The following is a 72,089-nucleotide window of genomic DNA, read 5'->3' on the forward strand; positions in this document are numbered from 1 at the left end:
CGCCACGCGCATGAGCTACTCCATTCCACCATGTAAGCGCTCTAGATTCCAAGACACTGGAAGCATATAGGGTTCGTCTGTCTGAGGGGCATTGGGTGTGGAGGAAAGTGTTTTCTATTTTCTCAAGCCACTGGAGCATCAAGGTGGCTCCTTCAAGTCCTGTGAACTTTGGAGGGTTACCCGCATTAAAGGACTTAATGTTGTAACCGGAGGTATTGTTTTGACTCAAAGCTTGGGCTATTGCGGCGGCCATTTCCTGGGAACGTTGCAGCGAGCGTCTGCGCGAGGCTTCTCTCCTCTGATGACGGCGGGATAGCGGAGGCATTCTATAAAAGTTTTAATTTTGTTAATATCTTAGCGCAAAGTATCATCTTAATAAGCTTGGTTTCGCGGGGTTAGATACCATCAACAGTTTAAAGTAAAACATGAATTTGAATGCAAACTTAATACAGATAACAATTTCGAATCGAGAATCGACAATTCATGTATCACCATGACTTTCCGAATTTCTCAATTTAAAATGACGAGTAAACGAGTATTGGAGATTGACGATTCATGTATCACCATGACTTTTCAATCTTCAATATAAAATATACAAGAAAATGAGTATTGGAGGTTGACAATTCATGTATCACCATGACTTTTCAAGTCTCCAACCTCAGAACATAATCGTAAATGGAAATTGAAAATCAACTATTCATGTATCACCATGACTTTTCGGATTTTCAAATCCAACAAACGAATATGTAAGAAAAATCAATAAAAATCGAAATTCAACAAAAATCGAAATATCGCGGAATAAAACATAAAATCATATACTGCGTCTGCGCAAGCATATTTATAAACAACGAGTAATTAACAATAAGCGCGCAAACATGAGATTTCTCTCATGCGCGAGAAGGGACTCTTAGGTATTATAGGCCGTTACGTCTAACCACCTATCCTAAAGTCAACGAGCTCTGATACCAATCAGTAACACCCAGACCAAAGGCGGATTATACATCGGGGCGCCACATATTGTTTCATTACTCGTGACACTATTGGGTGTCAATATTTAATAAATATATTCATTCGCGCACGCGCAAAGTAAACACAAGATATCATAAAGCAACATAATTCAATATATTATAAGGCAAAATATTCGAACAACAATAACTTGTCTTGATACATTTTAATCTAGGTCCAAAAGTAAAAACGTCCTACGTGTCCACAAGCTCCAAATGTAGCTACAGCAAACCTGAACATGTGTTAAAATAAAACGTCAAACACTTGCGTGTTGGTGAGAAATCAAGTTTAATAGATAATAGATAACAATAAATCTGCGCGCAACACGTGTATGTCTGGTGTTTAACAAGGGTGCAATCAGATTGTGATCAAGCCTAAATAGATCATAGTTCATAGTTCAATCCGTGCTCCCAAATGAGCACAAAAACAAGAAAACATCTGTGCAAGTGTAAACAAAGAAAACCGTAAACGATAGGTCTCCCGTGTTCATCTAATGGATCCATGAAAACTTCGGAATAGGCCAAACAAAGCGGTTAATGATACACACATACAAATAAACAGCCAAGTAAACGTCCTCAACACATGGGATACTGCGCGACTAAAGTTCATAAACAAGTTTAAGACTCAAGTTTGTACGAACACATGAACATCCCAAAACATTAAAAATAAAAAGGGATTAGATACGAGATTACTCACTTGATAAACGATGCGGTGTAAGATAAAGCAAGAACCAACTTTAAACAAGCACAAGTTAACCTATAATTAAATATTATTGTTTTAACGATTGGTTTTAAGTCTTGAATATAAGTTAGCATGATTAATAAGTAAATTATTATATATAATATATATTACCGGAAAAGCAGGGCAGAACAGGGAGGAAGACGGAGGCAAAGAGGGAGGCGACAGAGGATCAACGGCAGAGAGCAAGGAGGAGGTTAAATTAAGTGTTTGTGTGAGATGTGTTAGGAAAAAAAAAGATTATTATTTATAGAGAAACCCTAGGGAACACAATCCCTAGAAAAGGGGAAAAGATCTCCAAAAAGTAAAAGATATCAAAAGCAAAAGATATTAAAAGATATGGCAGCTGCAGGGGGCAAAGGAAAAGCTGACAGGTAACAGTAAACAGGCATGGGTGGGTCAGATAAAGGTACTGGTCAAGCATGGAAAAGCAGATCTCAAAAGATAATGTCATTCACTTTTTCTGTCAACCAATGGGGTTGGTGCGCATGCTGCGCCAAAAGTGGCTTTTCAGACATAAAATAGGTCAGGTCAACAGCACAGAGGATAAGACAACACAAAAGCAAACAGGCTGGATAAAACAGAAGAAAAGATAAGTCTAGCGCGAGAAAGCTGCGCGCGAGAAGGCTAAGGCGCGCCGCGGGAAGAATCACATTTCTTAGCGCGCCGCGGGAGGAACTATAATTCCTAGCGCGCCGCGGGAAGAACTATAATTCTTCGCGCGTCGAGGGATGAACTACGATTCTTAGCGCGCTGCGAGAAGAACTACAAATCCTTAGCGCTTCGCGGGAAGAACTACCGTTCTTAGCGCGCTGCGAGAAGAACTACAGTCCCTAGCGCGTAACGCAGGAACAGTCAATCTTCACGCAGGCTTCCTTGTAAGGAGTCTGGCGCGTGGAACTGCGCAGACATCCTTAGGCGGGAAGAACCAAAGGACAAGCAAAGAGTTAGGAGAAAAAGAGGGAAACAAGGCTGAGGGGTTAAACAGGAGGGCGGGACGGCGACAAGAGAAAAGGAAGGCGGAAAGAAAGAGAGAGAAAGAGGCGGGAAGGAAAATATATTATTATTATTATTAAAAGTAAAATATAAGTATAAATAAATATTAAATCATAAAAGAAAGAGATCGGATCAGAGAAACGGGTACCTGGGTCGGGTCGGATTCGGGCAGATGTCACAATAAATACCCCAAATGGTATGATCATCTGATCTTATCTTGTATCTTACATCTTATACCTGATATCTGCTCTAGCAATCTCTTAATATACACTTATATTCAAGAGCAATCTAGTCTGATTCTCACGCCGGAAGGTGGTCACAAGGAGGTACCCCCCCTTCTCAGTGACGAGCTCACGGTGTCTGTTTTGCAGGTTATCAGAAGAACCATCTTTGCCGGATCTAACCCCTCGTGGGAAACATCTATTTAACCCCCAGATTATCCGTAATCTGCCCGGGGTAATTTAGTGTTTCTTCATTGGCGCCATCCGTGCATAAAAGCTAGAACTTCATTTCTTTTCAGTTTTTTCAAACTTCTGGAAAGATGGTTAAAGAAACTCCGGTAACCACAACCCCAGCTACTGAGGGGAATACCGGCGACTACACAGTTTTTACGAACACTACCCCAGTTACCCAAGCTGGGGCAAGTGCAGTAAATAATCGCTCACTGGGATTCACCGATACCCAGTTAGAGAGACAACGAACGAGGCTCCCCCGCCAAACACTCGATGAAGATAAAGTGGTTTTAACATAATTGATCACTATGTTCAAAACTACCAAAACCTCATGGAGAATCCACACAAGTGACTCAACGCTCCTGACTTGCGAGGAGGTTACAGACCTACCCGCATCATACCCAAAGATCAAGCAGGAAAGTCGGGAATTTCTGCAAGTGACATAAGGACTTCCGCGGGAAGAATCCCCATGGAAAACCTTAAAACTAAACCCTTTTCAAAAACCCTTAGCTCAAGTCCAAAAGTTCACCTCACTTATTAAACACTCATGAGAAGAACATTGGACTGGGGGGACTTGAAGAGGTAGGTCCCAGCAGAGCCCAGTTGGTCCCACAGGACTCACCTTGAAGAGAGACGTCTGCGAAGAAACCAACTGGATCCGCAGGACCCACCATGCTCAGAGACGTGACGTCCTTACGCGCAGTACGCAAGCTGTTCCCGCAGGAAATGCCTCCCAATGGTGAAGTACTCCGCCTGTTCCCGCAGCTGCGGATACAAGCCATCAGGGAAGGCCACCCGCGCAGCAAGGCTACACGCACAAGGCACTTAGCTCTCAATAATTCAGTAGTCACCTGAAGGAATGAGCAAAGCCGGGAACAATCCCGCACAAAGGCGGGAGAGAGAATACTCCCGCCCAAATGAGCCAGTCCGTACGATACTGGAAGATCTTTTGTACTGTACCTGACGAGGTATGGGCAAAAGATCTGACCAGAGATACGACAGCCCATTGACAACAGTATGGCGAGCAGCATGCTCTTGTACTGTATGTCACTATTAGCCGCTACCTACTCACCAACTCCTGTCATACCACGTGCATAGCCTGCAGTTGGTGGAAAAGGAATAGTACACAGCAGGCCTGGTCACTGTCAGCCGCTGCCTACCCACCAACTGCCAGCATGGCACGTGCGTAGGCCACAGTTGGTAGAACAGGAATACTATTCAGCCGGCTATACCCTCTTGGAAACCTACCTTCGGCTATAAATACCCCAAATGGTATGATCATCTGATCTTATCTTGTATCTTACATCTTATACCTGATATCTGCTCTAGCAATCTCTTAATATACACTTATATTCAAGAGCAATCTAGTCTGATTCTCACGCCGGAAGGTGGTCACAAGGAGGTACCCCCCCCCCCCTTTTCAGTGACGAGCTCACGGTGTCTGTTTTGCAGGTTATCAGAAGAACCATCTTTGCCGGATCTAACCCCTCGTGGGAAACATCTATTTAACTCCCAGATTATCCGTAATCTGCCCGGGGTAACTTAGTGTTTCTTCAAAAATATACAAGAAAATATAAATTATAGCATGAGAACAATATATATTAAAAACTGACACTCTAAGCCTTTAATACCTTCCCCCCCCCCCCCCAAACCAGTAAAAATGAGCGAAAATAGTCAAACTGAGGACGAGGAAAACTTTTCGTTAAAAAAAGTCTGCCACCTGGAGCTTGGTTGGTCCAAACTTGGTATGCAATTTAACAGAAGCAACAAGTTCACAAAAAAAGTGATAATCCAAATCAACGTGTTTAGCTTGTTTGTGAAAAATCAAGCACTTCGATTATCACAGAGAATAGCTGGGTGGTAAGGCATGAAGTTCTTGAAGAAGATGAGTGAGCCATACAATCTCAGCAGCTATATTTTCCATAGCTCGATATTCACATTCGAAACTGAACCGAGCAATAGTAGGTTGTTTCTTAGCACTCCATGAGATTAGATTTCCAACCAACTGGCCCAGTCAGCATCGGAGTAACCTAGTAGGGAAGTATGAGCGGGTCGATAGTGGTGAAGACCAAAGGTAAGAGTACCCTTAATGTGTAACTGTTGGAGCATGTAAAAATGATAAGGTTAGAGTCGGCAACAGAGAAAGCTATGAAGAAGAATTGTCTCAAAACTTGGTTAATTCCATTCAATACGTAAACACCCAAATATAGTTATTAAAACTTACATCAAACACCCGTGACTTAACAATAATTATAACCGACATACTGAAAAGAAATAATATTGTAACAATACTTCCCCGTTAATCTACTTTTTGCCTCAAAAAGTAAGCCCTTCAACTCAAGCCTCAACCACGATCATCTTGTTCAAGCTTCACATCTGCTTCAACGTGAATCACAAAAAGTTGTTTTTTCTTGCATTTATGCCCCGTAACGAACTTCTGAGGACACCAAAAGCATTCCCCCCTTTGACCTTTTTAACTCGAGTTCCTCACTCATCAAGCGCTTTAAGTTGACAGTTCTCGGTTTATAAACCAAGGACTCAATGATTCTTATTGTTGGATATAGAAGCAAGGGAAGTTTTGAAGCATTGACGGGAGGGTAATTATGGTTCTTCGCGTTGTGAACCATCCTCCACATCTTTAAGTCGATTCATCAAACTCGTGTTGTTGATAGTTTGAAGTCTCGCTAACCCATACGCCTCATGTAACGTTTGAGGCTTGAACATCTTTACCGACCCTTTTATTCCTGGCTTTTCACATATAGGCTAGCATCATATGGTTCACTAATGGTAACCTTGTTAAGTAAGCGATCAGAACCTGAATTATATTCATGCAGGCCATCGATGCCATCAGTAATTTGAACAAGAGATGCTATTTCTTCCATTGCATATTCAAACATGGCATTAGAGAAACGAGCCGAAATAGTTTGCACATAGTCTGCCCACGGCAGATCTGCCACGAAACCCTTGCGGATTTTCATAAAGTCTTGATACCACTCGATATCATCCATTCCGAGATGTATAACCGCGCATCTCAGTTTCGCATTATCTGGAGTCTCATCGATTATGGAGAAGTGTTCACAACGATGAATCCACACTTCAACGTTTTCCTCGTTAAACTTGGGGAAATCAACCTTGCCCACTCGCATCTGCCGATAATTGACTCGAGCATCTGCACGTAATATTAGAGAGCATAAACTGCGAATAGTTGATTCACCAATTTGCTATCAAGAATGTTAGGAGAGCTTCACAAATCCTCGGTTAGCTATTAGCCTATTCAGTATGTCATAAACTCATTCTACTACCATGATTTATGTTTATTTCCATAAATTTAATCAGCGTATAATAAATTTTGTTTATATTATTTAGTACGTTAAGGCTTAAGGGGCATATTTTTTTCGGCTTGGCCTGGACACGCGAAATCTTAGGGCCGGCCCAGGTTTTGATGCAGTTAGGGTTTTGGATCGATGTCTTAATTCAAAATTTGTGTTATGTGTTTGCTGAATTTGATTGATGTGCTTGTGGTTTATGAATTTGTATGATTTTGTAAGGATTGTGTTAATGTTGATTGACATGTGTATTTTGATGTAGTTAGGGCTTTTTCATATACAGAAATGGAGAGGAATGAAGAGAGGAATGAAAGAGCTTTACGGAATCTGTTGAAACTTCCGGAGAATCGGAGGTGTATTAACTGCAATAGTTTGGTACTGTCTTCACCTGTTCTGGCGTTAACTTAATTAAAACTATGGCTGAGCACGGTTCAGTTAGGTTATTAGGTGAAACCAAAACTAAAACCGAAGTTTTGGTTTTTGAATATATAAATCGTTCGATTTTTCAGCTATTTTCGGTTTCGGTTCGGTTATAGTCGGGGTTTTTTTTTTTTTTTCAATTATGTGTAAACATTGCAAAAAAAATTAAAATTGAAGATGATAATTTTAAGCTTGTAAGAGTGTATTAAAGTACCACAAACATATTGAAGTCAAAAAAACAAAAATAGGCGAACGTTACGTGGAACCATACGAATGCAAAGTTGCTAAAGTAGTAGAGTTTAAAACTCAAAAAAGTTCTTAATCAAAAAACACTAAAAGTTTAGTCCTAATTTTCATTCATCATCTTGTTCATCTTCAAAATTTAGTTGCAGTCTTCATAATCTTCATCACCATCAATCGGCTCGGTTCATTTTTTTTCGGTTTTTTAAAAATGGAAAACCGAAAATTCAGTTTTTCAAAAAAACAAAAAATTAACTATCGCTTAATGCTTCGATTCTGTTTTTTTGGTTTGGTTTTTTCGATTAATTAAAACATAGCTATAGAAATATTGACACTGATCTTTGTACAACTTGCATTCCAACAAAGTTGGCTAATGGCAGTGTTTTAAAAACCGGTACGTATTGGCTGGTTGAACCGATTAATACCGGATTTTGGTAAGGCAACTGGTATTTTGAGTCTAGTATTTTTGAGTGGTTTGCTAGAATATCGTGTCGTCGGTTTTTTTAAAAAAATACCGGTTTAAACCGGCAAACAGGTTTTAAACCAAGATATTTTTTATACTTTTTTGCCGCCCATATATTTTAAAAATGACTTTTAACCTAGCGGATAATGTTGAAACGAGCAATCATAGTAAATGGCGAATCGCTAATAAACAAATTTTATATCATGCAAATCTAAGGTTGGTTTCTTTACATATTTTGTAATGGATTAAGTTTCTATTTGACTAATCATTGTTCATATGTGATGTTGATTCATGTTTGAGGTTTATTAATGTACTTTTGAGCTATTTTTTAAGTTAAATTGTATATATATGGAATTACATGGTAAACTATTCAACCTGATTGAACCTCCTGGTACATCCCGATTGAACTGGTTATACCATTTTTAAACCAAATCCGATACGAGTAAAATGCCGGTTTTAAAAACCTTGGCTAATAGTTATGTTATTGTGGCATTGATAGTCTTAGTATGTTTATTTCCTTAACAGGGACCTCAGTATGCGTGCACAAGCTTCTGGACATTTGTTTGCACAAATTGCTGTGGCATACAGTAAGATTTAACTTTTTATAGTTGATAAATAACTTGCATTTCTCTAGGGAAAGAATTACTTAATTAAAATTGTTACTTAAAATAACTTTGAGCTTGTTTCATACCGTATATTAAACCATGTATTTCAATTTTCTACAGTCGAGAATTCACTCACAAGGTAAAATCTGTGGCGATGGCCAGATTTACGACACAAGAAGTTAGCGCCCTCCAAGAAGGAGGAAATGCGGTAAGCCAACACAAATTCAGTTCGTTTCAGTTACTCGCATCATTGTACCATGACAAAAACAAAGCATTATAAAAATTGAGGTAGACCAATGGGGCAGCGTCAATCGGTAAAACTCGAGCGTTGGTAAAACCCGACTGCTGGCGATCCCGGGCGTTGACCCGGTCAGTCTACGCAAATTAGGCCGGTTTCCGTCACGTTCTTTACGACATCGAACTGAAACAAAAAATTGGCATTCGGTTGGTTTTCGTTAAGTTAATAACGGTACTATAACAACAAAACATGGTGAGTCTACACAAAATTCGACTGCTTTCCATCACGCTCATTATGATACTAGAACTAAAACCACAAAAAACAAAAAAGAACCAAAAAAAACAAGAAAAAAACAAAAAAAACAAAAAGAGAAACAAAAAAAATCCTTTCGACCACTAAGTTGCCGCGTAGTGACTCAATAGGGTCTTTGCAACACCAAAGTTCTCAAATATACATATTAGTAATAGTAATCAGGCTAAAAGCATGCATGATGCTATAACATAAAAAGGAAAAAGAAGAAGTCCTTTTACACCGAGTCAATGCTTAATGATATTCCGATACATTGAGTGCGCGTCCGTTTTACGGACTTTTTTTAAAGGATTTGGAATTGGAATTGGAATTGGAATCTTCTTCATTCTTGTTTTTTTTTGAAGAACGAGGGCAAAGGCAGAAACGTTTTAGTATTTTTACATTTTTCGTTTTTGATTTATATTTTGAGTTATGATTTTTTTAATTTTTTTTTAATATTTTTTGGAGGGGTTTTTATTGTTAATAAGAAAATCTTTTATTTTCCATAACAATCCTTTAAAATAGGTGGGATTTTAAAATCCCATGAAATGCGGGATTTGATGGGATTTAGTTTCCATTCTCATTCTTTCATTTAATGAAACGAACATATCAATTCCTGGGATTTAAAATCTCATTCCTTAGAATTCCTTCCAAATCCTTGAAACGAACAGGACCTGAGGGTATGTTTGGTAGGAAACTTTTATGAGTTTTTAGGAGCTTTTAGCTTCAAGTTTTTAAGAAAAAACTCATAATAAAAAGCATTGTTTGGTTGAAGGAGCTTGAAACTTTTAGGTTAGAGAAAAATCTTGAAGCTCGAAGCTCCTACTAGTAGAGTTAGAAAAAGCTACAAGCTTTTAGTATTTATAATTACTTAAATAACCTCCAAGATATATACAGTTAGTATTATGTTTTTTTATTTATGCCCATTTTGGTCAGTTTATATATTTTATTAAAGCTTTAACTACTCTGCCAAACAACTAAATATATCTAAAAAGCTACAGCTACCAGTCATCAGCTAGTTTTGCTAAACATACCCAGAATATTGATTTTAATTCTTTTTTTTAAGGGGTTTATTATTATCTTTAGGCATGTTCTTTTTGCCAGATTTGTTACATGGATGGCCTCTAAATTTATCCTAATTTACCAAGTTTGATTTTGACTTCTTCTATTTGAAAAAACAGATTGCAAAGGAGATATTTTAAAGAATGGGATGCACAACGCCAATCCTTTCCCGACAGCTGGTATCTCTTTTTTTTTCGAACTGCTAACTTTTATAAACACAAACACAAACACAGACTAGACACCCACCGGAAACCTCCACAAGCCCGACAGCTGGTATCTGGTTGTGAATGCTTTTAATTTTCTTTCCAATAGAAATTGAAATTATGATATTTTCTCTTTTGCCAGTAACGCTGAGAGACTTCGCGACTTCATTAAGCATGTCTATGTTGATAGAAGATATTCGTGACAAACCTCCAAGGGCAAGAACGGTACCCCACCAATACCGTTCTAACTAATGACAACCTTTGTTTAGAGCCTCAGAACAATTTTATAATTGTAATTTCGTAAAAAATGAATCACTTTTTACATCATTTTATTGGAAACTTGATTTGCCATATTTAATTTGCTATTAAACAAATCATGTTCAGGGTTGACATGTTTAACCCGTTTGAATAAACACGCCAATCCATTTATTTAATGGGTACACAACCTGTCAGCCCGTATGACTCGTTTAGATAAATGAGATAAGTAGCTCGTGTTTGGGTTACACAACTTTAAGGGTTTTTGGGTTAGGTTCGTTGCGTGTGTCTCGATGTGTGTGTGTTATATAATTATTATTTTGGTTCATTACATAATAACACTCATATTTATTACCAAAAACGATTAAAATCCATAATTAAAATACACAAAATAACTAGTAAATGTAATGTTTCTTCATCAATATTTATAAATAAATATACAACCCAATAATAAGTTACATTTCGTTTTACAATGGCTTATCTCAAGGGTCATGGCTATATGTTATACCCTGTGTCATCCAATATATATGTATATACATATATAAAATATAAGAAACAAACAATACTTGAATTAGCTTGGATATTTACGGGGTCATACCGTTATGCGTCTCCTTTTTTGACTTCATATAATTTTGCAACACAATACTCGGTGTATAGTTTATATAACACATTGCTTCTTAAGTTGGTTAAGGCGAGTCTTCACTCGGATATGTCTACTTGTCCGTTTTTCCACACGATAGGCGCTACTAACATCCACACTACAAACATATCGTTATTTCTCATTAGTATTACCAAAACCAAACGGCATACTATGTAGCATATCGTATAATTGTTTTAGATTATATTTATATATCAGTGATCATTTCATAAAAGTTTTTTCTAAAAGTACTGAATGCGTCATGGGTTGATGGGCCCACAAGAATTTCCACTTGTTGACACAAACATGACCCATTTAACTCAAAAATTTGTTTTATATATTTTCACATATTAATACTTAATACAACAAATATACAAGTAAAAATATATAAGTAGACAGAATAATTATGTGTAAACTAAAAATTGGTGTAAATAACTCAATAAGTTTTAATCATGACAGAAAATACATTTTTTGTGATTTTTTTTCAAAAGACATGTTAAGTACTTATAATATTCAAAATTATTTTAATATAACTTCTAAATATTTTTCGTTTCGTGATTTACATATATATCGCGGGGAATGATTTTTCTTCATCTATGTTTTGATTTTCAGAAACAATTCGGGGGCTATACCTTGCTAGTTTTTTTTTTTTACATGAACTGCTATTTCTCATTAAAATCAAAACTTTGCTAGTTCAAATAAATTTATGAAAGGCGGATGAAAGTAGAATTGAATACTTACAGTAAACACAAACAGCAAGCCACTCGTTTACTATTCTGACCCAAGTACTAGTCCAACCAACGTCGATGGTCCACCTGCATAGAGTGCAGTTAGATAATAATTATACAAACAAAAATATAACTAAAGTCCAAATTACTTAACTAAAGTAAAATGTGTATTTACTTTTTCATAGGGTGGTGATAAGTCCATCCGATTAATAGCATTGCGAAGTACATAGCTCCTGTTGCGAAAACAAGATGAAAGAATCCGAAACCATACGGTACATCATGTTCTTCCTCCTGCTTCTCTTCCTTTTTGAACTGCATATTGAGTAATATTACCATTGTTGTTATTATTATCGTTACAAATATTTTTTTTATTTAAGTTATGTTAGCTAAAGTAAATAAAACAGTATTTGACTCGATACATAATTCGTGTTATGTTTATGGAATCACCCGTATGCCTGCATTAATCCAAACAAGAGGGGGAAAAAACAAAAAGGTTTGTTTGACAGGCGAAAATAAAGTGATTCTAGAGTCTATACGAGTAATTTATCACAAACGCTTCCGTTTTTAAATGAGAATATGCGTATGTCAATTATAATTTCAACAAGTTTAACGTTTATAGTCTTACGAACAAATTTCATCTATGTACTTTTCGTGATTCGTCATATTTCGTTTAAAAGTACAATATCTGGCCTTTTTATTTATTTATTTAGTTAGTTACTCGCTTAAGCGAATTTACTTGAGTGCATAAACCCTTTCATAGGTTAAAATTTTAAAAAATACAAATTCGGTCAGGTTTGTACATTCTAAGACATTTATGACAAATAATAATACAAAATAAAAAGTAGACACTTTTCCAACTTATTTTATGACTTTTGAGCTAACATGTTGTATAACATATTAACATGAACATTTTCATATAAATATATCCAAGATGGACATATTTTTTATTTTTCTCTTTAGGTATTCATCTTAAGGGGGAGCCTTCATATTATGAATTTTATCATTTTGTCTTGATCATAAAACGTTATTTTGCACTAACTTAATTATATATGGAAAAGTAAGAAAGATTGTCATCTTAAAACAATTATATATAGAAAAAGTGAGGATTAAGACTAGAGATTATTAATACCTATATGTGTTCATCGCACTTCTCAACATACTATTGGTTATGAAAAGAACGTCCTTACACACACACATATATATGTGTGTGTGTGTGATTATGTATGGATGAATATATATGCTTTAATGCTCAATAGAAAACAATGTGTAGTGTAATTGTTTGAAGACAAAGAAATAGTAGTTGTAAATAAAAATATATATATATATATATATATTAATCTGTACCTGAAAGCATTTAGAATCGATTCCAGTTGAGAAAGTTGCGATAACAATCGCCAGTACAGCAACAACAAAGCTCTGTTCACAACAAGATGAACTGAAACAAGTCAAACAGTTGAATCTTAAGCATCAAATCACTTGTTTTTAGCATCAAAATCAACACTAATTATGCATTTTACCTAGCAGTTAATGTGGAAAAATATCGGATACCGGTCAATGACTGATATTTGAGATATTGGTTATCACAGTGATATATTGAAGGAATATCGATAATTTTAGTCTCATGTAAAATTCATATATATATAGCAATTTAACATTAATAATTCAGTATACTCTATTGCCATTAACAAATTAACCTTTTGCAACTTGCAGAACACTAACAATTGTAGCAAGTAGGAAATGATTAAGACTTAAAACGCTAACATTGAACACTAAAAATTAATGATTAAGACTTAAATCACTGATATCGGAAATATCGGTCAATATCGCCGATTTTATCAATACCGATGTTTTACCAAGGGACCGATAACCGATAGCGATATCGACTGCATAGCATTTTACTTACAAGTTCAATTGAAAAATCAACAAAAAAAATATTTTTTGAATTTTAAAAGTTATCATGTGTGTGTATATATATGTATGTATGAAAGGTGTGAGGCTTACTATGATGGTTAGCCAGTCTCTTGAGGTTTCAGATTTTCTAAGACATTTATCATCTGGTGGTTCACTGTATGCAAAACACACATAATCAAATATTAAGCAATCAGGCTGCAAATTAATAATAATATTAGTTACAAGTTTTAAAGTCTTATAAATACCTTCTAATAGCAGACCAACATAGGAACACAACATAAAGTCCCATAAAACCTGGAGTCAAGAATCCGGCACTGATCTGTTTCCGAAAAAATAAAAATAGGTTGTTATTCTAACAAGTAACGAGTATGCATCCATTTAACTGTGAGCGGGTCGATTCCACTTATGTGTTTTATCTAGGGGTGGCAAATGGGTTGGGTTGGGTCGAAACGGGTCATAGGTCGGAACGGGTAAACTAAAAAAAGGGTTGGCTTGGTTCAGGTTAGAATGGGTCAGGGTCAGAACGAGTCAGGGTCGGAACGGGACCGGGCCATAACGGGTTTCAGGTCTTTTTTATTTTTTTGAACGAGGATAACAGATGAAACATTTTAGCTTTTTTTACTTTTTTTGTTTTTAATTTATATTTTCAGTTATGATTTTTTTATTATTATTTTTGAACTTTATTTATTTATTTTTTTGACTTTTTTAGGGGTTTTTGATTGGCACCTCTACTTGCATGTTTGACCCGTTAGTGATAAAACTTTTATCACTAACCGGCCTAACATGTAAGTAAAAGAAATTAAACTAAAAAAGAAACGGGTCAAACGGTTGAAACTTGAGGGACAAATACTGACAAGTCAGTTCATAGGTGGTTATGTTTGCTCTATAATATATTGAGAGTTATTCAACAGTTTTGATGATAGAACTTACTTTTGGATGAAGAGAGACACTAGTCATAAGTTGTAGGAGTACAAGTGTCCATGTGATGAAGAAAATATTGAGTAGACAACTCGCTTGCGGTGTGTACCAAATGTACATCAAAATGATCCCGAATATGCAAACGATGTATGCAGCAGTTGCTAGCAGCATGGAATGTATGTGGCTGCACAAAAATAATACTTAGGATCATTAAATTATACACGAAAAGTATTAATTACATGAATAAACTTACCATCTCTTGGCGTATTTTTCTGACAGGCAGCAATCATTTAACCATGTAATGAAACTGATTATACTGATTAGTTGAATTAGCAAGAACACTCTACAAAGTAATCATAATCAAGACCCGTTAGATGTTTTCGAACGATCAAGGTCATGATCTTAAAAAAAAAAAAAAAACATACCCTGCACCAAAATGTGCAATATCCCCTGCAAATGAATAACATTGCATCAGTTCAGCAATGTAAGATTCAATTGGGTTGTGAAAATAAAAATATGGCTTATACAAGGGTTGTGTCTTGTCAGGGCCGTCCCCGAGAATCCCTAAGAAAAAACTTGGGCCTTTAGTAAAAAAAAAAATATTGGGCTTAAACAATTATATATTTAAATGGGCTTATTTGTTATGATATGGGTTGTGCAAATATTTATTTCTATCGAAACGGGTTTAAATAAGTTGAGTAATTGGGTTTAAACATTAAGAATACATATTTTCTTTTAAAAAAAGTATGTAAATTTTTTTTTAAACAAAATTCGGGCCTATAGGGGTTGTCGACCACCCTGCCCTCCTTCAAAGCCGCCCTTGAGTCTTGTAGATAAAGCCCTTATATTGGGCCCGACCCAACGGGTTTAGGCCCAATATAGTCATGAGCTCGATAGGATCTTTAATTTATAAAACCTTATAACTTACTTGTATTCAAAAAATTCGATTAATATTAAAATTATCGCGTTATATTTATAAGAAAAATGTGAAGCTTTTCAACAAAAAATTGTTTCAGACGAAACCAACCCGACCCATATAAAGATCACATATTTTGGCCCGACCCATAGCCTGAAAAGTGTTGTCGAGAATACCCATGTATTGGGCCCGGTCCAACAGGTTTAGGCCCAACTCAGGTAGGCCCAATAGGGTCAACAGTTTTAGGCCCAACTCAGTTTGAGAAACTGGTTATTTATAAGAAAAATGTGAATTTATGGGGCGAAAAAACTGTTTCGGGCCAATCCAACCTGACCCAAAATAAGTGTCCCGTTTTGACCCGTTACCCATCCCAACCGTTTTACCAAATATGCACATTACATAATTGATTGTACAAACAAAACTAACCATATATCATTATTATATCTGTCGGAAGGAAAAATGGCAACACGATTAAGGCGATCATTAGGAAAATCTTGGCAGACCACCAACCCGAATGCCATAATTCTTTTCGTCCGTACAACTTTGAGGTTCTAGCCGTTGAAAGAAACATTATGAAGTAAAATATCTAACATATGTTAAGGAAACAAATTTTTTTCATAAATTTGTATGAGTAAACTGTGGCTGTCGTCCCTGTGATTTGTCCAAATTTGCGGTTTTAGTCAAATAGTTTCAAATTTGTGATTTTAGTCCATGGGGTTTGTGTAAATCTGCTGTTTTAGTCCAGTATTTTCAAATATGCGATTTTAGTCCCTATGATTTCATTTCACTTGCAATTAAGCCCGACCCACTAACCCTATTAAGGCTGGTCGTTAAACCCCTCACGTGAGGGGTAGTTTTATCCTTTTTCTCACCAAATAGCCCTACTTCGCAAGCCCCCTCACGTGAGGGGTTGGGATGTATTTGGAGAAAAAAAGGACAAAACTGCCCCTCACGTGAGGGGTACGCCGATGAATTTAACTACCATACTTAATGAGGTTAGTGGGTTCGGATTTAATTGCAAGTGAAATGAAACCATAGGGACTAAAATCACAAATTTGAAAATACTGGACTAAAATAGCAGATTTACACAAACCCCAGGGACGAAAACTGCGGTTTACTCTGTATTTAGATAGATTACATGAATGATATAGAAGGATACAAAACAACCCATGCTAACTCTTAAAACTCCTTCTGTGCCTAGACAGTCTTTACCACCTTGGCAACTTTTCAACCCTGAAGCAAATAAATAATTTTTATAACATGTTTTTAGTGAAAGTAATGAGTAATGTGCTGTTTTGGTCATTGTGGGTTGGTGAGATTTGTTGTTTTGATCAGTATTTTGATTTTTTTCAAAAATATAAAAAATAAAAAAAGTTTCTGATTCAAGAGCATCGATAGGTAATGCATTCATAGAATTGATAGGTGAAAAGACAGGGCCGTCTATGAGGTTTAAATACCTTGGCCGAGCCAATATAAGAAGGCCGTAGGCATAACAAGTAACGATATAAACTTAGAAAAATATATTATTAAAATCAAATACCGTAATAGCTAACGACTAACCGATGATTGGTGAAGTCCTCCTAACATAGGGAAGAAAAAAAAACCATACCTTGGCCCTTGGTGGCTGGCTTGGTAAGACGCGAAGGAGCCTGGTGGTCAACGACAAACCAACAGTGGTGGTCAGCTGGGTTGGTCGTTATTCAGGTTTTGTTCAGCATTCGCAAAGAAGGAGGGAGCCAAGAAGAATTTCAATCGACCGCTACTTCTTTTATTTTGCATTTGATTTTTATTTATTTTTTTTAGTTTGGGTCCAATAATTTTGAACTTGATTAAATGGATTATGAATAAAAAAAAAGTTTTAGGCCCAATAATTATAAGATGGTAAAGATCAAATCATATTTTATAAGTTTTATATTGTATACAAAAAAAAAAAAAATTGGCCCCGAAAAATTACGTGCCCCGTCCGACAGTCTGACCGGTACCACCCCCAGACGGCCCTGGTGAAAGATTTATCATCTCTATGGGATTAAATCGCGAGTTATTGTGAAATAAAAAACAATGAGATTCGTCAGTGGTTTGACAACTTTTGGAAACCACGATGTCTTTTTGGAAAAAAATCAAAAGAATGATCAAAACAGCAAATCTCACAATTCACCAAACCACAGGTACCTAAACAACAACTTACTCAACATATGTAAGCAATAGAAGTCCCGGTATGAATTTGGGAGTGTTTGGATAGGCGTTGTTCAAAAGTTATTATTTCAGAATGCGTATCCAAACACCCCCTCAAACTTACTCTTCATTTCGGTCAATGCACTGGGTCCATAGTCACGCACAGCCCACGCAAGCAAATTCGCTAAAAGAAACATGACACTGTAAACATATCTATCCATCCATGGATTCGACCCATGTCGGAATTGTGCCAACCATGAACCCTTTAAAAGCTTAGCATATCGGTTGCTTATACTATTTGACGCGTTTACCATACCACCTTCAAGTTTTTCTACACTCATGAGATTATCGTGTTATAAATACCACGATCTTGACCGATTACACCACAGGCTTATTTCCTTCTCATCTGCAAATTGTTAAAGAGGTCAAGAAATCATAATATGCATATTTGGTGCACTTAATAATTTATTGAACCAAGATATATATAAAGCAAACACACATTCAAACACTCCTGGAATAACTAACATGTTTTTTCTTGAACGGCCATTTGGATCACTGATGGGCTGCTGGCCCACGTGATCATATCTGAAGTTATTCATATGTAACCTATTTTTTATTAGTACTATTTATTAAATAAAGTTGGTTACCATCTCACAAAAGTTGAAACAATAAGCAGCATAACTGTTACTTCAATTCAAGTATATCAGAAAAATGTAATTTTTCTATAGGAGTAGTGTAGAAGACAAGTAGTAGCTAGCATATGTGGTCAATCCATTTGTATTTACTTTTATTCATAATAAATGTGTTCATGCATTTATAAAATAATATAGCAAATTAGGCTATGTGTAATGAGTACACGCCCACCTACCATCTCACCATCCGAGGCGTGGTGGGCTGGTGTGGAGGAGGGGGGGGGGAGTCACGAGGGTGGGGCGAGTTTGTTAGTTTATTTTATTTTTTAACGTAATCACACAAGCAGATACATCAGCATTCCTTTTTAAAACAAAATTAAAGAAAAAAAGTTGAACTCATGTAAAACCAATGTTTTTAAAACCGGACCGGTTCGGCCGGTCGGACCAGGATTCGGTCACCCGACCGGTCCGGTTCGGTGTAGTTCACTCGCTTCTCAAAAACCAGCCGGTCCGACTGCATAACCGAACCGGTTCAACCGGTCGAACCGGTGAACCGGACCGGTTCAGCCGGTTTATTAAGGATTTTTTATATATTTTCATTTAACATAGTTTTCCAGATTTTTGAGTCCGACCGGTTGAACCGGTAACCCGACCGGTTCGGTGTCTGATCCAGTTATGAAAACATTGTGTAAAACCATTACACATATTAATAAGTGTGAAAAGTGATGTCACTCCTTTCTACGTGATGTGACAACATTTTTTTTCGCTTTCTAATGAGACCATTACACATAGCATTAAAAAATCTACGCCCCCCCACCCCATTTCTTGGTAAATAAACAAAATCAATTATTTTTAAGGGTAGAAAATCTATAGTAATATTTAAAAGGGTATTTAAAAAATTAATTTTACTACATATATATATATATTAAATTCTCCTTATAATTATTGTAATATTATCCCCCACTTGTGACCTACTGGTGAGAAGCCTTGGGTTCTCTAAAGGAGACCCAAGTTCGATCCTCACTTATGTCACTTTTGGGTGGATGTTGACAATGAAAATTTTGACTAGGCCATGTGAGGTTGTTGGTCGAATCTCGAGCCCATCTGAGTTTTCACCCCACCGTGTGTTACGTTAGAGAGTTTTGCTCTTGTGGCAGCACAACGACTATTAAATGACAGTCGGCAGTATGGTTTTCCGAGGGAATGCCCAAACCAAACTCTGAAGCCAACGTGAGCCTGGTTAAGGCAACATAGTCTGGCCAGAGTTAGGCAACGGGGCTCTCCAAATTACAGAGTATGGTGACTTAAACACAAAAAAAACAAAAAAAAGAAAATCGTTCTAAAATAAAAATTTATTGTAATATTAGTATATTAGGCTATGTGTGGTGGATAGGCTACAAAATGGAGGCGATTTGTGACCTTCGGCGCCCAGAAGGGTTTTTGTTTTAGGGGTGTAATGGTGTTTTAGGGGTGATTTTCACACGTGGAGGGCTTCCAAAAAAATCGCCCACGTGTCGCCCTTTTTACCGACCCACTACACACTAGCTTAAAAGTTACCAAATTAAGACTATGCTAGTTAACAATTAAGATTATCTTATGACGAGTATCCAGTTAGTCGTAAAAAAAAATAAATAAAAAGGAATCCAATCATTAGAATGGACCAGTTTATGTTTCCTTAGGCTGAGGGGTGCGGAGCGCTAGTCAGGGCGCGTGAGGGACTTCGATAGCGCCCCGGGGCGCGAGAGCCACACCACCGGGGCGCGAGAGGGGCGCGAGAGGGGCGCGAGAGCGGAAAACGAGGCAGGCGCCAGGAGGCTCGCGCGCGTGAGTGGCTGTGGGAAATGGGAAAGAGCCGTTGGAAGGCTTTAATAATGAATAAAAATATTTTTTTTTTTTTAACAAAATCATCTATATATATCACAATACATATATCACAATACATATCAAACACAACCATTCTCACATACTACAACCAAAACGAATATCACACACCACACCCAAAACCCAAAATCACCCTATCTTCGAAACCTTTTTTTAAAAACATGTCTGGAAATTGGTACCCAAACCTAGATTCAGATTACCCTTACGACGATTTATGGTCGGCACCGGAACAACCGATGTTTTATTCGGGGTCGCAACAATCATCCGGCTTTCAACCATCCAACATGCAACCGTCTCCTAACTTTGTAGTTCCGGAGACACAAGAACCGGAACCAGAAGGTGAAGCTGCGGGACAAAGAAGACGCGTCCACCGGAAAAAACAACTTGCAACGGACGGGTCGGGTTCGGCTTCGACCGGAAGGGCGAAACGGAAAATCACTCCGTGGTCATCGGATGAGAAGGAAGCCCTGTGTCGGGCTTGGATAGCCATTTCTGAGGATCGGCGTTGCGGTAATTGTTTTAACGTTTTTAAAAATGATTGTAAATAAAAAGTTAAATAAAAAAGTTAAATGGCTTACAAATTTATTTACATAATTTTGCAGCCGACTACCAAAAGAGCAAGGTCTTTTGGACAAAGGTTAGGGAGACGTTCTATTCGCTCGTTGGGAGTACAGAGCGGAATCCCGATATGATTTCGGGTCGGTGGACCGAAATTAGAAAATTTGTCGGCTTGTTTACTAATCTGTTCAACAGGAACGCCGGTCGTATGAGACCAAGTGGCAGTGACGATTTGGCGGTCTATAATTTCACTGTCGAAGAGTGGAAGCAGGAGTGCCTGCGGAGGTATGGGGCGGTGAAGACGTGGGACGGTGTAAAGTTGTGGGAGAGGTTGAGAAGGTGTGCCAAGTGGGTTGAGCTGGTGGCGCCGGACCTTGATGCGGAAGTAGGGCCGAAACGGACTAAAACTAGTTCGTCTGGAGCGTACAGCACAACGGACGGGTCGGATTGCCGGGTTGGATTCGACCTAAACGTTGCGGGGGAGGAAACGTCTTCACCGCCGAGGAGGCGGCCATTGGGAAGGGACGCCAGGGGGAAAAAACCGGCTGAGGGGGAAGCCGTAAACATCAACGATCTTGTTGAATCCCTCAATAAATTCAACAAAACCCTGGAGGTGGTCTCTGTTGACAAAAAGGAAAAAAAAAGAATGAGAGATTTGGACTTCCTTGCAAGAGACTTCAGCCACCTAAATCCGGTCGACCAAATGCTGATGGAAAAACAAAAGGAACGTATCCGGAAGAGGTTGATCGAAGAAGACGAAGCCGAAGAATAAGAATAATGTTAATGTGTTTTTTTAATTTTTTTTAATTAATGTGTTTTTTTAATTTTTTAGTACTTTAATTTTTTTTATATATTAATGTGTTTTTTTAATTAATGTGTGTTTGTTTAAATAATTACTTGTTTTTTTAATAATACGTTTTTTTAATACATTTATAAAAAAATAAAAAAATAAACCGCTCGCGCCCCCTCTCGCGCCCCTCCACACCATGCCCCGGGGCGCTATCACCACTACCAATACCCATCTTATCAAGTTTCTCTCTCTGCCACACGTCACAATATTATTGGATGGCGCCCCCACTCACGCCCCCTCTCGCGCCCCCCACACCCCTCAGCCTTAGGATAACTTCCAAATCGGGTAACAATATGTGGTCTACTAGCCGTTAAAATATTAATATTAATAATAATTAAGATTTCAAAAATAATAATAATTAAGATTTAGAAAAGTTAAGATTCTTTGCCCAATATGTGGGTGATCAGCAAAACATGTAAAAAGTGGAAAGAAACATACCTCGAGACATAACAAATTTTAAGACTTTTTCTAATTGTAACTTTCAATGGATATAATATTTTAGTATAATATTTTATTTTATATTTATATTCTTCTTCTTCTTTTTTCACCACGACAAATGGTACATGCCGTTACCACTAAGCAATCCTCGAATCCCACGATACTTGCATTGGATCTCTACATTTCCCTCACCTACTTTATCTCGGCTGGGCTCGAGCTCGGCTATACGGAGCTCGGGCTCAAGCTCGAATCTATATTTTTACAGCTCGGACTCGGCTCGTTAATAGTTTTTCAAGCTCGAGCTCAACTCAGGCTCGGATCATTTACTATTTTTTAACTAGTTTTTATATATTTATAATTATATATATGTATGTATAGATGATAGACTTGTTTAGGCTCACGAGCCGGCTAGAGCTCGGGCTCGTTTATTAGACGAGCTTATTTTTAAGCTCGAGCTCGGGCTCGTTTAAGCTTGGCTCGGTCGAGTTTTTCTACAGGCCGATCTCGATTAACTCGCGAGCAGCTCGACTGAAGGTTAGTTTTGACTAATTTTCGCCTTTAGAGAGACTCAAAACCCCACCACCCACCAGAAGGAGATCCTTATGGAAAACCTTCCCAACCACCCACCAGAGTGGAGATAACAATTTTAAGTTATTTCACTTTTAATATTTCTTTTAAGATGAAATGATAACAAATTCAATTTGTATTAAAAAAAAGGGTATACCACATAGACATGAATTTTGGGGTGTTGATTTTTTGTGTTGATCAGTTTCAAAAAAAGCTTTGGGTTAAACCGGTAACTACAGAGCGGAAAATCAAACAAGACACGTTGTATGAGTTTCAAAAAAAGCTTTGGGTTAAACCGGTAACTACAAAGCGGAAAATCAAACAAGACACGTTGTATGAGCATGGACAGGACGGATTAGCCGGTTCAAAATCGTTTGCTTTTGAAGGTTTAACTTATTTTTCTAAATCTTTTTCTTAAAGTTGTTAGTTCATATTAATATATTATAAATTATAACACATATATTTATAAAAAAAGAAAAGAAAAGCAATCTATAATTGATAAAACGACATGTTTGGTTTAAACACTCGGTTTCAAGTTTCAAACCAGTCCGAATCGTTAAACCAGCAAACCACTAAAAACTAAACCATGAACTGAATATTTGGATCACAAGCTGGGCGACTTCCTTAAGTTTGATTAAAAGGTTAAGTACAATCCAAGTATATAATCTTACATAATAAGAACTTGTGTAGAAGGTTAAAGACAAAGATATAAATGAAGTTATGAAGAACTATGATTATTATCATACTGAATTAAAATATCTAGGTCACAATTAATTTACGTGTACGTTTGTTTTTTCATTTCATTTCATGTTTAGATAACGAATAAAGTTGATATATGTGACCACCCACAATCACATATGTGATATGACACACAATATTAAATTAGCCTATACAAAAATTTTAACTCAGTATCTATAAAAAGTAAAAAATATTAAATCCTAAATAAAATAAGGGAGATGTTAAAAAGCAACAATTGACCGACTAGATGTGATTCTGACCGAGATTAACTACATTTGATCGATTCTTAGTTAATATACGAAGTTAAAGAAACTTTCATCAGCATCATGTCTTATAACGAGAAGTACTCAGTCTTTTAGATCTACTTTTATTGTATAATTTTACAATATTGGTGTATATATCAGTTACCCATATGAGACAAAGTTAAAAAACTGGTCAAAAGTTTGAGTGATGTATGGTACAAAAGTTTGATGCGATTGTATACGTTATATTCCTTTCGTGTTCCTGCTTCCTGGCAATAATAATTTGTACAGTACAAATGGACGAAACACGTGACTCCATCACCACAATATCATGATTCATCATTTTAGGAACAGTACCGATATTCATTTTTATTTGTTTTCGATATCGGTACAACTCGGTTTCCATATGTTGAGGGTAATTTCAATAGTATCGCTACCGAAATGGACACCTCGGTACAAGGATGAGCATTGAATATCGGTACCAATATTGTACTAGTACTCAGTGTAGTAAAAATCATTAGGCGCTAGTCATATGATAGGGGTAGAGACCAGTGATTAATCTGATTGGAAATTATATATATATACCAAATTTTATATATAAATTTTTCAATTTTGACCGATTTAGGCCAAATGAGGATTAATCGGCTACAAGTCGTTGGGTTAGCTACTAGCGATTAATCGGGGATTAATCGGCTGTAGTCGGGATTTTTACAACATTATCGGTAGTATTCGTTTATTCATGTTTTCGGTATCGGTACCATTTGGTTTCGGGTTGTTACGTTGAGAGACTTTCAATAGTACCGCTACTGAACTAAACACCCCGATACGGTATGGCTGACCATCTTTTCCGAATGCCAGTACCAGTACCGATCGAACACAATCAGAACCAATATTTGGTTTTTTCATGTCTTCAGTATCGGTACCATGCGATTCGGCATGTTCAACACTTTCAATGGTACCGTCACCGAACTAAAAAAGTCGGTATGATATTTGGTTTTACTCATTTTCGTTATCGATAATTTCGTATTTTACTGCGCACATTCATGATTTGTCAACCACGCAAATTGAGACTATAATAAGAGCATTGGAACAAGTAAACGATTGCAATTTGATTATCAGAATCAGGGATGAGCTCTAGATGGTATTAGTACCGACCGGTACCAATCCTGAAATTCAAAAATATTTGGTACTGATAATGGTATTTCGTGCGCAATTTGGAAAATAATGGTACCGAAACTCAAAACTTAACAGTACCAAATATGTACCGAATTCGGTACTGGTTCAAAAGCCTTATGATCGATTACTACTCATAAATCAACTAATATGCAACGTTCAGATCTTAAACTCACGCAGTACCCATAACGATTGAACGCACCTGATGACGAACGAGAATCGGTGTAAGAACAACGAGCAATTGAGCGTATTATCGTTTGAAATCCAGAAGTTTTCAGGCTTCTTCATCAGCATCACAACAAGTAAACAGTTACTTATAATATTGAATCTAAAAACTGTATTTTAGGATTATGAAATATCAAATGTGATGCATACATTGAATCTAAAAACCAATTCATAACAGTTTTAGCTAGTCAATAAACAGAGTCCGAAACTGCGAATTAATCACAAAAACTGTACATGTACACACTCTATAATCTATATTATTAGGATTATGAAATATCAAATGTGTGCTCGAGCTCGGCTAGTTTAAAGCTCGAGCTGAACTCGAGCTCGTCAAGCCAGACTCCTTTAATTTTTTTATTTTTTATTTTACAAATTTTGATATATAAAAGACAAAAATTATAATTTTAGCATACATATTATATAAAATTTATAAACTAAAGAATTTATAATTTTATATGTTTTACTTTTGTTATTGTTTTAGTGACATAATCTATGTATAATTTTTATTTATTTATTTTTGGTATACTATTATTATATACCGATATTAAAATTTAGGATTTAATCTAAACGAGATAACGAGTCGAGCCAAGACCGAGCTGACCCTGGCTCGAGCTCGGCTCATTTAGAAATTGAGCCGAGCTCATTTAGAATCAAGCTTTTTTCTAGCTAATTTCGAGCGAGCCCACGGAATTTTTGAACAGCCCTACACATTCATCATCAACAACTTGACGTAAAAACAATATTAACAGCATTACGATCAATCACACAACTTGAAAATCAACTAATACGCTTCATTCAGATCTCAAAACATCAAACAATTTGAACTGATTAGACAGAATCGATTTATTCGTAGTTTCGGACTCTGTTTAACCGATCATTCGATGAAAACGTACCTATAAACAGGGTCCGAAGGTACGAATTAATCAAATAGTACGCATTCATCATTAACAACTTGACGTAAAAACAATACTAGCAGCATTAAAACGATTAAAAGCAGTACCTGATGAAGAACGTGTTTTTGCCGTTGGGAATATGTGAAATGAAGGTTTTAGGTTTTCAGGGTTTCTTCATAAGCAAGCATTGAAATAGAAATAGAGAGAATGAATGAATGAATGAATGAATGATTCCAACTACACAATTCTGGACCCTTTTTTGTATGAAAGAGAAGACAATTCCTGCTTTTGAATTATTTTTTAATGTGCTTTTGTTCTTTTTTTTTTTGCTTCAATTTGCTCATACATGGATGTCTTTTATATATGGAGAGAGAGAAAAGATGAATAGAGAGAGAGAGAGAGTCCGGAGAGATTGCTTTAGAATTTGGTATTTCTGGGGACTGGGGTTGTTGGTTGTTATGTTGATGGTAGAATGGTAAAAATAAATAAATCTTACAAAACGTTGAAACTTACGTGTCAAGCCTATGTTCCTTCTAATTTCTAATATCTCATTTCATTCATTCTAGCTATTTATGGATCATGGGTCAAAACCATTTTGTCAATTGGGTTATAACATAGTGTGGATTTTATTTATTATTGAGTTAAATATAGGGCTGTTCACGAGTCGAGCCAGGGTGTTTTCGAGCTCGGGCTCGAAATTAAACGGGGTAACTTAGTTAGGCTCTAGCTTGATTTTAAAGTTAAACGAGCTTAAAATCGAGCCAACGAGCGAGCCAGAGTCGATTTTGGCTTGGTTACAAAAATGATCCAAATCAGCTCAGGATGTTTCAAATCAACTTTTTATAGCTACTTTTAATCGAGCTTTTTTCGAGCGAGCCACGAGCCCGAGCTTCGAGCCTCGAGCTTTTTGAACAGCCCTAGTTAAATATCATTTTCATACCTTAGGTTTGATTAACTACGCAACTTTAATACCTTCATAAGTATGGTGAGAATCGTAACTAAACTAAGACCGTATTTATTTTTATCATTTAACAAATCCTGTGTAATACACATGTTCAAAAGCTAGCAAACAAATAAATGGTGTTTAAATTTTTAATATTTTAGCACTTTATATACTTAGGAGAAAAAATAATTAAATTGGTTATATTTTAGCACGGTATAGTTGTGGTTAGAGGTGCACAAAAAAACAACCGGTTTTTTTTATATCCGGGTTTTCAATACCCAAATCCGTACCCAATCCTATCCGTAGGGTATGGATAATGTATGCATTTCAGTATCACAACCCGTACCCCGAATTAAGACCTGATTTTTACCCGGTAATACCCAAAAATCGGAACGGTTTCATACCCGGAACCGGGTTTTTCCAATACCCGAAACCGGGTTTATCAAATACCCGATTTATACACGAAAATACCCGAAAAATACATGAAAATACCCCAAAAAGTGCAACCCTCTTAAAAAACTTAATCTATACCCGAAAAATACTCGGAAAAAAGCCCGAAAAAACCAGAAAATAGGTTTTTTTTAATAGCAGGAAATAGAGTATTCAAATACCTGGTTTTATAATACCGGTTCTATACCCGAACCGACCCGATGCATAGGGTATGGTTTTTAGAGGCAATACCCAGACCCGGCCCGGGTATTGCCAATACCCAAATTTTTGATACCCGGTCATACCCGAACCCGGTTCCATATCCGTAACCGGGCATTTGAAAAACCTGATTTGTGCAGCTCTAGTTATGGTGGTGGAGCGATGGAAATTCGGTTGGCACTGATTACATTACTAAAGATAACAACAAAAAATTCATAAAACTTAATTCTATATATCTTATGAGAAAAAAAAACACAAGTTTAAAACAGTGTGTACTCAGTAGGTAAAACTCACGTGATTCGACAACAAGTCGATGTGAGTTCTGTCGAAATCGACAGTACCGTCACTATTGTAAACATAAATTAGCAAGTCACAAATACATTTGCATAAAAAAAGCATATTAATACGGCACCACCATGTCCACCACATGAACCAATCGCATATTGCGACGCCAAACATTAAGTACTCGTCCATTGATTTTGTACATAGATAGTTGAGATCAGTTTAAGGAGGAAATCGAGTGTGAAATAAAAGGAATCATATAAAAGGAATAACACATTGTTGCATTTCTCTTTCCTACATGCAAGACGCATGTCAATTCCCTCATTATTTTAAAACTTCCATAAATTTTTATACAACATTTAAAAAATATATCATAATAACGAGCGTTTTCTCTCTCCATTTGTTGCTATATAACATTAAAAAATAATAGTGGTTTTACAAATTGTGTTTTTTTTTCATATTAATTTCCCATTGTTTTTATTTTCCTTTGTGTTTTTTCCGACGACCTTTATCCACTGTTGTTTCCGGTGTCTTTTTCCCGCGACTTTCCCGGTGAGGTGGTGGCGGTGAATGGTGGAGTGGTGGCGATAGATAGTGGTGGTTGTAAGGGGTGAGTGAAGATGTAAATTTGCTTTTTAGATAAAAGTAGTTGATCAAAATGACATTCTTCTTAGGCTTTTTAGAAAAATAAAACTTTTTATTTGAACATAACCATATAAATTGTTATCTATTATCTACAAATTTTATTATTATTTTCAAAATATGATTACGTGAGCATGTGAGGACGTGGCATCTTTTATGATAAACTGATTTACCATTAAAGTAAATTAAATTAACATAATGTAATTATTAGACTAGGTCTAAGCTGGAAATAAAGCTTGAATTAGACTAGTCTACGGAGTTGTTTGGCAATATTGTGTTAAATCATTAAGATGCCTGACAGATTAAGAGGTAGCATCGGAATCATTTGGCATGTTTATGAAACTTTCTCATTAGGAGGCTCCATAAACCATTAGGATGTGTCTTTAGTCAACCAAACACACTCTCTCTAACTAATTCAGATGTAGCATCTTAATAAAATCGTGAAGAGGTAACATCTGAATCATTCAGTATGTTTCTAAAACTTACCCATTAAAGGACTTCATGAACCATTAAGAAGTGTCTTTTAAAACGCACTCTACCTTTAACTAATTCAGATGTAACTTCTTAACGGAATCATTATCCGTGGAATCGCTAGCCCACATACGGTCTTATATAGTTTCGAAGATAAACATTAGTTTACAAAATTATGAACTTTAAAATAAAAACAGGAATAATGCCGCTTGAATGTACAACACAATAGTTTTGCTTGAATCTGTTTTAGCTTAGGTATAAATTTTTTAGATAAAAGTGAATTAAGTTACAGCGTTTAAAATAGAATTAGTATTTTTTATTTAAAATAACTCAAATGTCACAAGATACTTGCCCGACGTTCCTATTCGATCTATACATGTTCAATCGGTTTCACGAAACTAAATGTCCTTGCCGATTCTCCAAGTTGTGACAGGGGTACCGGTGTTGCCGACCTAAACCGGTCCTCTATAAAGGAGGTGACCGTGTGCCTTGAGTACCCTTATATCTAGGACGGTAGTTTACATGAGATTACAATTACATATAGGCTTCTCTATAAAGGAGGTGCCCGTGTGCTTTGAGTACCCTTATATCTAGGACGGTAGTTTACATGAGATTACAATTACATATAGGCTTTAAATTCAAAGATAATTCTAACGATTCACGACATTAAAATTAAGCGAAGAACTTTTTTCATAAACTTTATCATCATGCATAAAAAATAACTAACATATAATATAATCAACAAATGATCATATATACATTTTCTCTATTATCCTCTAATTACGTATTATAACATTTCAAAACTTGGTGAATAATCGTAATTTAAGAGTGGTTCGCGTGATGTCATGTGACAGTTAATAAATTGACCATTTTTCAATTTATGTTTCTAGCCTTGAACTTTGTGTTATACAACACTTAATTTTTCAATCGATTTATGTTTCTACCCCTTCTTTAATTTAACCTTTTTATTCAATTACTTTAATAAAGTTATCATATGGTCTTTAAAGTTTAATAATTCTTTTATTTTTATTGATTTACGTTTTCACTCTTAAACTTTAATTTAATAGAGTTATCAGTTCAGTCTAGTTTTCTATTATTTTTTAACAAATATTTTTTATTTTATTTTTATATGTGTATCTTTCTTTTTCTTCTAAGTCTTTTTATATAACTTATTATATTTAAAGCTATATTTTTTTTTTAACTCTAGACATGTTTGTTAACCGTGTAGTTTGGTTGTTTTAACGTTCGTTTAGGTTAGGGCCCAAATGGTTTATATTAAATCATCGATATATCATGTAGCAAATACATCCCCATTAGTTTCTTCCTACAACCCGCCTTGAAGCACAAGTTTCCATACTAGTTAATAACAATACTAAAAGGAGCATGGCGTTTAAGTGCATGCACTGACTAGGGCTGTTCAAAAAGTCCAAAGCTCGCTCGGATCGAAAAAAGATTGATTTTAAATGAGCTCGGCTCGATTTCTAAATAAGCCGAGCTCGAGCCAAGGTCAACTCAGCTCGTGGCTTTGGTCTTGGCTTGACTCGTTAGCTCGGCTTGTTGGCCCGTTTAGATTAAACCCTAAATTTTAATATCTATATATAATAATAGCATACCAAGAAATAAATAAATAAAAATGATACATATATTATGTCAGTCGATCCCTAAAACCTTATTAAAGTAACAAAAATAAAATATATAAAGTTATAAATTCTCTAGTTTATAAATTTTATATAATATGTATGTTAAAATTATAATTTTTGTCTTTTATAAATTAAAATTTGTAAAATAAAAATTGAAAAATTAAAGGAGCCCGACTCGATGAGCTCGCGCCTCGAGCTTGGCTCGAGCTTTAAATGAGCTGAGCTTGAGCTCGATTTTCAGCTCGATAAAGAAATGAGTCGAGGTCCGAGCTTGAGCTCGAGCACACCCTGGCTCGACTTGACTTGGCTCGATTACAGCCCTAGCACCGACGAACTTATTTATAACTTGTTATTTAATCATTAATACAAAATACCAGTAAATAACTAATTTATTTTTAGTAAAGAAGCTTTATTAGTAGAAGAAATGCTACCATTTTTATAGAAGCACTAAAACAAGATATAAAGTAATTTCCACAATGAAGAGGAATATCTAACTTGACCCTTTATTTTCCTTCATCAAGCACAAATACTTCTTAAATCTTTATTTCAAAATTAAGATTTTAAAACAACGATATCAATGGTATCACTTGTTACACGAGTAACCTTATGATGTGTTTGGCCTTTCAGGTACATACATTTTTCTAGGAATATTGATACATGTCATATAGATATGAAGAGCAGACGTTAAACATCAACATCTTGATCACCAAAACCAAAACGAATAATACTTTTGCTTTAATCAAGTAAGCCTCAAACCTAATCGAGCATACTTTTGCATACCAAACAAAATTTAATCACGATTTCAAACAAAAATCACAAAATCCAAAGAAGTGATAGAAGTGAAGAAAAGAAGCCAAACATTGTTAAGATGGAATTATCATAAAAGGGTAAACATATCATGTTATATGCATATTGCACCCGTTAAAATCTACCAGTTTCGTAAGTTAAGTTCGTGTTTCAAACTAAATAGTAGAAACAACTTCATTTGTCTAGATACATTTTCTCTATCTTCATTCCCATTATTGCAAGTTTGCAACCGATTCGATTATCGGTGACTAGTTTCACTATACCAAACTTCGCTTTGGTGTTCTCATACAAATCACAAATACAATGAAGTATGATATTAGCATATTTAGTGGTTAAATGATATGTTGATACACTTAATATAAATTTCGTTAGAAAACCATGATAGTTTCCTATGTATTATGCGTAGTGCTAGCCCATATATAATGAAAGAGAGAAAGATGTATGATTAGATTACACTGCCGTCTAATGTAAGGTTACAGAGGACAAATTTGTCTTTGTCCACCTAACGAATTATAAGTTACGCATTTGCCCTCTAAACTTTATACAACTTTTAGTTATTTAAAGATTACTTAAACTTTTGCCCCCTCATACTTAACCATATATTTTATTTAATTTCATTTCAAACCAACCTCATAATTTTTAAACGACCATAACTTTTTCATAGGTTAATTAATATATTTTTAAAAAATAACTACACCAAAAAAACGAACATTTTATTATTTTTTTAATTTGAGTACAGTATTGCTATAGATTTTTATTTAATTCAAAAAATGTTAATATGTTATGTGATTATCAATTTCTGTATTCTTCGCTCCATCGCATAGACATTTTATAGTTAGTATAAAATGTATAAAAGTACACCCTTGGTAAATAATCATTTTAAGTTAAGAACTATGATACTTGCATAAAAACTTATACATAGTGCTAGTTGGCTACATGAGAGAGAAAGACAGATGCTATATGGTTATGCAATCGCCTTATGTGTTAGACTTAAACAATAAGTAGGATGTTTTATAATATTTATAAGTAAACCAACCTAAAATTGTTTTGTTTTGAACCCTCAATTACATCATATATAAAAATAGACATAATAAAGAATAAAAGTGCATTAATTCATAAGCTTTTGAGTAGAAGGAAACCTAAGGAAAAAAATGGGAGAAGACAATGTATAGCTAAACTTTTTAAGCATGCTTTTACAATTTTATACGGTTTGTTATCAAAACTGACGTACATTCGTCCAAATAAGTTGTGTTATTACATCAGTTTTGTAAAAGTGTTACATCAATTTTTAAACTAATAAACTTTAACTTTACAACATCGATCGACTAATTACATAACACTAGACATCCGTTCTGCAAGAATTTTGTTTATGCTCGTCCGTTTAATAAACGAACCAGACATGAACAAAAAATTCCGTTCGGTAAGTTTAACGGATGAACATGGACAGAGGTCGCGTTCGTTCAATAGTGTTCGTGGACGTCTGGTAACTTCCAGACGGTAATGATTATACATTTTGAAATTAATATGTAATTGTTTATGTCCGTTTGTTAATTAGATTTATTTATGTATGTTTGTCCATTAATGTTCATTAGTCTCTGTTAATGTTCGTTTATCCATTAGTGTCCGTGTGTTCATTTGTCCACTAGGGTCCATTAGGTCCGTTAGCGCTCATTTGTCCATTAGCGTCCGTTTACAATATTAACGAACGGACACAAACGAACACGGACAAACTCAATTCCTTAATGGACGGACACAGACACGAATTCGTTCGGTGGAGTGTTCGTGAACCATCCGTTTGTCTGGCAAAAACTTAACGGACAAACACGGACAAGATCTTGTCCAGTTCAGTTCGGTCCATTTACAACCCTATACATTGTGTCTATTGGATTCTCACGCTGTGTATATAAGGTTTACATCAAATAAAAACTCTATTTTAAGGTCTTATATTAATTTCTGTTAAAAGTGTTAAATTTAATAAAAGTTTGTAATAAAAACATATTGTACAAAGAAGACGAAAGAAACAATCAACAAAATCAAACGAAAAGAGTCGAACAAACAAACATGAATTGATCAAAATGAGATCGATCATAGAAGAAACCAGATCTGACAACTGATTTGGTATTATTCTTTTTGTTTAAACGAGTAGTGTTTTACATCGAGCACAAGCTGCATCGCCACTTAAGTCGTTTAAAAATTATAGTCATAAATCTTGGGGTCATGATTACTATTCCTTACTCGTTGGACTCGACTAAGTAGCTCTACATTCCAAAGCGTAAGGAAACAAGTATTGGATTGAACGTCTCATCACAGTCAATGTCTCACCAAATTCAAATGGTATAAACACTTGTTAGTTGTCAAGACACACTTTATCTTGTTGTCGCCATGCATGAAGCTGCTTTTAACGCAACCTGACCCACTGTAAAAACACAAATCCCACAAGAGAGGAAACCTTTGTTAGATATATGTTTTCCTCCTATCCATCTAAAGATCAAAATGCCAACTGATTTAAGTACATGTAATTTTCTTATATGTTCATTGGATTCTATGTAAGCAATATTTTTTTACATTGAAATAGAAGGTAAATATACAACAAGTTGCGTCGCTAGCCTCTTTTAGATTGCAAAACCAAGGTAGCGTTTGGTATGCAGTAATAACAGGAGAAATGGAATGATTCATTACGTGGGAATGAAAAAAAGTGGTGTTTGGTTGCTCAATTGAATGGAATTATCCATTACACACGGAATCCAGTTCCATCAAAACCATTCCTTCCCACCCCCCTTCTTTTTTTTTTCATTCCATTCTTCCTTCACCCTACTTTCTTAACAACATCACCACCTAACAACGACTACCACCACTACCATTGCTGCCACCGCCACCGTTGTCATTGCCACCACTTCCGCCGCTGTAACATCTAGAAAAAACCCATATTTATTTTGGGTTAAAGTTGTCAACTTTGAAAGTTGAAGGATTAAAAATATTCTCAAGATAAGTCATGAGAAAAATGAAATAAGAAAAATAAGCATCTAATGTTAAGCAAATAAGAAAATCCATCCCACATGGATAAATGGAAGAAAAGGGAAAATTTCCCATGGGTATAAATATGGAAGTTAACTTTCATCCCACATGGAAACAATAAAAGAAATGGAATCTCTTTATAAGTAAGCAAGTTTCCATAGAAATGTTTTAATGTGACTAACCTCTCTCCATAGTCCTAACGGAGGGTGCGAAGCACCCGACGCACACGCGCACGAACACGGACTCGAGCGATGGGCGTAATGTGGAGTTTTGATGGCGCACTTTGCACTTCGCACGCTTGAGCCGCTTTAGTATTTTTAGAAAATGGAAGTATGATCAAAAAGTGGCAAGTTATCAAAGACGAGGGACTAAAAATAAAATTTCTGAAATCTGGAACCCATCGCGCTACGCGATGAGCCTAAACACTGGACCATCGCGCTACGCGGCGGTCCATGATGACGCAGCAACACGTGACGCGACGGGGGGACACATGGCAAACGCTACAAATTCAGCTATAAAAGGGGGGTGATCGGCATTCCCATCTCACACCTCCAACACACATTTTCACACACTAGTCTTGGTTTGCGTGCCGACCTCGATGAACGTGCCAAGCTCCGAAGCTTTGACGGTTTAAGCAGTAAAATGCGATATAGAGTACAAGTACCGCTCGATCAGTCATAGGCATTTAAACTCCACATACCCGTGAGAGGTAGGGGTTCTGATCAAGTTATTATTTTATTATTATTATAATAGCTTAGACCATAGTCGGGGGTATAGCCTGAACCTTGATCACTGTTAAACGTAATATAGCTTTTAATAAGCAAAGGTTATAGTTAATTAATGTTTCTTCATGATTAAGAAACATAATCATTTACATGCAAAGGGTATAGTTAAAATAGTATTGTTAATGATTAAGAAACATACTATTCATTCACATAGGTTATTGTTAAAGTAATGTTTCTTCTTGAAGTAGAAACCTGGTATAAATGTTTCTTTCTGAAGAAGAAACCTGATATATAATTAATAAATAAACAAAGGGACTAAATGTTCACATGTTTTGTACAAAAAAATAAATTGTCAAGGTTACAGCTATACAAAACAGACTACGGGGTCTGAAGCTAGATCGTTGATCTAGATATTTATACAAATGTTATACTCGTACTATAGGTCCGAGATAACTGCCAATCAATCAATCTGAAAGCTGAAAACAGAAACATGAATTAGTAACAGAAACTGATTTACAGACAAGGGTCAGTAACCGAAACTGATCAATATACAGGAATCAGTGTCAGAAACTGATTTACAATCATAAAAAGTGAATACGCCCTAAACTTTTATAGAGTCTGAACTGTTTGCATGGGATTTGCGAATCCTTAAAACTTTGTGTTGCAATAATAAGAATCGGGTACACTCAGATTAAGAGTATACATGTGTCTGGATCCATACATACATGGTGATTCGGATTTCCCCGAGGCCATGCATATCATCAAACACGCCTTTGGAAGTCTTCGGGACTTTTCAGAGAAATGATATTGTGTATATGATTAACTGTACATGTACTTAGGGTAATTGTAACCCAATTGAGTTGGGTGTCTAATGAGTATTGTCACAAAGATATTATTATTGTTTATACAATTTTATTATAGAGTCAGCGTCATTCACCGGTTGTGTGCTGAAGTATTTTCCCCCAATTTCAGGGAAACTGTAAAGAATAGGACTGACAGGCAAGACTGAAAGAAGATTGGAGACATAGTCATTAGAGGTGATCTGATGGCTCAAATATTTTATTCAAAATATTATAAAGAATTATATTTTGAAATGATAAGTATTTGAAATATCAAAACGGGTATTCAACTCCCGAGTTTTTAATATATTATATCTGAAAAGACTTCCGCTCACATTTTATCAAATAATATCCAACAGGTATTCTAACCCGACATTTTATAAAAGAATATTATATTTTATAGACTTCCGCTAAAACAAACCCGCAACTTTGATATATTTTCAAAACAGATACCAACTAACGGGTCTCGCACCCAGGCCCTTAGTCGGGGTGTGACAGCCGCCACCACCACCACCACCACCTGACCGCCACCACCGTCGCCGCCGCCCTACCATCGCCATCACTACTAATGCCACCACCGCTTGACCACTGCCAGTGCCACCCCCACCACCACAACCACCGCCACCACCACCGTTGCCATCGCCACCACCATTTTCGTCACATGAGCTACCACTATCGCCATTGTATTTTTTTTTTTTGTAAAAAAAATATTTTTAGATATGAATGTTTTTATTATTTCTATTTCATTCCTACAATTTTTTTGGGATACCAAACAACATAAAGTAATAATTCATTTTATTCTCACAGGTTAACCGAACAAGACAAATGAATAACAATAATTCCCTTCTCCATTCCATTTCTTCTCCCATTCCATTTCCCTTTCGTTCCATTACCTCCAACCAAATATACCCGTTGAACTACATTGATTAATCTTGGAGTCATAATAATACTATACATAACTCATCGAACTCTACTAATGAGCTTCACAACGTCAGGCATGATGATCCAATTTATTAACCCAAATAAGCTATATGTAGTATATTAAGGATAAGTTTAGGAAACATATTAACCTCCATATATAATCATAAGGGGTTAAGTTATAATAGGAAGTATAGTTTTTGTAGGAAGGATAAGAAGTAATCTTGTCCATTGATTTTGAATATGAAGGGTTCAGATTAGTTTAGGGGGAAATCAAGTGTGAAAGAAGGAGGAGGGCATAAAATGAATAACACATTTGTTGACTTTCTCTCTCCACATGCAAGGCACATGCCAAATTCCCCCATCATTTTCAAACGTCCATAACTTTTTTTACAACGTTTTTATTGAAAAACAAATTCACCATAATAACGAGTGTCTTTTTATCTTTTATATAAGTACCATATTGTAATATCAAAATAAAAAAAAATTAGTGGGTTTTTTACAAATTGTGTTTTACCGAATTGTGTTTTACAAAATTGTGTTATACAATAGTATTTTTCATTGTGTTTTTTTTTTCATTGTGTTTTTTCCATTGTGCTATTTACATTGTGTCATACAATTATGTTTTTTATTGTGTTTTTTTTATAGTGTATTTTTCCATTGTGTTTTTCATTGTGTTTTTTCGGACTTTTCAGGTGAGGTGGTGGCGGTGGGTGACGATTGTGGTGGCGGTGGGCGGTGGAGTGGTGGTGGTTGTAAGAGATGAGTGAAGATGTAATTGGGTTTTATGTAAGTGGGTTTTTGAAATTAATTTAAGTGGGTTTTGAGAATAAAGTAAGTGGGTTTTGATATTAAAGTATTAGACTAAAATATCCTCCTTCCTAACCTTCTTAGGAAAATCAAACTTCTTATTTGAACCTAACCCTAATCGGGTTAGGTTATAATAGGTTATAAGTTCAAGTGTTCAACACTTAACGAATTAACATAAAAATCAAATAAACAAACAGTCAATATGTTATAATCAAGTAATCACTTATGTCACTTTGGTGGATATGACAACTAAGTATTTGAGCTAGGCCTTGAGAGGTTGACAGTTCGAATTCCGAGCTCACCCGTGTTTTCATCCCATCATATGTTACGTCAGAGAAATCTGCTCTTGTGGCGGCACAACAACTGTCAAGTGGTAGCCGATGATATGGTTTCTCGGGGGAACGCCCAAGCCAAACTCTGAAGACAATGTGAGCCCGGTTAAGACAACATAGGCTAGCCAGAGTGAGGCAACAAGACTCTCAAATTTGGAAGTACGACGGCCTAAAAAACCACTAGAAAGTCGCTGCTCTAAAAGAAATAGTAACCATGATCGTTCAAAATTATATTATAAAAGTATAGTAACCCAAAAAAACAGGATATGATGGTTTGCCTCCAATCACGAGGCCTTTGTGAGTGACTCTTTGATCATCATGAACACCGTGAATGTACCTTTTTGTTCAATAAACATTACACCATTAACTATTTGTTATTGTCTCAAATGAATCCGCTTGTACTGTCAACACTGTCGACCACATAACATAACATATTTATGTTATGGAAAGTCATGATAGTGAAGAATAGTGACAAGTTTTGCTTGGTCAGATAATAAAATAAACCATCATATCGAGTGAAAGTGATAGTGTGAGATATTGAAGAGCGCTAAGAATCTAAGACAACAGTAAGACGGTAAACAATGTATGTAGTTAGAGATAGCTAGCATAATGGATGAGAGTTCGATTCCTAACTATTTGATCGGAGTATGAAGCACTCTAAAGTCTCAACCAACTTTCATTATGTGTTAAGTCAACATTACATCACACTAAAATCCCATTTACTTAATTAAGGAAATGAATCACTCCCACTACTCTCTCCCGTCTCCACCCTCCCTTTTTCTTTAAAAAATTAATTTGATCTTTTTCTAAATATATAAATTTTATTTATGTAAGAAACTTACATTAAAAACATAACTAAAAAACATCATAACCATAGCTAGGGGTGAGCAATTTCACGGTTCCGAACCATAAAAGTCGGGGAACTGAGACCGAACCGTAATATTGTATGGTCTGGTTCCGGTTCTTAAACTTTGATGAACACGGTTCTTGGTTCGGGGTTCTGGTTAGAGAACCGCTAGAACCTTGCTAGTTTTAAACTTTAAATATTATATTTAAAACCTTATTTATAGCATGCTTTCCAACTTTCAGGCATGGGCAACCATCTACATTCTCATTTTCTCGGTTATATACAATCCCATTCCAAATCATAAGTGATAATCATCTTCCACTGTCTAATTTTTTTTAAGTTATTGTTGGGCATTCTAATCCATTCTTAGTTTCCTCCATTAAAATATATAATATGTTGATGTGTTAATGTTTTATTTTATGAATTGTCTATTGTTTCTTGCACATTCTAATAGTTCACACCTAGGATTTAATTGAAAACATGTTCCGCGAGAGAACGTTTACACGAGAATCATTTAACGTGGCTCCGAACCGAACCGGAATTGTTAAAATTCGGTCCGATTCTATCTGATATTTAGCATTTAACTGTTCTGGTTCGGTTCTAAATCGTCGCAACTCCAATTTTCATCAACAAGATAATACCCTTATTTATAATATACTTACTCCTACTTGAGATGAAGAATTAGGTACAACTTCGATAATAACGTGGTTGAATATAGATGACTACTCAAGAACGTTGATGTCGTTATTCGAACTCAAGATACGAAAAAACGTGTCATTTTCATAGACTGTGCAAGGAAACTACTTCCAAAGCCATTGTAGGTTGAGGATGATCACCTCTCATATATTGAACTCTCTTGCAGTTGACAATTAAACCACTCCCAATGCATACAATCAGTGGCGAAGCCATGAATTTTTTTCTTATGGGTTCGGAATTTCTGGTGCTTGATTATTTTTCCGGCGTCAAGTTTTCTAAGGCGAATTGGTTGGATTGGGCCAATCATTGGGTTAGATAAATAAAATGCAATATCACTATTGTAACAAAAATATATCGTTAACAATCAATAAAATACAAAGTCATATTAAATAAAAAGATATTACATATTATAATTGATCCCTACGCGTTTTCATGTTTTGAAAATGATGTTTTCAATCGCGAGTTTAAAAAAGAACTTATTTTTTAATATAGCAAGTATAAGTATCATTCATATTATCATCACCCAAATAATTACACAAATCCGTCTTCACATGCTTTATTGAAGAAAAACATTTCACAAACGATAGACTAACGGATATTGGTTGTGATGATCGTTGAAACCTTGAGGCGAACCGGTGAATGCAATGAGGCAATGGTCTTCTGGTCGACAAAAAGATGCTGATTGGTTGCTGAGCGATGGCCGATGTTTTGGTTTAGTTATTTATTTTTTTATTTAGGTATTATGTTTAAAAACGTTAATTGGGTTGGGCTTATTGACTCATTCTATGAGTAACATTGGGCTTTTTGGGTTATTATTGGCCCATATATGATGTTGTTAATAATTTTTATAATTTTTTAAAAGTTTTTTATATTTTATAAAATGAATATTCATTACTAAAAAATATAATTACATTTTTCCAAACCAATGGGTTCGAATATATTTTTCTTAAATGATATTGGATTCGCTCGTCGAAAAAAACAGGTTCGCTCGTTAATTCGGCATTATCGGGTATATATTAAACCGAAAAAATACCTGGTTCGGCCGAACCCGGTGGAGATAATGTGGCTCCGCCACTTCATACAATCCAAGCAACCAACCATTCACGGGGAACCATGTTTCGATTCATGCACCCATAAATTGTTGAATGTCGTTCAAATTGGGTTTTCTTAGTATCACACCCCCAAATTTTGACTAACGGAGTTATACCGCGAGGCGTGTGACATACCAGGATCTAGCTCATTCGTTATACCAAACAACTAAATTAAAGTATTCATAACATTTATCTAAGTTTCATTCAAACTTGAGAAAACAAAATCCAAACCGACAATTTAAAAGTGTCGCGGAAGCGTTAAAGTAAGTGTTTTAAGATAAACAATAAACCATGTGTTTGAACACGCGCAACCCATCATGTATAAACAATGTGAAATAAAAGTTCATGCGATGAGTGTGACTCATGACATATGCAATGCAACCCGCTCCTTAGCACACCTAGCAACCTAGGCAAGTATAAATACTCAAGGGTCAACACGAGGTTGGTAAGTTCATAAGTTGTAGTAAAGAGTAATATATATAGTATAGATAGTATACGTAGCATCAGTTGTATATGTAGATTTAGCACTTTTCAAATATACCAGGGTAGCTAACCCATTTACAAGCTACTAGACGTTTGAACCGAAGCTGACTGTCTATATGCCTTCTTACCAGGTCTATCACAAAACACTGGCGATGTATGTTAGGACAATTTATACCCGTTAGACCTCCAGTCGAGTTATAGCAGGTGGGGTTTGTCAAACCCAGTAGTGCTACTTAAATTTCCCCGCGATCCCATCCTAACGGTTCAAGGTATGTAAGGACTTTAAGTGATATGAGGGCATCTAGTATACACTTGTGATATATAAGAAACTACATAAATCCAAAGTAAGTCGCTGCGTTTTCATCCAGAAAACCAGTATGTAAGTATGTCCATGTTTTCAATCCAGAAAACAAGTAAGTCGCTGTGTTTTCATCCAGAAAACCAGTATGTAAGTATGTCCATGTTTTCAATCCAAAAAACAAGTAAGGAAAATGTTTTGTTGTTTTCAATCCAGAAAACAAGTATACGAAAATAGTTTTGTTGTTTTCAATCCAGAAAACAACTAGGAAAAAGCATGAACTCACCTGGTGACGTGTAATGGACTTTTCTCAAACCAAATGTATGCACTTGACTCGTTAACTTTTACCTAGTACAAGTGTTTAAGCTATGAGAGTGTGTTCAATAACACATGACTCTAAAACTCACATATGGACCCACACACAAACACAAACTTGACCCGATGACTCGTTGGTGATAATGAATAATGTCAAATATACCAAAAAGTCCTAACATGTATCCACAAATTATATCATGGCAAAGCAACCAAGTATTCATCTTACAACTTAACTTATAATCATTCAGTTCACGAAACAGATTTTAGCATGTACAAATTGATTTTATTAACTATGTAAAACTCAAAGATAAATTCTATAAAATTTATCACAATAGAATATATGGACTAAGTTTCTCAAACAATTTTCATTATATTTTTATCATATAGGAAAAGCTCACAATAATTCAATCATTGCAGATAGGTACAAACAGTTCGGCAGATTGCGCAACAAAAAGTATTTTCATGGTTCTCTCAACTCATTTATCCAAATTATGCAAGGCTAATTGGGTTGTCTCCTAAATTTATAATACTAAGTTCCAGGAGTGGAACCAACCCATTTGGCTTTATCAATCTCAAGTTATGATGTCGGGAAGTTAGAACAGAAAACATCTTCCCGAATCAGATTAGACACGCAATCTTGTAAAATTATAAAACCTATCTTCTGTATATCCGAAAATTACAAATTATAACTTTCTGGAAACTAGACTCGACAAACTATCCTAGAATCAAGAATTTATTAAAAATCATCGTTTATCATCAAGTTACAATAGAAACAATAAGCGAGTACAAATCTGTCCAGAATCCAATCTATCATGAACCTTAACTAATTCATGTTTACACTAACAACAACATTCTAAATCATCAATTATCAATCACACATGTCTTATAATGGTTATATCACTGAGATTCTCATACCAAGCACCTCTTAACATCAAAAGAACACTTAACAAATCAATAAAACAACGGTTAAGAGATGGATACTTATAACTAACGATTGTTACTATGTAAACACAACCCCTAGCACTTCCAATGCACCCCTAAGCTTCCCAAGTGACCCAAAATCTGTAGGGTTTCGTACAAAATTGGCAGAGGTCGATAATATGAGCTCTAGGGTTTTTAAAATCGTTTTAAAAAACTTTTCACGATCTGGTGATCCCCCGCGCGACGCGAGGGATTTAGCCAAATCCTACGCGCCGCTCGGGGCGCCTTAGGTTTTTTTTTTTTATTTTATTTTATTATATTTATATATATAATAATAATAATAATAATCAAAGCATGAACACGCAAAGCAAGTAATCACATAGCACATACATGTATTCGTTTACGGGATTGACATTTATCACTAACGCGTACGAACCGACTCTTGTGTGTGACTGTTACTGACTCATGTAGATGTTATGCGTGACATGTAATATAACGGAGTTGGGTTAACGGTGTTAACATAGAAGAGCGAGGTGTCACGCTTAGATACTGTTTACCCTTGAAAAAAAATTGTACATGTTTTCTCGTGTGATCCTGTTAGACATCATTAGAAAATCATCAAACGAATCCACCATGGTTCCATATCCCGTTTGACGAAGTGCAGCCATTCACTTTTGGTAAGTTGTAAAACCCTTACCATCTCGCATCCAAGCTAATCTACCTATATATTAAAGCAACACAATATTTTCACTTGTCATTCAATTAGACCCTCCACATAGGCTTCAAGTGTATAAGTTTCCATTTTTACAATTTTTCCTTCATGAATGATAAAATGAAAAATATGTTTGTTGGTGGAAATTAAACTCAATACCTTACTTTTAAAATGTTTATGGCTTACTAACTCAACTAAGATTAATTGATGTTAGTCTTCTCTTTTTCTTAATTGGTATAAATTCACAACCTTTCATTTTATTACTTTTAAAATGCAAATACAAATTATTCTTACTAATCTATGTATTTTAGTAAATTATTTATATCTTATAAATCCATAAGATATGTTAATACGTATATTAAATTAAAATTTTTTATTTTATTTTTTAACAACCCGTGTATCACACAGACTCAATCCTAGTAAGAAATATGGGTCATCAACTTCCAAATTGTTAGCTATTCATGTGAATAGCTGCTTGATCACCCATTCGTCTCTTGAGTGTCTTTTTATTATATACGTGCCTCTCGACAAAGTAATCTTATGGTAGGTGTTTTCACCTTTTTCGCGATTTCTATCGATAAAAGCTCTTTTTTACATTGGAGATGCGTTTCTTGAAGTGTAAAAATATCATTTCCTTTTTATCGCTTGGACGCTTTGTTAGGATCTACCACACCCGTTAAACTGAAACACACACGTAAGCAAATAAACAAACACGGGAATTTAACATCGCTCGGTCTAGACTTAACTACTACATCCACATGTTGCAACCATGGTATTTTATTATTGCTATCTGTCACGCTAGTGAAGAGTTACAGCTGCAATGATTTCAATATATTGAGACTAGTCTAGAGTTTATAGTTTAGAGAACAATAAAGAAAAAAAAACATAAACGGGCTCTAATAAAGAAATATAATGCCTACCCAAACCTTTCATGTTTCTATCTTCATTAAACCCAAATAATAGGTTTTCAAGTAAACTGGGTCCAAATCAAGTCCAAGCCTCCACAAAACGAACACGGTTATGGTAGCTAGTTTAATCGGAGGCTTGAATCATTTCTAGGGAACAACTTGTTTGGTAAATCAAAAGAGTTGTTTTTTAAGAATGAAGACTTTCTTATGTTTAGGTCACTACACTCATCAAATTGGAGAGCCTCGTTGCTCCATTCTGGCCAGACTATGTTGTCTTAACCAGGTTCATGTTGGCTTCAGAGTTGGCTTGGGCGTTCCCCGGGATACCATAATGTCGGATGCATCACAATTGTAGAACTCTCTAACGTAGCACACACAGGGATTCAAACCGATCACCTTGTAGAAGCCCTAGCTCAAATCTTTCATTGTCTTATACACCAAAAGTGACTTGAGTGGAGATCGAACTTGAATATCTACCGAAAAACCCAAGCCTCCTATCACTACACCATAAATCATGAGTTACCAAAAAGAGTTGTTTGATGAATGCTTCTTAATCATGTGAGTTTGACTAGGTTTGGTTTGTGTGTCCCAAATAATCGTACCTCTAAATTTTGGGCATTTACCATAAATCATGAGTTACCAAAAAGAGTTGTTTGATGAATGCTTCTTAATCATGTGAGTTTGACTAGGTTTGGTTTGTGTGTCCCAAATAATCATACCTCTAAATTTTGGGCATTTTTTGTTATTGGTTTCAAATAGGATTTGTCCACTGTTATAAACTAGGTTTGATTTGTGTGTTCTAAATCAAAATGCAATACTCGTGGGCTGACAAGAAGGATTTTGTTGGCCTTTATAGGAATCAAAATATGATATGTGTGGTCTTTTAGACTGGGTTTAACTATGTGCTTTTGTAATAGGATTAATGACGGACCTAGGATAAAATTTCACAGAGGTCTAAAAAGGATTGATGTTAAAATTTCAGGGGTCGATCGAGATTTTAACATATATATGTCTTTAAAAGAAATTTCACAGAGGTCGGCCGACATCCTGCCCCTGTATAGGATTGTGATGATTGCTGAAGGCTTTGATCTTTTTATTTTTTTGTGTGTGTATTTTTTTAAATCTAGACGCAACTAATATTCTTAGATAATAACTACTTTCAAAAGAAACAAAGTTAAACACTTCAAAACAATTTTAAATGTGATGTTTTCGACTTGACTCGTTCTATGTTGAATCATTTTTTACATTCACCATGAAAATTATGGATCCGTCCAATCTTGTAAGGCGAACGGGCAACTTTTAGCGAACGAACACAAGCACAAATTGAAACCATTTGTGTTTCTTTCAGTCTACTATCATGTAACAAACGAATATAAAAAAGCATCACATGTGTTTGTCCGGTTTGTTTACAACCCTAGTCTCCAAACTCGACCCTCTATGGAGTATTCAAATTGACCTCTTTATCATAAAGAAAAAAGGGAGTAATGTTGTGATTGTAGAATAGGAAGAAGATGAGATGACATGCTTTTATAACGAGACAAAGTCCTTCGTGATTACCACTACAATATATCAAAGAAAAAGTTTTTGTTTTCTTTTTTCTTTTCATTCATTTCATGGATACTTTAAATCCACTAGTATAATTAACGTCAATAAAAAGATTTAACATCACTAAATAAAATATCTTATTATATATACTTTAAAGGAGTTCAAAAGTTAAAAGGTTTCTTTGAGTTCGTAGTATATTTTTCTAAATTGGAGTTTTAACAAAATTAGAATTAAAGGATTTAAAATTTGAGAGAATAGAGCAAAATTAATAATAATAATAATAATAATAATAATAATAATAATAATAATAGTTAAAGTTAATTTCAACTTAAATCCATAAGGTTTAATAATGACTAGTTGAGAACCAAACCTGTTTTTTCATCAATTTAAGGTATAAAGTTTTCATATTTTATCTATTTGTATTTTTGAGCTAATTTTGTTAGATTCTTCTCTCAATTGAACTAAAATGACTAAAATACACTTATTTTTTATTTAATTAACTTGAGCAAACATTTTTACATTAAAAGTATATAAAAAATAAAGTGAAAGAATTTGATTAGAAGAGCGGTACCCTTCTAATTATCTTTCATTATGTATTAAATTTATATGTGTATAGTGTATACAATATACATTTTACTATTGAATATCTGATAAAATCAAGCTCGAGCCAAATTCAAGCTTGAACAATTTAGTTATTATTAACTTAGTTATTATTAACTTTACTATCAACCCATGTGTTAAATGGGTTGGCATCTCCTTTATTAGAAAACATTTAATTTCGTTGAGTATTCGTTATTCAAGTGCATTTTATTGTCTAGAAGAAAAGAAAAACATTTCGATTCTTGCTTCACTTTTCCCACTTTTTTTATTGTGATGTCTCTTCTTATCTATTGTTACATCATCATGTTTCTTTTCCTTTAGGCACATTTTTATTTTCTTGATAAGTTAATCAAATTTAGAACAACTACCTATATTTATAGTTTGACGTCCTTTTTTTTTTCTTCTAAACTAAACATCATATGGTCATGTGCATAATTGCTTTAGAAAAACAATGTAAGATTACTCTTAATATGTAGAATTGTCATAACCATAATATCATATGTTTTAACGTAATATATTAAATAAAGTTTTAATACTATTATTCTATTTTTATTTTTTTTAGCGAGCAACTTGGATCACTGATGGACCACTGACATACCCGATCATCTCAATTCCACCATCAGGAGGAAAACCGAGCACAAAATTTAAATAATAAATGGAAAGGGTCAAAATGAATATTATTTAACCTTCTGGCTAACCTAGTTGGTTATGACATTGAAGATAAGAACTAGGCGTTCTTCAAGAGGTGGCCAGTTCGAATCCGAGCCACAACGAAGGTTTTATCATGCCTGCGTTATGCCAAGGTTTCAACTCTTGGGGCAGCGCAATTAGTGCTAAATGGCATCAGAGGAAAAGGTTCCTCCGAGGACGTTACGGGTGTGCGTGGTGCGGTTCGGTGCGATTTTGGGCTAAAACCAAAACGAAAACCAAAACTTCGATTTTTGGAATTTTAAAACCGTTTAGTTTCGGTTTCGGTCTCGGTTTTTCGGTTTTGTTTTGGTTTCAATTTTTACCATTTGAGCCTTGAAAATTTTTGGCCGAAAAGAAGGTTTTTCGAAATTAACGACTCTAGGTATAAATAATTTTGTTAATTGTTAGCTAATAGAATATTATACATTTGGCCAAAAGTATTTGAGTTACATATATATGAAATTCTTATAAATTACTTAAAATAAAAACTTAAAAAATGAAAATCTAGAAATTCTGGTCGGTTTGGTTTTTACAAAAACATAAAACCAAGCACGGTGGTTTTTGTTTCAGTTCGGTTTTTTCGTTTGAATATTTCGGTTTTTTCGGTTTCTTGCACACCCATAGAAACCTATAGAGGACGTGAGGAGAACCTGGGAACCAGGGATTATTCCCTTTGGGAAAAACTCTTTGGGGGTTCCAAACCTGGGTCGTCCACAAGCCGACCTACGACCACCTAGTCATTCAGTAGGCACCGTCAATCTTTAGAAAATGAATATTGTTTTAGTTAACACTTGGGCCGGGCAAACCCATCAACCATTTTTAGTTCATATGTTTGGTGTCATGTATGTTTTCACAAGCCTTAATGGGCCAACCCAAATATGGTTCGAAAAGTTATGAACGAATGTATAAATAAGTTCGAAGAATTCAGGTCCATTTTCTCATAATCTTTGCTAACATCTTATGTATAAGGACAAATGCATAATGGTTTGGGCTTCATAAACCATTGTGTCCCATTTAGGTGAAAATCATGGGTATATGGTGCAAGGTCTCAATGGCTAGTGAATAAGACACATAAAGGCATGCGATATACATGCATTTGGAGGCTTAAATATGGAAAGGGACTTTATATAACGTTCACAATCACAAGATCAAAGAAGATGTGGATCGGTTGTCCATAGTCGATGAAGATCAACCATAGGGATCCACTGTCAGGCTAGCAGATATTATACAATTTGCTTTCAGATGTTGGGCTATAAATAGAAGACTTATACAACCTTATTCCAAAACTCTTTGCACTACAAAATACAAATACATTTATATTAAAGATCTCTCTTGATTACAAACGCCTTCCAAGAATCAAATTGAAGAGCAGAAATCAAGATCAAAGAACAACAATAACTACAAAATTCTTTATTCTATATTGTGTTATTGAAGGGGCGTCACCAGAGGATGTTTTAGTCATTGTATTGATGATCTAAGAGGGGAAACGCTATTTTGATAAAATGCTATTGTAATTGGGTTAGAAACTTTATTTGATATAGAGTTTTATATTATTTGTGAGGAGAAACTATCTTGGCATAGTGTTTGTGAACTTCACTATCCTGACAGTGAAATTTGAAGACTTGTAAAGATACACTATCTTAGCATAGTGTGTTGAAGAAGACGATTACTACCTTGAACAAGTGAAACGTGTATTTGGTGATCCTTATCGTTTATGGGGATGCCTAGTGAAGAAAACACCCGATCGGAGGGCAGAGGGCTAAAGTGAATTAGTTAAAATTCATTTTAACCTATATAAATCAGTGGTGTCATCTCTATCCCTTCAACTTTTTACTAATTTCATTTACTATTATTATGTTGTGAAAAGAGTTTTAACAAATTCATTAGCATTTTTAAACAAGTTAAATTTAAGACAACCTGTTCACACCCTCCTCTAGTTTTCTAAGTACACATGGGTAATGGGTTGCGGGTACTATAACCCAAGCGGCTGTGCCGCCGACGCCCTAGTGGTTATAGCCATCGAGTAGTAGGCACAGATTCAAGTCACCAAGTGAAATGTTGGATGTGGCCTTGGATAAAGACTTTATAGCCTTAAAAAAATTTATTTTACCTATTTAATATACACCCCACTAACAATTTTACTTCAACAAAATTCAAATATTTCAATCAAAATCCTAGATAAAAAAAGGTCATCAATTTTTAATAGAAGATTATTCTGTCGACGACTCAAAATTAAACGAACATTTAATTTGTATATCGAAACTTTTGTTTTTAAAATTTGTATGTGATATAGAAGCAAATTTTGAATGGTTTTAAGAGGGCCTTGACACAAGGATAAAAAAAGAAGTTTTACAGCGTTATGAAAATGCACATCGATCATTAAACCGCTTACAACCATCCGCCTTGATCTGTTGAGTAATTTGATTATGCCTAAATTGACTTGTAAACTAATTCTAATATGACTAAATTGATATATAAATCAAAATTATTTGATAAAGAGGTGATGATTTTAAAGGTGTCCCTTAAGTGCATGCATAACATTAGCTACTCGAACTCGGTTTGTTAAGACATTGAATCAAGTTAATCTTAAACGATTCCGCACTCGAGCTTCACATATCAAACTCGATCCGATTTGAGCCTTTTGTTTTATAAAGTTTCTCTTGCACTATAACTTGTACATTTTGCATCATGTTTTGTACTTGATTCTTGCATTATAACTTGTGCATTTTGCATCATGTTTTGTACTTGATTCTACTAACACTCTCTCTCACTTGTTTGTCCATGGTGTTTTATGCTATGTGGTGTCACGTCACCATAGGATGATCTTTTTTTTTTTTTGCTAAAAGGGGTGTAATAGATGGAGCCTTTTCAAATCATTACCTTATTATTATTTTATTATTATATTTTATAAAAAAAAAATAACAAGGCCACCAATAACCTTCCATCAATTTCCCCGTACAGACGCTTTGTAGGAAGCGCCCCCACCCCCCAAAACAGCCCATAGTCCCCCAGGGGTGGTGTTTTCATATGATATGGGGCTTTTTGGGTGGGGAAAGTGTTCCACTACGCACAGTCTAAGAAAAGACACAATCATCCTTAAAAACTTGATTCAGAAGCAATAGTGAAGCACCATTTGAATATTTCTCGGAAGGATGACGGGTTTCGGGGTTGCCTTGAATATGTCTTGGAAGGATGACGGGTTTCGGGTTTGCTGGTTGAATTGTCCAACGACACAAGTCACATATCCATTCGCGTTGTACCGTCGCAATGCGCGGGCCGTTTTAACTAGTTTATATAATCGTCACCATCTTAGCCGTTAAAACAATAAAACCATTACTATTACTATATAATATATGATATAAAAATTAAGTAACATCTTTAATATTATATATAAAAACTTTAATAAATACCAAAAACAATAATTAACCCGGGCTCGTTTGGCAAACCACTTAAGATCAAGCTCGAGCTTTAAAAGTACAAACTCAACCTCAAACTTCTTAAATAAACTAGCAGAACTCAGTCCTAGCTCGTTTACACCCGATTTTTAAGAATATAGAAAATAAGCCTAATTAAGTCTTGTTGATTAAAATTAAGTACGGAAGCTATTGCCAAATCTCAAAACCATAACACATAACAAGACAAAACAATTCACATGACTCGTTTGATGAACTAGTCAAAAGTTGAGCTCCCTATGGAAATACAACTCTACAAAGAGCCGAGCTCGGGCTCAAACCCTCTTTAATTAAAAGAGAGAGAGCTCGGGCATAACTCGTTTACACCAAATGATGTTTTAACTTTTAACGGTACCGAAAATAAGTCCAAAATTAGATCAAGTTGATTCAAATCGAGTACGGAAACCATTGCCAAATCGCATAAACCATAACACTTTTTAACAACACAAAAGATTCACATGATCATCAACTTCCAATAAACAACACACAAACACACCATCACCTATACAACAACCTGCGGCCGCTCATTTATCTGTTTCGCCAGCTCAGCTTGGCTCATTTTCTTCTCGACCCTCGCCTTTTGAATCGAGTGGCGCACCTCGTGCCCCACTCGTTCAATCGCGGCCGGCTGTTCCGCCTCGTCAAGCTTACGAGGCGAAACAGCCGTCGCTGACACTTTTTTGTTCATTCCTCCATCAGACTTTTTCACAGTCTGGACCTGTGCGCCAGACCGAAGCGCTTGGTTCACTGCTTTGGGGTCGCGGAGGACGCTCGCCTTCGGTTTGGACTTGTGGAGCACCACTGGCTCCCAGTCCTGACGCACTGGTCCAACTGGTCTTGTTGGCATAGTTAATATGAAGATTGGTTTAAATAATTTGAATATGTTGTTTGTTAATTGTTATATGGTTGATTGGGACGGTGATGATGATGATGGTGGTTTTATATAGTGGTGGTGGGTCTGGAAGGTTCTTGATAAATCATGGGATTCCAAGGGTAATTTGGGAATTTTATAAAAATGATATTGGTGTCTCGAAGGTTCTTTGAATTGTGATATTTTTGAGTGCTTGTTGTTCACGGCATTGGAAAGAGAATTAGAGGTAAAATGGAGAACTTGTAGCCCACGTAATTGATTTTTATTATATACCTTTTTTAAAAGTAAACCGGTGTTTTACTCGGCGCAGGGAGATCGGTAAAATTTGAGTGGTGATAAAACCTAAGCATTGTCAGTCTCAAACGTTTGAGACGGTAAGTCGACATGAATTCAATCGGTTTTGGTTACGTGTGTTTTGTACCGAAGCTAAACAAAAAAAAAATTAAATATTGAGAAAAACTCGATCGTTGGTAAAACCAAACCGTTATCGATCCCAGGCATTGAGGCGGCCACTCTACGAGAATTCGACTGGTGTCCGGCACATTCGTGACGGTACTGGAACTAAAAAAATTAGCATTCGGTTGGTTTTCGTTACGGTAATGGAACTAAAACAAAACGTGATGAGTTTGCGCGAATCCAATCGGCTTTCGTCACGTTCGTTACGATACCAGAACTAAAACAAAACAAAAACAAAATTGATTTTTTGTCAATTTTTGTCAATTGCGTTACATACCGGAACTAAAACAAAAAAAAATGTCACTAATAAGGTGCCGTAAAGGTGGCCCAATAGGAACTTTGCGGCATCAAAGTTCTAAATTATTCTATATTTTTTTTTATTAGAATGACGACTTTCTTATATTTAGGCTACCGCACTCTCCAAATTTGAAGAGCCCTGATGCCCCGCTCTGGTTAGACTATGTTGTCTTAACCGAGCCCACGCTGGCTTCAGAGTTGGCTGGGTGTTTCCCCGGGAAACCATACCACCGACTGCCACTTGACAACCGTTTTGCCCCACAAAAGCATAACTCTCTGGCGTAACACACGTGAGATGAAACCTGGGTAGGCTCAGGATTCGAACTGACAACCTTTGAATAAGGCATAACTCAAAATCCTTCATTGTCAATATCCACCCAAATATGATACATGTGGGATTAAACTAGAGTCTCCATTAGAGAACGCAAACCTCTTACCACTAGACCATAAAGAGTTTTGAGTTAGTTAAATTAAGGAATTGATTCTTTTAAAATAGAGAAAAGGGTCGTAAACAAGTTAAGTCACGGCGTTGGAAAAAGAATTAGAGGTAAAATGGAGAACTTGTTGCCCACGTATTATATTTTTTATTTTATATATATATATATATATATATATATATATATTAGGGTATTTTGTCTATTTGTGTTAGTTTAATTCTTACTTGGTCCGGTTCAAAGAAATCCGAATAAAGAGACGTATAATTTTGTTATCACGACTTCAAACCTGACAAGGGGCGAGGTTTACAGAGTTCATCACTTCATATGATTCTCGCGCATTGAGGGAGTACGGTCTCATAGCACTATAGCAGCTGAAGAGTTGACCTTGGATATGACACCGAAAGAGTAGGTTTACAAATAAGATTTTCTGTCGTTTAAAAAAAGTTAAATTACTGAATTAATCTTTTTCAAAAATAACTTTTATTTTTTATCCTTTATATGGATGTTATGTTCGATCCTGGTTAAACTAATGGATTTTAAGTTTTTTTTTATTTAAGTCACCTCATATGTATTGAACATGAATGCGTTTTAGCCTTTTTATCCCTTAAAGTGCTATTTGTATGATATAATAAAAAAATTTTATAACTATTAGTATTATTATAATTATTTGAGGCCTGGTGATAGAAAGACTTGAGTTTTTTTAGTGATTATGGCAATGAAGAATTTTAGCCAGGTATTGTAAGGTTGTCAGTACAAATCCCTAGCCCACCTGGCTTTTTGTTCTACTGGTGTTACGCCAGAGAGTTATGTTCTTTTGGCGGCACAACAACTGTCAAGTGGCAGCCGGCCGTATGGTTTTCTAGGGGAACGCACAAGTCAAATTCTGAAGCCAGTGTGGACCCTATTAAGGCAACATAGTTTAGCCATAGTAAAACAACGAAGCTCTCCCGTTTAGAGAGTGCGATGACATAAACACAAAGAAAAGTCACCATTTAAAAAAAAATTACTAAATATACATACAAAAGTATAAAACCCCAAGATTCCATCTTTTCACGCCTAGCCATCTTCCCCCTTGACCACGAGAGACCATCAATTAAAAGAAAAGCAATAATAAAAAGGTAAATTGAAAACAAATAATATCAATTTTTATGTATTGGCCAATAATAATCCTAAATTTAAAAATCATACTAGCGTCTCAACTTTCAATTATTTTGTCTCAATTGACCTCTGTTAAAAAACATTTAGCGTCGTTAAGTTTTGTCCCAAGTTTCAGACCGATGTTTTAGTGCTTTTGATCGGAAGAACGATACAATTCGACTGATGTAAAACTTATCTTGAAACGGTGATTTAAATAACTTGATTTTTGTTAATTAGAAATTCAAACACCTGAATTGAAGCATTGTTTAGTTGCTTGGATCATCGTTTTGAGATCAATTTTACACCGGTCAACTCGTATCACTTTCGATTAAAAACCCTATAACATTGGTTTGAAATTTGGGAAAAAACTTAACGGCGTTAAGTGTTTTTTAATAGAGGTCCATTGAGACAAAAAATAGTTGAAAGTTGAGACCGCTAGTAGTGATTTATAAAGTCGAGATTATTATTAGTCAATACAGAAAAGTTGGGATTATTTCAATTTGCATAGAAAGACAAATTGGAAATAAATAAAATAAAAAATATAAAGGAATCTAAATTTTAAACTGTTGGGGTTGTGAAGGTTTAGTATTGGGCCTTAGGAGTAGGTAGGCTGGGCGACACAAGATGGAGTCCAACGGGGCTGATTTTGGATTATTTCAAAGAGGTTTATTAGTGTTTCTTATTTCTTATTTAGAAAGCTGAGCCCTAGGTTCTATCTTATAAATGGCATGCATATGTAATGGTAATCTTTATACGTTGAGCTAATAAAAAAAATTTTGTTGCAACCATGGATGTGGGGTTCACAAACCACGTTATATTCTCTTGTTCATTCTAATTTTCTGTCTCTGCATGTGTGTTGTTTGCTTTCGTTGTGTATCATTTATTTCCTAACAAGTGGTATAAAAGTTTAGGCTCGTTATTACTGCTTCATTTTTCCCTTTTCTTATTATTAATTAATTTAATGTGATATATATTACTTATTAATTAGATGATATTGAGTACTAAAGTCCAAAACTATATTATAATCTATCAATTCGACATAGATTTCTTGTGAACTTTCATTTGGATCACTGACAAGTGACAAACCATTCGCTCGTCTGATCATTTTCATTTCCCAAGTACCTCGGAGATCCCCTCGGGATGAAACCCGCCATATAGGTGAAAAAAAAACCTACCTGTAACTTTTTTTTTGGCGTCATGATAAGTGAGACTTGAACCCAAGAGGTTAAAACATCCCCTTTTTAGTAAAGTATTTGGATTTCTCATCTCATTGAGTTAGGGATCACTGACTTGAACCGTCATAGATATCTTTAATCTTTTCATACTTTTAGACAGATTTTAAGATATTTGTTTAACCTTTAATATACTGAATTAGTTTTGCAATATGTCTCAACTGTCACTAATAAAATATCTTATATTAATGTAGTTAATCTAAAAATAAAATAAAATATGTTGAGTATGAGTGTCCCTATGTGTTGATTATCATACTTTGCTAATGTGTTTTATATATTTTTAAATTATAAAATAAACAAATCACGTAATTATCTAACATAATTAAATCTATGTCCTGGGCTAGGCTTATATAAGACAACCACTCCCTCAAGTAACTCAAGGCAGGATAGCACCATATAATCAGATACTATGGACTTGTTTGGAAAACGGGTCGGGGTCGGGTTAACAATGTGAGAAAATTACTAAAAGGAGTTATTCAAATACCCGTATATAATACTTTTAACTCGATTTGAATTTCTACTTAATTTCTCAATCGGCTTTTACATCTCGTCTTGATTGCATGCGTAGTGAAATGAATTTCTAATGAAATTTACCAAATTATAGGTGTGAAGACAAATACGAGAATATGTAGCGAACATGAATGGAACGAGAAACAAACTAAATGCGAATGAATTAATACAAATGTAAAACACATTTGATGTGGTTACAAATAATTTTTAGTTCATGTGAAATCACAAATATTGGTTCACATTTTCATACTATTGTTTTTATTCTTTTAAGAAGAAGACATATAAATTTATTACAAGAACGTTAAGGATAAAATGAAAACTCACTTAAGTTAAGAAAACTCTATAAATCCATTTTTAATCATATGTTTTTAATTAAAGTTTAAATTTTATGACACACAATTAAAGTTAATAAAAAATGTAAAGGACAAAATACCTTTTTCTCTCTCCTGAAAATATATGTAAAAGTTAGTAAAAAGTGAAAAAAAAAATAGCAAAACAATTATTTTTAAAATTTTTCAATGTTTTGTATTAAATGTAACAACATATATTACATATGTAAAAAAAACAAAAAAACAAGAAAACGATGTTACATACGGTTTTCACGGGTTTTCTCAAATCAAATGAGTTTTCATTCTGTACTATTACAAGAAACGAACAAATAGAGGGGAGAAAAATTGAAAAATACGCATTTATATTACAATCATGACAATGGAAATAATCATGTGACTCGAAAAGAAGTCGATAAAGTGATTACATCTACGAGATAGGAGAATGTGGATTTGAGTATTGAACGGAGAATGATCGAGGCGGTATATCAATGTCGTTTCTCCATTCTGATCCTTGATCGAAGTTTTGGGCATAACTTTCCTCGTCATAAGAAACTTGAGCATGGTTTGTGGGCGACCTCATTAAAAACTTCTTTCGTTCTCTCCTTAACTTCTGCCATATAACTTTCCACACGGACTTTAAACACCCGCTTGGGTCACGAGTAGTCAAACAAAGACGGTCACAAACATGATCAGCTTTGACCGTTGAGCTACGCCACATCTTGATATTCATGGTTGGAGCCTGCCTTGAATGTTAGACAAGGGTTTTTGTTTCTTTATGAGGACTAAACTAAGAACGAGAAGTTAGTACGGTTAAAGGAACTATATATTGATAACATGTGTATGTGTGTAAACTATGTATGATGGTCAAAACTAAGAAGAATATATTCTTAAAGAAACTTATGAACAATAAAAGGATCCAATTACAATAGAGATGCAGGTAAGCGGGTAACAAGCTGTGTCGCTACCTTTTTTTGAATAGCAAAATCGATCCTACTGAAAACAAAGTTATCGTTCTTTGACGTCGTTGAGTTACTGTGCACGACCCACTGGACTCTTTTTAGAAGCGTAGCAGTATCGGAGGCAAAAGATCCAAATATATAGAAAGCAAAAGAATGAAGGCGTGTTGATTCTCAAAACACGTCTTCTTGTGCTTAGCAATTTTTCCTGCTTCTGCTTTTAATACGGCTTGCTTAGTAACAAACCCGGTGTCCCTAAGCCCAACCAGAGGGGACACCCCAGTAAGGTCCACACAAGCATGCTTCCCCCCGCCCATCCAAACACAAGAATGTCCGCTAGTCGAAAAGTAGACCTTCCTTCATGCGGATCCGACAACATATTATCCCGCCAAAAAAAAAGAACTAGTAGTCCTATAGTTTGTCAAATAACATATTTGAATCTAGTTTTAAAAAGTTACATGAGTAAAATATGTAATTGCCAATTTGTCGTATCTTTAAAAGTCAAATATTATCTTCAACCATGATTGTATGGCTTAAGATGTCATAGTAAGCTTACAAGCTTGCTAAGTTGCTAGAAACGACTATTAACCTTTCCGGGCACAACCATGCATGGAAATACACATAGTCGTGTCACCTTTTAGATAATATAAAGTACCACTATCAATAAAAAAAACAAATATTATCTTGTGTATTGAGGGTCCCTAAGTGTTACTAATGTAACTAGAAAATGTTCCCGTGCTTTGCAGCGGGAATATTGTTGATACACATTAGTCCGCATGTTGTAATGAGAACTTTGATAAAACACTAAGTTAATAAAGTTTGTTCACACGTTAAAATGGCTCGATTTTAATAAATTATATCAAAACGTATGTAGAAATAAGGTTGTCTTTATAAAAACTAAGTTGTTGTGGAGAAAACAAAAATATATTATATCTGGTATACGTGTTTTGGTCATGCATTGCATGAGCTCGGTATTGAACCAACTTTATATCGAAGAGGACGTAGAAACATTGTCGTTTGTATTCAAATTTATATCCAAGCAACTTATGTGTAGACGGTAAATAAAAATAAGTATTAACAGTGATTCGGAATTTAAGAAACGAAAGTAAAAAAGATGTTAGAAAATAAAATATGTAACATTAAAAGTTAGTTATAAATGATTAACTTCCTTAGACACATGGTTAAAAGCAATTAGTTGTGTTTATGAATAGTAAATATATACGAGTAAACTAACACTTGAGAATTAATATACATATATAATGGCATCTAACATCATTATATCATATCTTGATAAGTTAAGTTATAACAAAATCTATTTAATGTCATCTTGTTCATGTCCTAGGGTAGGCTAATATGAGAGCACTTCCTCAAGTAATTCAAGGCCAGACAGAACCATATATTAATCGAACACTAGAGACTTGTTTGGCAAATGATTCGAGTTAAAAACCGCTAAAATTACCAAAAATAATTATTAATGAAGCGAATCTTTAACATGTAAGTAGAGGTGTTAAAAAAATCAGAATCCTAATCCGCATCCAAAATATCCGAAAATTCAAATCCGAATTATTGTAACGTCTGTTAATTTCCGATAAAAGGTTTAACCTTGTAGTGTTGTGTGCACCTCCCGGGCTTTACCCGGCATTCTCCCAAGAGCTCCTTGCCATCCTCGTAAGCTTGTCATACATAACTTTCTTACAAGTTCAACCATTAGTAAAGTGGAGGGGCCAGAATGTATATTGTTAATATATTATTTATAAAAAAAATAAACCCTAGCCTCACCCTAAATCCCGATCGGCGCCCAACAGCCCCCCTCCTCGTTTTGGGTGCAATCAGCCACCGTCCAGCCATCCAAAGTTCAATTCCAGGTCGGTATTAGATGTCTACAACTCTTTTTCACCTTAATTCATCCTTATGGCTTGTTTATTCGTCGTTAAACCGCTTGTTTTAGGTTTACCGAGTGGCTATCCAATTGAGCAGTTCCGGGACTGTTTTGGTTGAGGTTTTTGCACCAAAGTCTTCCTAGGTATGTCTAGTATAACATACTTAAAAACCATGTTCATTGGTGTTTGTTAGATTGATCAACTAGTTGTAGTTTGATTGTTAGTGTTTGGTTGACTAGAATTGTAATTTGATGCGTTTAATGTGAGGGTTGAAGTGATTAACGACCAATTCAGCTCGGGGGAATTTGGTTTGATGTACGGGCTGTTGAAAAATCATTTTTATAAGTTATGGGGCTGAATTGGTTGTCGGTTACTCAAACGGGTCGGTACAACGCGCAATTTCGTTTATTGGATAGTTGGTGCGTTGTACTTGCGAGTTACCGACCCATTTGACTCGTGTAGCGTCGTGTGGAGTTATTGGCTGTGAATTTATCATATTGGGTCCACACAGGGTTGAGTTGGATGTTAACTGCCTAAACGACTCTTAAATGCACGTGTTAGTATCACCCAGTGCCTTCGGGGGTAATTTGGGAATTCTTTACACCCGGGAGTATCTATGGGTCGTTTTGGTAAACTTAAGGCCCCAGGGGCTGTTATGATTGAGTTTGATGAGGTCGGGGCTTTAGGTAACTCGAACCATGTTAGAACATCTTGTAGGATAAACGAGTCCTTTCGATATCGTTATTAATGTTTGTATGTAAACCGACAGGTGTTTGAGGTTTGGGATTACTTAGGGGTCCTCTAGCTTGTGGTGAAATCGTACCTTGTGTCAGGTGAGTTCATGATGCCCTTTTTTAACTCTTTTTACGTTTTGGGCTGGCATACACACTCAATTACAGTTTTACCCGATTTTACTCGTTAAAACAATTTGAAGATCATTGTATTGTTTTGATAATGTTTGTGCAATTGTGAAAACCCAGTGTAAGTTACATTCTGTGCCTTAGGATATTTTAGACTCGTTTGGTCATAAATTCCTTAAGGTTATATACCTGGTTATGGTCTAGACTCGAGGATGTTAATAGGCTGTGTAGTAATTGAATATGAGTAGACCTATTTACTTAGTTCATGTATTGAACTGATTATTATATTACCTTATGGCCCATAGGCTTGCTTGTAATATGGTATATTTTGGGATGATATATATATAGGGATGTATGTATGTAGATGCATGTGTTACCTTATGGCCTATGATTAGTGATGTTAGTTTGCCATTCGTGACTAAGGATGGCTTACTTACGATATGGTATATTTTGGGATTATATATATGTATGAGTATGTGTTACCTTAAAGCCTACGGTTGTGTGATGATATTTAGTTCTTTGTGGCAAGGAATGATGTGAGTAGGCTTATTGATGTATGTGTGCATGGTGATTACGGTCGGATCAAATATATTACTCGGGTTTTCAAATCCCATGGTGGAGAGGCTCGTGTGGGGTGATCATCATTTTGGCGGGTCAAATATATTACTCGGGTTTTCAAATCCCGTGGTGAAGAGGCCCGTTGTATGTTAAACCGTGTTCGGGTCAAATATATTACTCGGGTTGTACTCGTGGTGGAGAGGCCCGTATCACGTGTTTGGATGTGTAAGCTGTGACCGAGTCAAATATATTACTCGGGTTTGACTCGTGGTGGAGAGGCTCGTGTCACGTGCTTAGGTCTTACCGCGTCTGGGTCAAATATATTACTCGAGTCTTGACTCGTGGTGGAGAGGCCCGTGTACGTGTGTTCGACGATGAATGTATTATTTGGTGAACTATATTCATTTATTTTATTATTATCCTCTCTGCTGTTTAGAGCTATAACTTTGAAATACAGTATGAATTATTGTTTATGAAAACTTGAACTCACTCAGCTCTAGCTAACTTTGTGTGTATGTTAGATTGACTTTCAGGTTAAGGAGTGGATGTTACCGCTTGGACGTGCTGGATGCTACTCGGAGTTGAAGGCATTTCTAGACGAAGACTTTAAAATAAAACAAACACTTTACTTTATATTCAGTTTTGGGATTTTAGATACTTAAATTTTTTCCACTGTTTTTCATTTGGTATTTTTCCGGTTTTGGGAATTTTTGATGCTTATGAATTTCCGCTGTTATATTACTCTGAACTGGTTTTAAATAAAATGAAACGTTTGGTTTTAAATTTTTGGTGAAATTGTGGATGTGATTACCAACTGTAAGATTCCCGGGGTTCGAGGTCTTACAAGTTGGTATCAGAGCCATGGTTCGAGGGATCCGAGCATTCTCGAATGCTTGGACTCGATCTGTAAAAGAAAAGACTAGAAAAGCCAACTGTGAGTAGCTGCACGCCAAGAGGTAAATTTTATATTTGTTTATTCATTTTTATAAGTATTAGAGTTCTATTATGTGCATATTTGCTTAAATGTTAGATGGGATGCTAATATGGTTAGGGGCAGGGGGTGCTTAGGATGGGCGGGTAAAGTGAACAATTAATAACACTTGATCAACGTTATTAGTAGTTTACCGTTATCTTTCATGTTCTAAATACTACCTGTGTCTGACCGTGTCAGGGTTCTGTCCTTGTAGGAATAGGATATGGCCAATACCCGTGTCACACCCCAACCTAAGTCGGAAATGCCGGGGTGTGAGCATGATTACTCATAGCTCGAGGTAACTATCATGCAATAATTGTGACAATATCTAATAATTAATTCATTCCAAAAATAACCAAATAATATCCAAAAATAGTAATTTAATTTCCAAACAATAACCCATGACAAAATAGAAATAATCCAAATTATAACTTAAATAAAGTGTTTCTTGAAATGGCATAAGGTCTCAATCTAGCATTCCAATACTCCAAGTCTTCAGTTTAAACGATAACCTGCATATACATAGAAAATACAATAGTTTTGTCAACAAAAAATGTTGAGTGAGCATGCCATTAATTTTGCAATGATATATATAATATGAAAAGTAGCAAAACGCAAGTAAAGCGGTAAATAAACCAAACCAATGAGCAACTAAGTGTCAAGTGAACCATTGCCAAGCGAATCGGGCGCCGGTTAAAACTAGACGTTCGAATGATCATACTATATTGAGAATATGGTGGACCTCTCCAAATGCGCAAATTAAATAAGTAATCAATTTAGCAACTAGGTCTAGTAATTCACACACAATACCACATTTGCTAATGTTAAGATATGTATAATATGAAATATTATAAGTACGTATACGCCCCCAAAACTTTTGAAAATATGTGAAAACGGGGGGATGACAAAACTCACCTTAGTAATAAGCGAGTTAATAATAATTAAGAAAAAGAATAACGAGTCTTCTCTCTTGATTGATTCCAGCCAATCGTAAGGGTTCAAGGGTATTTTTTGTTTGTTAATGGAGGGTTTTGAACCTTGCAAGAGTTAAGAAAAGTTTCGTGAGCATAAAGGCTTTTGAACTCACAAAACAACAAGAGTGCAAATTCACCTATGATGCCTCTAGAACTTGTGACTCTTTTGGGAGAATGTCGGGTCGTTTCTAGGCATCAAATGCACCTGGGAATTCAACCAAACTAAACATTAATGAAATCCTTAGAAGTGGGAAAAAGAATCAACGAAATCGGAGTTCGTTTGATACCTTAAACAGGATGACAAAGCAAAAGTATCACTGCAGTATCGGTTCTTGCACAGTATTGATGTTAAGTGGATTTAAAGGTCGAAAACTTGATAAAATGAAGTGAGGTTGGTGTTAATCTTTCAGGAGGAGATTGAAGGTTAATATAGAAGAAGAATGGAGCCATTTAGTTGAATTTGGAGTGAGATATGAGCCTTCAAAGTTGACTTTCAGCTACTGGTAGAATCTAGGATAGAGACAGTGAAAGATTTGGTAGATTTTGTAGGTGTTGGAGTGGAGTGTAAGGTTGTCCAAGATATTGAAGAGTCCAAGAAGTTGACTTCTGGATTTCTTTGCAAGATTTGAAATATCTTTGCTAAGTCAACTATCATCTAGAAGGTAAATAGATAAAGAAAAAGAAATGTAGGAAGGAAATGGTTTTGTAACTTTAAAATGTTATGACTAGACACTTGGAATTGCATATGTTATTTAGTAGAGAATCGAAGGGGTTATATTTTTAGGAGAGTTGGAAGTTATCTCAAGAATTGGATAAAAAAATGTATGACTTATATGTGTGTGCATATCTCGACAGATTAAGGAAAAAGGAAGCACGTGTATTGTGTTTTAATATATCTATAATTATGTCATACAAATATGATTTAATTTTGTTAGCTTTTAAAAATATATGGATTTTACTATGTTATACATGCACTTTTGTAGTATAAATAAAGAACAAACATTAAATAAATCATGGAGGGCTGAAAGTGAATACTTATAATTGCAAAATTTTATTAAAGATTAGGATCCGAAAGATGTTCGTACAATGACAAAATGAAAACAAACGAATATGGTAAAAACCCGAAATGTTACAACCCGTACGGCGAGGAGTGGTCGTCCTAGAGGTCGTGGTCGTAGGCCACGTGCCGAGAGTGAGAGAGAGAGCCTGACTCCGCAGCAAGAAGGGACCCTGATTCAGGGAGAGGGGGATAGCCCCGCCTTAGGCCCCGCTATACGCGTGGCCATCACAGATGAGGTTTATCAGGTACTTCAGAGCGTTATTCCCGAGATTGTTGCTGAGGCGGTTAGGGTTGCAAAAGAGTCAATGGTTGGTAAGAGTGCGGATAAGCAGGGAAAGGGTCAAGAGACTCAGGTTGAAGACAAGGTGGTGGTGTCAAGCGAGTGGGAGGAAGAAGTTCGTGCGTTTAGTGTATCTTCTAAAGGTTGTTCCTATAGGGATTTCAAGAAGTGCGACCCTCCCGCTTTCGATGGTACTAAAGATGCGTTGGCAGCTCATCAGTGGGTTAGAGAGATGAAAGCCATATTGAGGGTTAGTAAGTGCAAATAGGAGGACATGGTGACTTATGCTACTGCCTCGTTTCGTTCCGAGGCGCTGTGTTGGTGGAATACTCTAGCTCAGGCTATGGGTAATCGTTCTATTAGGAGGATGGCTTGGGAAGAGTTGAAGCAGTTGGTTATCGATCATTTTTGCCCTCCGCATGAATTAGATAAGATGGAGCAGGAGTTCTTAGTTTTAGAAGCTGGTGATATGTCACATCGAGAGTATACTACAAAATTCAACCAAATGGCTCGCTTATGTCCCGATCTAGTTACACATGAAAGTAAAAGAATCAAAAAGTACGTGAAGGGTCTTCCGGTAGATGTTCATAGGGGGGTGGTGACCACCGGCATGAGCTCTTTCCATTCGGTTGTTACCCTGGCAGGTACATTGTATGAACAGAGAGAGATGGTGAGCCCAACTGAATTTGGAAAATATTGGAAACCGAGCTCTAACTCCAATGGCAAACATTATGGGGGCAATGATTTTGTGTCGGCTGGGAAGAAAGCGAGGACGGAGACGTCGGATCGTAAGGTTAAGGGGTATAGCGATGGATGCAGGAAGTGCGGGAAACCGCATCGGGGGGGAATGCAGGCCTGGGGCTATGCCCTGTTTTCGTTGTGGGAAGACTGGACACGCCAGCTATGAGTGCCCGATTTTGATTTGTTTCTGATGTAGGGGGTCTGGACATTTAGCGTCAAATTGCCATACCAATAGGGCGGGGGGATCCGAGCAGGGGACTTCATCGAGGGGGGAAATGGAAGAAAGACCGAAGGTTAAGGCGAGTGCCTTTAGTATCTCGAAGAAGGAGGCAAAGGAGGATGCGGACACCATTTCAGGTAACCCATTGTAAATGTTTTATTCGTTAAAATTGCACTGCCCATTTATCTCCCTCTCGAATGCTTTCGTGTGTAATTGTTTGGCTAGGAAGTGGTACGATATCATTAGTAGGGGTGCTATTTATACCCGTTCTGTGTAGGATGTGATGTTTTGAATTATCTCAATCCGTGCTGGTTCCAGTGTGGCGGGATTCAGGGACGAATCCCAATTTTAGGGGGATAAACTTGTAACGTCCGTTAATTTCCGATAAAAGGTTTAACCTTGTACTGTTGTGTGCACCTCTCGGGCTTGACCCGGCATTCTCCCGAGAGCTCCTTGCCACCCTCGTAAGCTTGTCATACATAACTTTCTTACAAGTTCAACCATTAGTAAAGTGGAGAGGCCAGAATGTATATTGTTAATATATTATTTATAAAAAAAATTAAACCCTAGCCTCACCCTAAATCCCGATCGGCGCCTAACAGCCCCCCCCCCTCCTCGTTTTCCTTGCAATCAGCCATCCAAAGTTCAATTCCAGGTCGGTATTAGATGTCTACAACTATTTTTCACCTTAATTCATCCTTATGGCTCGTTTATTCGTCGTTAAACCGCTTGTTTTAGGTTTACCGAGTGGCTGTCCAATTGAGCAGTTCCAGGACTGTTTTGGTTGAGGTTTTTGCACCAAAGTCTTCCTAGGTATGTCTAGTATAACATACTTAAAAACCATGTTCGTTGGTGTTTGTTAGATTGGTCAACTAGTTGTAGTTTGATTGTTAGTGTTCGGTTGCCTAGAATTGTAGTTTGATGCGTTTAACGCGAGGGTTGAAGTGATTAACGACCAATTCAGCTCGGGGGAACTTGGTTTGATGTACGGGCTGTTGAAAAATCATTTTTATAAGTTATGGGGCTGAATTGGTTGTCGGTTACTCAAACGTGTCGGTGCAATGCGCAATTTCGTTTATTGGATAGTTGGTGCGTTGTACTTACGAGTTACCGACCCATTTGACTCGTGTAGCGTCGTGTGGACTTATTGGCTGTGAATTTATCATATTGGGTCCACACGGGGTTGAGTTGGATGTTAACTGCCTAAACGACTCTTAAACGCGCGTGTTAGTATCACCTAGTGCATTCGGGGGTAATTTGGGAATTCTTTACACCCGGGAGTATCTATGGGTCGTTTTGGTAAACTTAAGGCCCCAGGGGCTGTTATGATTGAGTTTGATGAGGTCGGGGCTTTAGGTAACTCGAACCATGTTAGAACATCTCGTAGGATAAACGAGTCCTTTCGATGTCGTTAGTAATGTTTGTATGTAAACCGACAGTTGTTTGAGTTTTGGGATTACTTAGGGGTCCTCTAGCTTGTGGTGAAATCATACCTTGTGTCAGGTGAGTTCATGATGCCCTTTTTTAACTCTTTTTATGTTTTGGGCTGGCATACACACTCAATTACAGTTTTACCCGATTTTACTCGTTAAAACAATTTGAAGATCATTGTATTGTTTTGATAATGTTTGTGCAATTATGAAAACCCAGTGTGAGTTACATTCTGTGCATTAGGATATTTTAGACTCGTTTGGTCATAAATTCCTTAAGGTTATATACCTGGTTATGGTCTAGACTCGAGGATGTTAATAGGCTGTGTAGTAATTGAATACGAGTAGACCTATTTACTTAGTTCATGTATTGAACTGATTATTATATATTACCTTATGGCCCATAGGCTTGCTTGTAATATGGTATATTTTGGGATGCTATATATATATATATGTATATATATATAGGGATGTATGTATGTAGATGCATGTGTTACCTTATGGCCTATGATTAGTGACGTTAGTTTGCCATTCGTGACTAAGGATGGCTTACTTTCGATATGGTATATTTTGAGATTATATATATATATATATATATATATATATATATATATATATGTATGAGTATGTGTTACCTTATAACCTACGGTTGTGTGATGTGGTGTGTTGTAAAGCACACGTATTTTCCGCACCTTTTATCTATGTATTGTATTACATTTTATGTATTTTAACTTGTTTTAGATAGGTTTTACATATTTTTATTTATCTTGTAGGCAAAGGGTGGAAAGGAAGAAAAACCGGACTTTTGGAGCAGTTTACGAGTCTTCTACGCATAAGTTTACATGTAAAACTCAAAGCCGGCCCGTTTACATCATGGAAAAGCCCAAGCCTCCTGTTAATATTATAATAAAAAAAAGAAAAAAAAAACCCAAAGGGGGCCTTAAACCTTCCGATCGCAGCTGGGCAGAAAAGAAGAAAAGAGAAAAAGTTTTTTGCAAGCTAGGTCTTGGTGTCTTGGCGGCTAGGGAAGGTAGAAGAAGGCAAGGACAAGTCTCTTGATCGTTTACCATCAATTTTACAGCCAATGAGCAGCCCGGAATCACTCCATATCCTTCCATCTTTTACGTTGTTCATCATATTATTTTACTTGTTCAATTGACTACATAGTTTTGCAATTGTATTAGAGATTGACTTGTTTATGATTGCTATTGATTGTTGGATGATTGTTAAGATGTTTGAGATGAGTTTAATGATGTTTTTAATGAGTATTCATGGTTTTCCAAATATGATTAGAGGCTAAACTTGTTAGTTCTACCTAGGAATGATGATTATTGTTAGTGTTTGATGAGCTTGTTGGATTGTTTGATTGTTTGATTGATAGACGTATATTGTTATTGTAAAGTTTGATTTAGACATGAAATAGGTTGTGTTTAAGTGCTGGAAATATTGGTTCATTCATTGCTTAAACCCCGTGTGTCGGTTAATTAGTTTTGTGTTGATTGATCGGTGCATTGTTTGATTCTAGACTTTGTGTTTAGGGTTTGTTTGCGGTAGGAATAACCGTAGGGTTTTGTTGCATGATTTATTGGATTAAGTATAGTGGTTGGACACCTTCTTTGAGACCGAGAGGTGATAAGAAGTTAGGGTCGTCTCATTACCTTTGCATGCTAGAATAAGGATTGCGCGAGAGCGAGTTCGTTTCTTGTCAGGTTTAGGTGTTTTGAGCGACTAGTTGATCTATTTTGGTTTAAGTTGAATTGTTCCTCTATCCTTGGTTGTGTAGTATTCATTGCCATTAGGGTCGAGTGTTGGTGAGACCGAGAGGTGATCCATCATTAGAACACGTTAGCAATTGTTTCCCGGTTTGGTCGTTTTAGCCGATTTTGAGTAGTTTAGGCTTGTTGAGTGAGACCGAGAGGTAATCCAGTGAGCCCGAGCGATCCTTAGTCGTGTCATCTTTAGGGACCGGTGTCTTGATATCATTCAATCCATTAGCTTGTTAGGCCTACAATTTGATTCAGACCTAGGTAGATGTTTTTCTCCATCCTAAGTTAACACAGTTAGTTCCCCGTTAAGTTATCTATTTTTGGTAAGTTTTGTCAGTCAGTTAGGTTAGTTCTGTTAAGTAATTAAAAATCAAAAATCAATTAAATATTATTCTAAGGTAGGTCTTGTCTAGGGTTAGTAATCGTTAGCGTCTTACGTATTCACGTGTTCGATACTCGGACTTCCTAGGTCTATACTACTTGCGATCGGTACACTTGCCGGTTGTGTGTGGTTTTAGGATTTTCGTTTTAATATTAAAACTTAGTTGTGAGGGTTATCCGACACACATCATGATGATATTTAGTTCATTGTGGCTAAGAATGATGTGAGTAGGCTTATTGATGTGTGTGTGCATGGTGATTATGGCCGGGTCAAATATATTACTCGGGTTTTCAAATCCCGTGGTGGAGAGGCCCGTGTGGCGTGATCATCATTTTGGCGGGTCAAATATATTACTCAGGTTTTCAAATCCCGTGGTGAAGAGGCCCGTTGTATGTTAAACCGTGATCGGGTCAAATATATTACTCGGGTTGTACTCGTGGTGGAGAAGCCCGCATCATGTGTTTGGATGTGTAAGCTGTGACCGAGTCAAATATATTACTCGGGTTTGACTCGTGGTGGAGAGGCTCGTGTCACGTGCTTAGGTCTTACCGCGTCCGGGTCAAATATATTACTCGAGTCTTGACTCGTGGTGGAGAGGCCCGTGTACGTGTGTTCGACGATGAATGTATTATTTGGTGAACTATATTCATTTATTTTATTATTATCCTCTCTGCTGTTTAGAGCTATAACTTTGAAATACAGTATGAATTATTGTTTATGAAAACTTGAACTCACTCAGCTCTAGCTAACTTTGTGTGTATGTTAGATTGACTTTCAGGTTAAGGAGTGGATGTTACCGCTTGGACGTGCTGGATGCTACTCGGAGTTGAAGGCATTTCTAGACGAAGACTTTAAAATAAAACAAACACTTTACTTTATATTCAGTTTTGGGATTTTAGATACTTAAATTTTTCCCAGTGTTTTTCATTTGGTATTTTTCCGGTTTTGAGAATTTTTGATGCTTATGAATTTCCGCTGTTATATTACTCTGAACTGGTTTTAAATAAAATGAAACGCTTGGTTTTAAATTTTTGGTGAAATTGTGGACGTGATTACCAACTGTAAGATTCCCGGGGTTTGGGGTCTCACAATTATTCGAAAATTAGAAAATCCAAATCCTGGATATCCGATTTTTCGGATTCAGATTCGGATAGCGATTTTAAAAATTTTCCGACAGTTCGAATGTCAGTTCCGATATCCGAAATATTTTTTTATTATTATATAATAAATATTATTCATAAATTCGGATAATTTTTGGATAATTTTCGGATATTTCGGATATCTACGGATTTCGGATAATTTTTTGGATATCCGAAATATTTTTAAAAGTAGTTCTTAAATTTTTTTTATAATAATTATTTTTTTGTGGATATTTCGCATATATATTCTGTTCACTATCCGGCCGAATATCCGAAATTTCAGATCTAGATAGTGAAATCTAATATCCGAAAGATCCGGATATCCGAAAGTCCGACTTTAAACACTCCTACATGTAACCACACAAATATACATGATACAAGGGATAAACCGGTTGAGAATCATCACACACTATGAGAGCAAGCAAACTATAAAGAAATTAGATAAATTATTAAATAATCTATGTTAAAATATTATGCAATCATATGGTGTGGCGTAAATGGGCAAATCTAGGCCGACTAGTCTTGAGCTCGACTCAATTTACATAGGAGATCAAGAACTTGACTTGTGATTAATGTTAAAACTCACCTAGGCTTGGTGCAGTTGGTTTACTATTATTGTGTAGCTGTTTTTCTTTTTCGTTTTTTTTATTTTTTTATTTGTTTATAATATTTATATATTCTTTTAGATTTTAATTTTATTTATTGTAAGAAAGTTAATAATATACTTAGGATTTGATAATTAAAGGGTTTTATAAATAAATGAGATGTTATAACCTGTTTTAAAAGCTATTTGGGTTTGGTGAGATCCATGACCCGCTAATTTTTTTTACTACAAAATTGTTTCTTAATTATTATTATTATATATATTTTAAGACTTTGGTGCGCAAAGACCCTATTGGGCCACTTAGCGGCACCTTAACGGTGGATTTTTTTTTTCTTTTAGTTTTTCTTATTTTTGTTTTGCTTTTTTTGTTATTGTTTTGTTTTAGTTTCACTACCGTAACAAGAACCAACTGAGTGTCGGTATTTTTTCGTTTAGTGTCGGTATCGTAAAGAACATGACGGAAACCGTCCAAATTGCATAGACTAATCGCCTTAACATCCGGGATCAACAACGGTTGAGTTTTACCAACGCTCGAGTTCTACTGACCGACGCTGCCTTATTGGTCTGCCTTAATTTTTGTAACTTTTGTTTTACTTTTGGTTTTTGTACCGACACAAAAACTCGTGTAACCAAAACCGACCGAATTCTTATTGACTTACCGCCTTAGTGCTTAGGTTTACCACCACTTGAGTTTTACTGACCTGCCCCGGCACAACGCGCCGAGTAGAAAACTAGTTATAAATGATATCTTTTTTTGAATAATACGCCCTAATTGCGGTGTGCCCATATGATGTATATATGTGTGAACCATCGGGTGGGCAAAACTGAAATTGCACTAATTTTGACGTTATTTTGCTAATCTCGTGAAAATAACATTAAAAGTGGCGGAAGGTTAATCAAGCATCATGTGGTGGCGTTGATAGCCGAAATACAAGGGTATATGCGACAATCGGCCGGTGTCGGGGTGGTTGAGTGTTTATGTTCCTTATGTACAAGGCTTGATGCAAAACTACTATCGAGCCGGGGGTCTCACCGAAAGCAGCCTCTCTATTCCTACAGGGTAGAGGTAAGGCTGTCTACATCTTACCCTCCTCAGACCCTACCATAGTTTTGCTATTGGTGGGATTTACTGAGTAAGATAATGATGATGATGATGATGATGATAATGATCCTTTTTTAATAAAAAATCGGATATTGATTTTATTATATCCTTATTTTAAAGGATTTTCATATCAAATATTTGGTGAGATTAATTTTTAATTTAATGAGATGTCATAACCCTGTTTAAAGGCCATCTGGGTTTAGTGAGATCCATACTCGTGAATTCGGATCAAATACATGAGAAACCTCCATTTACAAATAAAGCAATCTGGTAGCTTGAGAGAATATAAGGATGTTTCGTTTATATATATTTAAGATCCGTATGAATAATTGACTTGAATTGACTCGCAATATAAAGCTAGTGTTCAAGCTCATCTATTAATCGAGCTTCAATTTCGACTCGAGCTTCAATAGAGTAGCTTGGCTTAACTCATTTACACGTTAAGTATGCGCATGCACCATTTAACATTTTTTCTTAAATAAAATGATTTTTAATAACTAAGACCGAGCTAGCAAACGAGTGCAGATAATTTAGTTAATAACAAATCACATAGAATCAAACATATTGACGTGTATTTTTCATACTAATGTTCTTTATAAGACACAAAATTGTTTTCTTGTAATAAAATAAACCCCCAAAAGGAAGTCGTTATCATCATCCAATATTCATTCATAGCCCAAAATATCAAGCATCAACAAAAATGAAATATATATATATATATATATATATATATATATATATATATATATATATATATATATATATATATATATAAGTACAAAAATATATAACTATCGTACTTTTATCGATGTTTTCAAAACCAGATTCACGATTGAGTAGTCCTAACCTGTCTTCATTTAGGCTGATCAGTTATGAAAACATTGTTTTTGATACATGACGAAGAAAATTTTTATCTAGACGATAGGTGAATGTCGATTTGTGTATTGAACGGAGAACGATCGAGGGAATATATCAATCTTGTTTCTCCACTCCGATCCTTGATCAAAATTTTGGGCGTAGTTGTGCTCGTCATAAAAAACTCGAGCGTTCTTCGTCGGCAGTCTCATTAGAAACTTCTTTCTTTCTCTTCTTAACTTCTGCCATATAACTTTCCATACATACTTTAAAGTCCCGCTTGGCTCATGACTAGTTGAACCATATCGATCACGAACACGATCGGGTTTGACTGTTGCGCTACGCCACATCTTGGCATCCATAGTTAGATCCTGTCTTGAATGTTAGCTAGGGCCTTTTGTTTCGTGAGGACTAAAGTGTGATTCTTTAAAGAAAGAATAGTTAGTAGGGTTAAATGAACTATAACTATACATACATATATATGTGTAAGATAAGGTTAAATAAAAACCCACTTAAGTATATATATATATATACACTTATATATGCACTTGTGTATGTACCATGGTCAAAATGGGTGACTATAAATGGTCAAGAAGACAACAAGATTAAGGTCAACAAGATCTAGCAAGATGATAGTATG

General features: G+C 35.8%; 1 protein-coding gene and 1 pseudogene across 1 annotated transcript; both read right to left on the reverse strand.

Annotated features, from left to right (window-relative positions):
- Positions 1–10,969: 10,969 nt before the first annotated feature.
- LOC143569156 (uncharacterized) lies at positions 10,970–24,916 on the reverse strand. Its single transcript, XM_077055136.1, has 13 exons — positions 24,855–24,916; positions 17,698–17,979; positions 16,561–16,634; positions 15,828–15,987; positions 14,911–14,935; positions 14,739–14,828; positions 14,498–14,669; positions 13,813–13,886; positions 13,658–13,721; positions 13,001–13,072; positions 11,832–11,968; positions 11,670–11,743; positions 10,970–11,049 (listed from the first exon to the last, which is right to left on the reverse strand). Exons 2-13 carry the CDS (start codon positions 17,912–17,914, stop codon positions 10,991–10,993), a joined length of 1,218 nt encoding a protein of 405 aa, XP_076911251.1. The 5' UTR covers positions 17,915–17,979; positions 24,855–24,916; the 3' UTR covers positions 10,970–10,990.
- Positions 24,917–50,902: 25,986 nt separating this feature from the next.
- Positions 50,903–51,266, reverse strand: LOC143569167 (multiprotein-bridging factor 1c pseudogene; annotated as a pseudogene).
- Between the last annotated feature and the right edge of the window lie 20,823 nt (positions 51,267–72,089).

This window comes from Bidens hawaiensis, unplaced genomic scaffold (assembly GCF_021521415.1).
Source record: "Bidens hawaiensis isolate Kalapana, Puna unplaced genomic scaffold, B.hawaiensis_p1.1 tig00024419_1, whole genome shotgun sequence".
Classification (NCBI taxonomy): domain Eukaryota; kingdom Viridiplantae; phylum Streptophyta; class Magnoliopsida; order Asterales; family Asteraceae; genus Bidens; species Bidens hawaiensis.

Excerpts from the sequence above, each read along its gene's own strand:
- LOC143569156 (XM_077055136.1), bottom strand. The coding sequence starts at position 17,914 with ATGAGTGTAGAAAAACTTGAAGGTGGTATGGTAAACGCGTCAAATAGT. Across the intron at positions 13,887-14,497 it reads GTGTCTCTCTTCATCCAAAA|ATCAGTGCCGGATTCTTGAC; the intron begins GTAAGTTCTATC and ends TTTCGGAAACAG. Across the intron at positions 11,744-11,831 it reads TATCACCACCCTATGAAAAA|GTGGACCATCGACGTTGGTT; the intron begins GTAAATACACAT and ends CACTCTATGCAG.